The sequence below is a fragment of the Prunus dulcis genome, chromosome 3 (genome assembly GCF_902201215.1).
Source record: "Prunus dulcis chromosome 3, ALMONDv2, whole genome shotgun sequence".
Classification (NCBI taxonomy): Eukaryota; Viridiplantae; Streptophyta; class Magnoliopsida; order Rosales; family Rosaceae; genus Prunus; species Prunus dulcis.
In genome coordinates this window covers 8,882,401-8,954,489 of record NC_047652.1, presented here as the reverse complement: position 1 = coordinate 8,954,489, position 72,089 = coordinate 8,882,401, and the positions used below count along the sequence as shown (strand labels likewise).

At 37.4% G+C, this 72,089-nt stretch overlaps 3 protein-coding genes, 2 long non-coding RNA genes and 1 pseudogene across 5 annotated transcripts in view; 2 read left to right on the top strand and 4 right to left on the bottom strand.

The window, feature by feature from the left end:
• LOC117622440 overlaps positions 1 to 1,127 on the top strand; it is a 20,202-nt gene extending 19,075 nt beyond the window's left edge. Inside the window, exon 2 of the long non-coding RNA XR_004584988.1 lies at positions 915 to 1,127. This is a non-coding gene — a long non-coding RNA (uncharacterized LOC117622440). The remainder of the gene's footprint in view (positions 1 to 914) is intronic.
• Positions 1,128 to 4,707: 3,580 nt separating this feature from the next.
• Positions 4,708 to 6,620, bottom strand: LOC117622383 (photosynthetic NDH subunit of subcomplex B 2, chloroplastic). The gene is made up of 3 exons (XM_034353039.1): positions 6,120 to 6,620; positions 5,463 to 5,903; positions 4,708 to 5,092 (listed from the first exon to the last, which is right to left on the bottom strand). The coding sequence occupies exons 1-3, from the start codon at positions 6,555 to 6,557 to the stop codon at positions 4,898 to 4,900; spliced, it is 1,074 nt and encodes a 357-aa protein (XP_034208930.1). The 5' UTR covers positions 6,558 to 6,620; the 3' UTR covers positions 4,708 to 4,897.
• Positions 6,621 to 7,266: 646 nt separating this feature from the next.
• On the bottom strand, positions 7,267 to 16,114 carry LOC117623107 (T-complex protein 1 subunit theta-like). Its single transcript, XM_034353963.1, has 13 exons — positions 15,787 to 16,114; positions 15,430 to 15,692; positions 15,192 to 15,338; positions 14,877 to 15,038; positions 13,144 to 13,221; positions 11,201 to 11,334; positions 10,916 to 10,988; positions 10,762 to 10,839; positions 10,537 to 10,659; positions 10,283 to 10,377; positions 9,355 to 9,564; positions 8,322 to 8,379; positions 7,267 to 7,696 (listed from the first exon to the last, which is right to left on the bottom strand). The coding sequence occupies exons 1-13, from the start codon at positions 15,920 to 15,922 to the stop codon at positions 7,628 to 7,630; spliced, it is 1,626 nt and encodes a 541-aa protein (XP_034209854.1). The 5' UTR covers positions 15,923 to 16,114; the 3' UTR covers positions 7,267 to 7,627.
• A 2,855-nt stretch (positions 16,115 to 18,969) lies between these two features.
• On the bottom strand, positions 18,970 to 20,317 carry LOC117621695. Its single transcript, XM_034352253.1, has 2 exons — positions 20,288 to 20,317; positions 18,970 to 19,856 (listed from the first exon to the last, which is right to left on the bottom strand). Exon 2 carries the CDS (start codon positions 19,852 to 19,854, stop codon positions 18,970 to 18,972), a length of 885 nt encoding a protein of 294 aa, XP_034208144.1. The 5' UTR covers positions 19,855 to 19,856; positions 20,288 to 20,317.
• Positions 20,318 to 34,987: 14,670 nt separating this feature from the next.
• LOC117623110 lies at positions 34,988 to 35,910 on the top strand. Its single transcript, XR_004585084.1, has 2 exons — positions 34,988 to 35,188; positions 35,298 to 35,910. It is a non-coding gene; the product is annotated as an uncharacterized LOC117623110 (long non-coding RNA).
• A 25,646-nt stretch (positions 35,911 to 61,556) lies between these two features.
• LOC117621694 lies at positions 61,557 to 67,389 on the bottom strand (annotated as a pseudogene).
• Positions 67,390 to 72,089: the final 4,700 nt, after the last annotated feature.

Here is a 72,089-nt window from a genome sequence, read left to right as displayed (position 1 = left end):
AATAGTAAAACGTAGTAGTGTAAAATTGTGAATGGGTTGAATGGAATTATGCAAAGCAGAGACCCTTTTATGAAAAGGATAGCAACTTCAATGAAAAAGAAGTACAACAAGTATTGGGGATAAATTAGTGGTATGAACAAGCTTATAATACTAGTTGTACTTGATCCAAGGTACAAAATTGACTATGTTCAGTTTAACCTTCCTTTTTTTTTGGAAATAGATGAATCCAAAGTTGATGAGATAATAGTTGAAGTAAAGAAGGTTTTAATGCATTTGTATGAGAAGTACAAGAAAGAAAACCCATCTATTTGCCACTCTTATGTGGAAGAAATCACGGAGAGTGAGCTGGATCAATGTGTTGAGAGTGATTCAATGCTTGAGCAATTTATGAGATCAAGAAAAGATAAAGATGTGGTACAAATTGGGAACGAAGTTGATAAATACTTATTGGAGCCTGTTAGGAATCTAAAAAATGTAAAGTTTAATTTGTTGGGCTGGTGGAAAGAACACTCTCCAAAGTTTCCAATCATGTCTAAGGTTGCAAAGGACATATTTGGTGGAAAGAACACTCTCCAAGGTTTCCAATCATGTCTAAGGTTGCAAAGGACATATTTGTTGTTTCCATTTCGAGTGTCCATTCAGAATCCGCCTTTAGTGCTGGAAAAAAGGTTGTGGATCCTTTTCGGGCTTGTTTGACTCCCAAAACAGTTGAAGCCCTTATATGCACAAATGATTGGTTGAGAAGTGAGGGTTTTGACTTCAACAAGGAGAGCACTGAAGATGAATTGGAGTTGTACCTAACTTTGGAGAAATTGGAAAAAGGAAAGGGTTTGGTATTGTTATTGTTTTTAGTTTTAATATGTGTGTTTTAACTTTGTAAACATTAATTTATTTTATGTTTTATGTTCTTGCAGAAGTTGAATCATTTCAATTAAATGGACAACCTCTTAGTGACACTCTCATTCCCACGGATTGATTGAAGAAACAAGATGGTAGCGGCTACTACAACAATCCTTTTTATGTAGCTTGGATGCTTTGTAATTTCTGATGTTGTTGTTTTGATTGTTGTTGAAACTTGTGATATACTAATATCTATCTTTCATATTGTGTTGAATTTGTTAAATTTATGTTTGATGTTTGCCATTTGTGTGATGATGGATCGTAATGTGTTAAATTCATGTGTGATGTTTGTCATTTATGATATTTGAGGATCAATGTGTGATGATGGATATTGAATATATAATGATGATGATGCTGCTGTCCAGTTTTTAACATATGATTTTGGGCTAAAAAATGCTTTGAATATGTACAGCTTTATATGCTTTGAATTCATGTACATGTTTATGTGCTTTGAATTGGGCTCATAAATGTATTTTGTGTGAAATTTGAGCAATTTTTAAGAAAGCCCAAAATCCAGACTGAACCAAACCAAACCAATAAGTTCGGTTAACCGAAGTCACTAGTTTACACCAGCTATGGTTTGGTTCCGATTTCCATATATAATAGCCACACCTACGGTTCAGTGTTTGGTTTGAGCCCAAAATTGAACCAACCCAAACCGAGCCCAACACTAGTTTGAACCATGCCTATTCAAACTCCTACCAATATGCGCCTCTAATCTCTACTAATATTTTCCTACCTACCTCATCTAATCCCACACACTAAATTCAACTTGTCTAGAAAACCTTAGATTCAATTTCTCAAGATCAAGAATCAACTTCAATCATCCATGTGGCCGCTAATTATCTCTGAGGCCAAAATCCTACACTTCTAGGTCAATAAATGCATCAAGAGCTCTCAAAGAACCAACTTCAATGTGATGGTCATTGTAACCTATGAGACCATGAGTGTTAACATACCCTACCTTTGCATTGAATTTATTTTTTTGGTTGGGCATTATCATTTGAAGCCCAAAAATAAAACTCAACTCTCTTACACTAATCCATCAATGAATTCAAATCAAAACAACAAAAAGATAGTGGATGATGGCATTAGAGGCATGGATATGAGACAGGGAGGGATGAGGAGGTTGACATCATGATGAAGATAAAAGAGGGGTGAGACATGTGGGAGACAAGGGAGGCTAAGAGAGATTAGGATACTCTAATTTTTGTATAAAATTCTTAAGAAAAATTATTTATATTATCAATATATGTATCTATCCGGTTTGGTTTTTAAGTGGTAAAAATTGAGAAACGAACAGCTTTAAGCCAAAACTAATTTTCCTGGGTTTTTGTCCATATCGATTTGGTTCGGTTCATCAGTTCAAATGCCTACCCTTAGTAAAGTACTAAGCCCATGTGAACCTCATTTAAAGCAGAATCGAGTTGAAAAAAACCCAAAAAAGTCAACTGAGGCTCAAAAATTGAACATGACAGTTTGGATCAGTTCCCATCCAGGCTCTTGCCTTGGAAAAATTAGTCTAAATGGAATCAGACGGGTTATGTTAAGTTTACTAATTCATTTATATCCAAATTTATTTGTAAGCCAAATTAATATTCAAATCACATTAGTAACCCCAAGTAATATGAAGATAATTCCAATTAATACACAATTGGCTTAGTCCCAATTTATACCTCACTAAATAACAACTCTAGCACTACTTCTTTTTCTTTTTAGTGAATCATTCTCATTCTTCTTGTTACGCCTCATTCTTTTTCTCCTTTCATATTTTCTCTTTTTCCTACTTTTCCCTTCTTTCTGCTTCTCTCTTCTTCCTATTTCTCTCTTCTGCACATCTTCCTCTTTTCTCTTCTCCCAAACTGCAAACCGGCTAAACCAAACTGAAACCGTATAAATTTGATTTGGTTCCATTAGTCAAGCACTAATCGGATTGTGTGTAAGTTTTAATTTCGGTTCCAATTCGAGGATAAATTGTCGGTCCAGTTCAATTCCTCTAGATACTTTTATATGAAAATTGAACGAAACCCAGACTGTATACATAAGGTTTTATTTTAGTTCCAATTCGAGGAATAAACCCGACCGTGCCCACCCCTACTTATATGCGTCACACCTCTTTCTTTTCTTTCTTACCTCTCTCTCTCTCTCTCTCCCTCTCTCTCCTACTTTTTTTTTCTTTCTTTTCTATCTCATTCTTCGGATAACTCCCCATAATTTTTTTGGCCTGATATCTCTCCATTCTTTTTCTTTTTTTTTTTCCTTTAGATATATAATGTTTCTATGCCATCCCTCTCTCTCTCTCTCTCTCTCTCTCTCTCTCTCTCTCTCTCTCTCTCTCTCTCTCTCTCTCTTTTTTCCCAATTATTATTCTTTTTTAAGATTTACGTCAAGTTCTATATCTAGTTTTCCTTTTCATCTCACTTTGTGCATCTTTTCATATCTCCCTATCTTAATTTGGTTCACGTATCATCATGCTTTTATTTAGCCTTTTTCAGATCTAATCTTACTATGGTGTGCAAGAGATCTGTTTGAACTTTCTGTGATTTTTTTGAATATGTATTTTGGTTTGAGTTGTAGAGATATATTATGTACAAACCTTATATAGTGATAAAGAAGTAGAGTACATCAGAGTAGATAAGTGTTGCTGCAAGAAATAGTGTTGTTGCATTAGGTTTAGACTATCATTCGTATTCCAACTATAAAAAAAAAAAATTACCAAGGTTTGTGTGCCATTTAGAAAGTTGGCATGGACCTCTATGTCATGAATCTTTTTTTTTTGGAGAAATTCTATGATTGCATTCATAATTCAGTAAAAAAAGTCACTAGCCACAAACCATTACAATAACGGAGCTTTCTAATATCAAAATTAAGAAAATTAGGTATCTCTCCACTAACGATCAGGCAAGATCGAAAAAACTCTGGCATAGGAATCCCAACTAAAACTGCAAATTTAGAATAATAAAAAAAAGATAAAGCTTGAAAAAACCAAGCCATAACAATACAAATAAAGCTCTCACCAAGGAGAGATGAAAAGCTCTCACAAAAGAGAGATGAAAAACTCTCACGAAAGGAGAGGTGAAAACCACACAGATAACCCAAAGAGTATCTGCAACTTATTCCAAAAATAAAGAAATTGCAAAAAAGATAGTGGTGAAGATCCGACGCCGAAATGCAGGTGAAGATCCAACGCTGAGCTACAACCGCCTATAATGGTTGGATGAAAATCATAACAAAACTAAGACAAATAGGGAAAATCATTTGTCTCTGAAAATGGGGGAAGAGGTGAAAGGAGGAAGAGAGGAAGAGAAGAGGGGAGAGGGAGGAAGAACAATGGCTCTTCCCCCCTAAAAGTGAAAAAGGCTCTAAGAGTGTTTTTTGGGAGAAAGGGGGCTAGGGTTTTGAACAAACTCTATTTAATGAGTAAAAGCGAAGTATTGATTGAGAATATAAGATACATTTATCGTACAAAATACATAGCAGAGAAAAATGTGCACAACAATTTAGATCAATTTTAAGATCAATTTTAATAAAAAGTAACGACGTCCCATGTAGCAACTTCTAATTGATAAAGTTTTAAACTAGGTTCCACTCTCTACATCTGAAAGTATCCTTTTTTTTTTTTCTTTTGAGTACAAGCGATAGTCTAAACTACGAGGAAGGGGAGTTTCTCACATACACACAACTAAGATTCCATGAGGGTTCGAACCTGAAACCTTTAGTTTGCCATGGGATTCCTTTTCTTTGTTTCTAATATTGCAGGTAAATATGGATCATTAGTTGTGTAGACTATCCATAGGATGAAGTCAATACGATCAACAATACATCAGTGTGATTTTGTGATGAACGAAATCAATGGTACGAAAAATATTTGGCGTCACATGCTTACCAGGTGATCAAACTAGTAGAAGAAGAAGAAAAAAAAAAAGAAAAAAGACTAGACCTTGCTCTACAGATATTTAGAACACAAAAAAGGAACAAAGGAAAAGAAAAATATTTACTACAAATTATCATGTTCAATAACTTGTGCCCCTCTCCAATCCTCACCAGGCTTGACAACCACAGGTACCAGCATTGAAGCAGGGCCAGTGCATATAAAATACTCCTCCCCATATTTCTCATAGAAAGAACCAGGGCTGGATAAGTAGATATCCTCAAATCCCATGCGTATCACCCTGTAGAAGAGCTCACGCCCCTGAAATTCACAAACCAATAAGTTGGAAAGAAAAAATAAACACAAATTTATTATGTTTACATAAATATGTACAAGAACCAATATCATTGGTAATGTTCCTTGTCGGACAGTAAATTTGAACCATTGATTAGGTAGTGCGGTCCTGATTCGCAGTCACGCAATTCCATAAAAAACTGGCAACCAATTACAATTTTTTTATTTTACATCTAGCGAGACTCAATTATTCATTCCTTATGTTTTTGCTGATTTTTTATTATTATTTAACGACACATCGAACTCTCGTTTATGAGATTTGAATAGACAGATGATCACCGGATATATTTTTGTTGATTAGGAGTTAGATGAAGAATATTTAGCAAAGAATGGTTACCTGATCCAGTGTTTCATATTTGGAAGGTGGCGTGTTATAAATTGGCTTCAGTCTCTCTTTAGGAGGGGCAGCATAAACCCTGCTGAACTTGTTTTTCAAAATGGTGAAAGGCACATCTTGGTGAGTCCAAGAACCTGGCTTCTCTTCAGGCTGAGAACCAAAATCGAACCACCCTGGAGTGTCAGCTTTCATTGCTTCAGCTGGAGACAAAATCTCAAAAGGAGAAGACAGTGGAGGGAGTGCAGTGTAAGCACAGCCCTTGAGACCTTGGATCCCCGCCCCGCTTCGTCTTTTGAACTTGAAATGGCTGAGTATGGCATTGGTCAGAGTCACTGGCTTCCGGCCTTTGTTTCTCACAATAACAGCCGTTGCCATGCTTACCGGATATAAACTGACGACATAGGTTATGTCAAGTGTTCCACTAGTGCTGCTTAATTCAACCTGCAACAAATCTAAGTGACAAATCAATGGAAAACCAAGATATATTCTCGGCTCTCTAGTTTTGTATCTGTGCATTGTTTTGGTAATTTCATGATCAAAATCTTATGTATTTCTAACAACTAAGGTTTTGGTCATTTAAACTTCTGACGTCTCTGTATTTTTTTTTTTGTTTCAAATGGAACCAAAAGAAAGAAAGAACGAAAAAAAAAAAAAAACCTGGAGAGCATCAATGGAATCGGAATCAACATCTTTTACTGTCCATTCAGAAGTGGAAACAAGTGAGCCTTTGGAGCCTGCTTCTGATATATCATTCAAGACCAAACCAATTCCTCCCTTGGCTTTGGTAGAATTAGGATCTGTTCCATTGCCTGGAATTGTGTAAAGAACTTCTTGGAAGCCGTCGTCCTTCCAGTACACCTTTGGCTTGTATGAAGTCACATGAGCATTGGGTATTTGAAGCCTCAATGAACTGCCATTTCTGACTCTGAGTTCAACAATGGGGATGTTATCAGACTCCAAGAACTTGATGCCCTTTCTCCCAAATTTTTCAGTAAGGTTCTCCGGCACGGAAACTGTCGGTGCAGAAACAGACTGTGATGAAGAAGCTCTTATCATCTTTGAATTGGGAACATAGAAGGAAAGAAGAGAAGCCATGAGATAGAGAGAATGAAGAAGCTTTAACAGCTTCCACACACATTAGTCGCTAGTTTGCTAGGCTCATCCTTATTTGCCCGCTGTTTTGTCTGGATATTTACTTTGGACTTATGCCACCACTTTTTCTCCTGAGCCCATCTGTCAAAGTTCACAAAAATTTCTTTGCCAACTTTAAGCCCGCCAAATATCTGGATTAACTTGGTAAGTTTGTAACTTTCGCAGTAGAGCACTTATCCTTTGTACCCTTTCATACCAATGACAAGAATTACCACTTATATCCTTCATATCCATGACAAGAATTGGACTCTTACCCTCCCTGGCATAAGACCTCCCTACAAACCCCAAAAATTATTAGGATTAATGAGGGTAAATATTACAGAATAAGGTAGGAATTACAAGCATACATCTTCACATAAAAACCTCCAGACCTCATATGTCAACGGGTAATTTGGTCTAATAACAGTCTCCATTCTGTTGAAAGTAATCCTGAATTCAAATCTCACAGACACGACAATTGTTATCCATCCTTACGCACGAATTGATGTTGACCTTTCAAATGATAGTTGGAGTTGCACATCGATTCATATTCAAAAGGAAAGTAATTCTCTCCCTCAATGAATCTTCGTTCAAAAGAAGGCAGCTATCAAATATTGGGTACAAAAATGCAAGTAATTAGTGAAAGCATGCCAAGCATTAACCTTAACCATAATTGAGCACAAACCACATATTACAAAACCAGGATGATTTCTGGCATACTTGAAAAGAAAAGGGCCAAATACAACAGAAAAGAAAATACATTCAAGCTTCTCACTAAACATGGCTCAAGCACCCGATCATCGTTTCAATCCAAACCAGCCCTACAGGGGCATACCATGATCATTGTTTCAATCCAAACCTACCCAACAAGGGCATACCATGTGTCCATCGTAACAGAAAAGTAGCATTTACAAAGCATGAACTGCAATAACAAGTTTCTTTTTCTCCTAAACAAAATTGTTACTAAAATGGAACAAAAGATCCCTAACATAGAGCAATACAAGCAAAGATAGTCAACTGTCATGTACACAAAATTAGTCCTCATCCATCCCTGCAGGCTGATCTCTCTTACTAGGGCCACCTGCTGGTTTTGCCATTATAATCTGCATCACAGAGAGTTTTGTCAACATAATTATTTATGATTTAAATGATAATCAACATCACATATTCTTGCAATTAGATAAATGAATTTTAACACTTAATTTATGCTAATCATCAAACCAACTTTCATGTTCTGACAAAAACAAAGCAGCTATTATGTCTTTTTTTTAAGTCTTGTTTTGTCAAGAGCGAAATCATTGAAAAGCGGCCCAACTTATATCCAATCAGTTATGCTAAAGTGGGTATTTCTAGCAGAAGATATATTAGCAATACATTTAAGTCATAAATCCTTGTCTCACAATTTCAAAATCCCTCGCTGTTCAATTCTTTGTAAAATAGAGGTACGCCCAACCCTACATCAATCTTAATAAAGAATTATACCTACTGCAGTGACACTATATTTAACAAATTCTGCATTTCCCAAAGGAACTTCAAAAAAATATCATATTTGCTTCCATTGTTTGAAGTATTGGTACGAGTTTCATAGGTTTCTTATTTTAATCCAAACAAAAGCTCAAAGACGAGTTTAAAACCAGATGCACTTAGTATTTCAGTTTTATGATTCAGTTCGAAATTAAAGTTGGGTACTCCAAAAGTTGGAAAACTCAATAGTTATTAGTTACTTACTTGATCTACTCGTAGAACAGTGCAGGCAGCATCTGCAGCATATTTGAGAGCAAAAAACCTGTAGCAAACACCCCAAGAAAGATCAGGCCAAAAAGAAAAAAAGAGCCCAACATAGAATATGATGCCTCTATCCTATATAACATAACTTTTTAACCCAAAGTTTACTTATAAATCACAATAATTTCAAAAAGTACATTGAATTCAAATAGATGAATGAAAAACATCTATTTACAATTAATAAAACATCTGATGTGTATGAGTTTGAGATATGAACGACGCTTGGCTTACATGTCGTTATTCCTCCTTAACTGAATCTTCACTTATTGAAAAATACTACAAACCCTTTCATATGGATGTAACTCATACGAAAATCCAGAATGAGAATACATCCACTAAATTGATGGAGGATTTTTAAAAGGTTAGAATCGTCGCTGCATTATCCTCAAGAAACCAACCATTTCTTGAAACCAAAACATAAATAAAGCTTTCAAAATGGATATATAGCTACATTTATATACACAAACAGAATAATGAAGGGAAAAAAACACTGAACAACTGGGTTCCATGGAGTAAAGGATTTTGGCAAAGATATGAATTACCACAAATCATGGACTTCAGGCCAAAAAACAAAAATACAAATCATGGACTAGATTAAATATTACAAATGTAGACAACTGCCTAATTATGCCTATTATCCATATTACAACTTCACCACAATACCCCCTCACAAAGCTAAATTAAATTGCACTTTGATATATAACATCAACAGAAGGATACACGCACCAAACAAATGAACCACTAATAGAAGCAGCAGGAAATCATTGGCTAGCAAAACCTCTGGAAAGGGCATGGGAATTAAAAGAGCCCTCTACCAAATAAATAAATAAAAATTTCTTGACCCAAATTTAATGTACAAAACTTAATCTCATTACACCAAAATCACATCAAGCATCACGGTTGTAACAACATACAATGTAATGAAAACTTCCACACAAAAAATAAATAAATCATTACAAGACAAAGAAAAGCTTACTTAGTTATGTGGAGGTCCCAAACATTTAGAGCTGACACGTCTCTGCAAACACCGTCTTCCAAGTCAATGCCAACTTTGGTATTTCCCGATGCATGCTCAGCATAAAGGGACGATATGATCTCCATTGCATTACGCCCAGCATTCTCAGCGAGAGTTTTAGGCACCATCTCAAAGCTTTCGGCAAATTTTGCTATAGCATACTGATCCAATCTGCAAAACCATTCTTTCTTTAGTTTGTTATTTCACTAATGCCCAATTGTGACCTATGACTGGACACACACAAAAAATTAAAAATTTAAGTTCCGATAGTTGGTGTAGGCCTCCAGATTCTACTTTATGCTTTCAGGTACAACATTACATGCATATTATGAAAACCAACAATTCAGATCAATATCAAAGAACTCTAAATGATTCAAATCAAAGTACTTCACAATTACCTATCTCAACCGCACCTTTTTTGGACAAGAACATCCATGATATATCCGTTTCTTTCTTTTGTTCTTTTTAGTGCTAGGAAATTGCTCCATTATGTGTTACCTAAGTTTGATCATTTAAAACTGTAAAACGGGTGTCCCTCTCTAGTTGGGTTGTAATACCCATGATGCTTCTTTAAGGCATTTTCTAGGAAATTTATTTGGATACCATTTTAATTTTTTATACATCTTGTATACTTCAATTTACCCCATACCACAATTTCAATAAAATTCCTTATATGATATGTATTCCTTATACTCCAAAGAATCTTGCATAGCAATTTCCACCTCCTTTGAGGATATATCTTTGTTATTGTTGATAATTTCTGTGACTGTACCTTAAAATTTTCATAGAATCAAGCAAAAATATATAATAGTGGTGAAAGTTAGGCATATTGCATACACATTGTGTAAATCACTTAAAATGAATAAATTCAAAAGCAGAGACAATTTACCCTGTTTCTTTAAAAGAGAATTCCTTCAGTCTCCTAGCTAACTCAATTTCAGTTGCCGCAGCTCCAGGAACAATACGGCTATCCTTGCACATTGCCTGAAAATGAAATGCATTAAGATAGTAAGATATCGATGACACCTGATCGAAGAATTATTTTAGAAGTTCCAAAGAACCATATGCTAACAACAATTTCAGAGGTAAAACAAACCCAGCCTAGAAAGACATACAAAATTATAAATGTGCCTTATAAATTACCTTGTAAGTGTTCACTCCATCATCAACTGCTCTTTCAAGGTCATCTAATATACTGTCAGTACTTCCTCGTAGAAGCACAGTGGATACAGAGTTGCCACCTTCTTCATTCTTCACAACAGTGACCTACATATTGGACACGTTAACAAGAAATAAGAAAAACAAATGAGGCATGAATAAGCAAATTTATAGACAAAATACAGTCTGAGGAAACATTTCTTTGCATACCCTAACACCAGCAATTTCCTCCACCGAGACAGAGTCAACATATCCCAGATCATCTGGGTTAGGCTGGCCAAGCTTCAACTGTTACACAAATACAAAGTGTATTAAGAAGCACAAGATAAGTTACACATAAAATATCAAATTCTTGTAAAATTACCATGGCCACGGCACCAGTTGTGCGGCAAAATCGTCTCAATTCAAATTTTGAACTGATTTTCAGCACCATGAGCCTAGAATCAAGAACAAAAAAGTGAAAACAATAAAGGAGTTCAAGGATCTCTAAAAGAGATCTAAATACCCTTAAATGGGTAGTACATAGTGAAAGTGTCTACCTAAACTCATAAGTCCCAGTTTATGCTACAATTACAACATTACTGCATACACACATCATGAACGCACTGGTCGAAAAAAGTTTAGCAACAAAAAACCCACTGACACTTACTTGTAACGCTCACAAAAATGCAGTGCCATCTCTCCTACTGCTGCTCCACTGACAATTACTTTGGCACCTGAATCTGCAACTGCTTTGATGAGTTCCTCAACTTTAGCTTCTTCAGTTTTTGCATAATTTTCTAGCTACGGGATGACCAAGAAACCACTTATTAGCTAATAACAGATCGACCACATTAAACCTAACGATGCAAATAAATTAAACAGGTAGGCAAAGATAATTTCCAACATCCAAGCCAAACAAGAAAGGAAGATCAACTTTAATATACCGAGACTAATAGTAACAGACATCAGATACCCAGAAAAAAGGTCAAAACATTTTAAAACAAAACCGGTTAGAATAGTTATACAAAAACCAGAGAATTCAAGCACCATTCAATTCAAACACATTTACCAAGAATCAATTTCCTGAAATGAAAATAAATAATGAGGATAATAATTTAAAAAACGTTGCAAAGGAAGTTGTAGGGGAGAATGATTTTACAATTGCCTGCATGAACAGAAGAGTTCCCAAGTTGTAATCTGCAGATCTAAGATATAAAGCTGAACAATCCCTACATACTAAGCAGACTCAATCATACATTAGGTTACACTGCTTATCAGAGTTTTAGGACCCACGTCAACCTTTTGTTTATGAGAAAGAACCAATGTCCACGTAACACTGGTTTAACAGGAAAAACCAAACTCACACATGTAGACATACAGATATATCATTATATAGGTACACGAGTCTGATTCTTAAACATGATCTCGCAGTTCAAACAATGTGGCAAAAAGTAAAATGCTTGCTTCAAGGCCCAAAACCCAAAGCTAAATTATAAATCCTAAGCCCTAAAACCCAACACTTTACCCTAGAGTACTAATTAACCATGTTGTACTTATAACAGGGAAAAGAACTATTAAAAAAACCTATAAGGTAAAGGGTATATATGATATATTTATAGGTACATGCACCTTGGACGCATGTATCTAGTACCAAATTATCAATGAAATGTTGAAGAATCAGTACTAAACACAGAATGTAGAACATTTTAGTAGGTTATCAGCTGTTAAAAATCCTCATCTCCAATGGGTCTAGAGTTTACTACAATTTCAATCACAAACCAGGAGATTTTAATTGATTTCATAAAAAATTAGTCACCCTCATTTGTAAGTACACTGATATCATGGTTAAGCTAAAAGCTTCGGTTAGGAATCCATACTAAGAAGAGTGGATTCCCTCTTGAAGAAATCATTGTGAGCAGAAAGTAAATGTTTTTCTGCGCTTGCTTTTAGAACTAAAAAAGGATCCTTGCTCCAAAACTACAAGTTATCCAACAAACGCGAAACACAGTATCAACACAGAAGTAATACTAGCTAGCAATCAATTCACAACTAGCTCAAGTGCTACGGACCTAAAGACAAGAATAGTAAAACACCAACACATTCCAGTAATATAGTAATAAAAGTTAAAATTACAGAGTTTTAAATCAAAATTTGAGTCCACAAGACATACATATCTAATATCAAAGAACCATACAAAATGGCCATACTATCACAGAAAATGGTAAATCACATTAGAAGACATCTTTAATGTTTCATGTACAGCCCTTTTACAGAAGACAAAGGGGAAATTAAAAAGCAATAACAAGAACCAATAGATTAGAAATAAATTAAACCGTTTGAAACTTATGCATATGTGGCAAAATTTAACTAGTTGCACACAGAATAAGCTTTCAAGAAACTGCCACTAAATCTGACCTTATGGTGTAACCAAAAAATATTTGACCTTATGGAATCAGTTGCATATAACCACAAACACACACACACACACACACACAGACAGAGGGAGGGAGAGGGAGGCGAGCACTTTAGTCTCCTGCTATATATACAACATAGAAGACTTCTCTCTGTAATAACTTCAACACAGAGAGAACCTTCCTCTTCAACAATTACCTGGTCAGCAGAATGAATTAGGACAGTTCCTTTGGTCTCCGTTGCAGAGGTATCAACGCCACTAACAAACACAGCAACCTGAAAAGGTATAACAGAATATTAAAGCTGAGAAACCTGAACCTTTCAAAAATATATTTAGACCACACAACATGGCTAAAGGGTTCTTATAATAAAATATTGCAACTGGATCACACAATTAAAAACAGATGTGACCAAGTACAAAGTTAAACAGAGGCACATTGCAAGTTAAACAGAATGAGAACACTATAAAGTTAGTCAATATTATTCATATCAGCAATTCGAAATATTATTAACAATTTTGGCTCACAAAACCCAATCTAGTTTAATAATTCAAAAAATAGAGAAATGAGACAATTTAAGAACACTTTTAACAGATATATGTACAATTCATGAAGCACAAATCACGAAATTTATATGCTATATATAAGTTAAATAACAAATACAAATGAAACCAAAAAATTACTCTTGGTTATATCACCTTAATTCCTCTTAGGGCCACTTTAAGTATATACAAAAAAATTTGTACCTAATCACCACATAATAAGAAACCATAAATCCGTACTAAGCTTGAAAAATTATTGAAACGCTTGTGATTATAAGTGAACGTCCACCAATCTCTTATATGTTGAGTTTTCAATGGTACATTTTACCGTTTTGCCTTATTTGACACAATTTTCCTGCTACGATAAACAAAGAATAGATACTTCAAATTTGTGGAAATCGATATCAACCAAAGAAAGGACCCAAAAAATAACCAATGTTAGCCTTTGTAATGCTCAAGTCACATGCATATAGAAAAGCAAAAATCTAAATAGTCAAAGGTATGGTGCATTCCTCTGAACTTTAATATATGAAGCGCTGCATGTAATGACAAGAAGGCTGCTGCACATTTTGAGTATCGCATATTATTGAAGACTGCCTAAAATTAGTGTTTTCAAGGTAAGATCATGAAATCGGAAGTCATAATCATCACAGTTATAAGAAACTAAAAGAATCACTGTTATGTGGTACATAACCATCCAATATTCATGCCATTATTTGTTCTGATTCCAAAGGATTGAAGTATGACAACCTTTTTTTTTTTTATGGAAATCGAAATGTGACAACTTGGGAAGAAGGCATTGTATGGTACACAGCAGACCAACACCTATCCAATCCTAACTGGTATTTGCTTTGATTAATTATCATCAGTTTTACATCATAACAAGTCAACAAACCTACCATTTCCATAGATTTTTCTTACATCATACTATCTAACACAAGCAAACAGCAAGTCAATATAGGCAGCTGGCACTGGCAATCACAAACCACCTTGATGACATTTAAAGGTAACAAAAAGGCATGATAATCATGCTCATTTTACTGTTATAATCATTGCATATCTTCTTCCTCACACCCTATATTCCATGCTGCAAGTTTCAATAAAGTACACTCCCATCCATCATTTACAAGAAATTTGATATTAGATTCAAAATAATACCCACAGGAACCAGTAAATTGTGTCTTTATAACAAAAGCCAAAGGTAAAGAATACTGAACCACTCACAAAATTGTGCTAAAAGACTCAAAGTAATTAGAGAAAGTTGACCAAAAAGTAATTTGCGAAAGACTAAATCTGCCAAAGACCATGAACAAACAGAGCACATCATTTAATGCAATAACATACATATGTTATGAAAAAGTTAAAATACATAACATAAAAAACTGCTAACCTTGGCCTTCTCCATTCGCTTTATACTCCCCACGGCATCAGTTTTCAACACCATGCCTCGAACTACTGTACAATTATGCAAACCCCCTCCCACAATCTTTGCAACACGTACATTATCCACATTAAAGTTTGCTGGGTTCTTGGGACATACTTGTATGCATGCCTATATTGTCCAATCAAAGAGCTACTATTAGAATTTGCTTACAAAAGTGACATGATATTCTTCTTTTCTTTTCCTTTTCTTTGCTTCTAAATAGCTGGGTAGCTGACATAGAAAATAAGCAATAACAAATAAGGGCATGCAAGTTATAATTACATCTGCGACAAGTGAGGATAAGATATCTTCTTGTCCGAATTGCTTGCTGGCAACAGCAGCTTTCATTCTAGAAACCACTTCTTCTTTGTTGCGAACATCCATTTTATCAGAACCTTCCTCAACCAGTTCATCTAAGATTTCAATAGTCTGAAATATCCCAAAAATGAAAATAATAATCAGAACGGAATAATTCCAATAAACCCAAATGGGTAAACAATCAGCAAATCATTTGAATAACCTTTGTGATAGCTTTATTGTATCCACTAATGATCTCACTTGGGTGCAGGCCCATCCTTATAAGCTCCTCTGCGTTTTGCAGGAGCTCCCCAGCAAAAGAAATGGTCAGATTAGCACCGTCACCGATTTCTTCTTGTTGAGCCCTGCCTGCCAAAACCAACAGCTTGGCAGCAGGATGCTGAACCTCAAGCTCATTGACAATGGTGGCAGCATCATTTGTCACAAAGAGCTTGTCCAAATGATTGATTACCATCTTATTCATACCTGAGCAGTAATGAAGACAAACAAATTTTAAAAAATTAACTGATTTCAAATCTGATGAACTGAGACTGTGAGTTTTAGAGTAGGAAAGCGATACCATTGGGACCCAGAGAAGTTCGTGTGATGGTAGAGAGTTGCTTGCAGGCATCGATGTTCTTCACCACCGCTTCGTCCAAGCCGGAGAGGTGCTTGTGCCCCTCCTTCAGCATCGACTGTATACCGTAGGGCTGCATTGCGAACTACTTCTTTCTTTCTGTTTTCACCAAAACCCTAACCCTAAACCTCTCCTGCCTGCAACTAAAAGCTCTTTTCGTTTTCGAAACAGACAGCGCGGAGCTCCTTCCCTTTTCAAAATTAACACCTCCAACCTTTTCCAAAGAACTATACTAAGAAGCCCTTGGGCTGGTGACGGAGGTTGATAGTCAGGGTTCGAACTTGGAATGCCCACCCATAAAAGTAAAAAGGATTAATATCACAAAACGTTACTAAGGTTTACGAAACCATCATATTGCCCTTGTAATGTTTTTTTATGTTATTTTTAGTTCTCAAGGTTAGTATGTGTACTCATAAATGGTCTATGTCGCTAAGTTTCGTAAAAAACTATGTTAGTTTGCTAACGTGGCATATAATATAGGGAAATAGCTCTAAATGCCACCATTTTATAATTGTAACTGAAAATACCACCCTTTTTTAAAAAATTTGGAACTATAACCTATAAATATATATTTATTGTCCCCTTATTGCACACATATCACTTTTGCTGAAGTTCTCTATCAGTTTTGCTGAAGTTCTCTCTCAGCTCTCCCTCTTGGCTCCGTCTCTCAGTTTCTCTTCACTCTCACGTCGCTTTGCTCTCACTCTCTCGTCGCTTTGCTCTCACTCTCTCGTCTCTTGTCGATCAGCTCTCACTCTCTCGTTGCTCAGCTCTCAATCTCTAGTCGCTCAGCTCTGACTCTCTCTTCTCTCTTCCTTTCCCAGCGAAATCTGTTGAGGTCGATCAGCTCTCACTCTCTCGTTGCTCAGCTCTCAATCTCTAGTCGCTCAGCTCTGACTCTCTCTTCTCTCTTCCTCTCCCAGCGAAATCTGTTCATCGAAGCTCAACTCCATCGTGCACCTTGAACAGGTACTGTTCATCGTCATTTTCTTACAGTTTAAGGGTTTCTCTGAAGTTGGTTTAGGGTTTATGCATTTCTATGAAATTGGTTCAGGGGTTTGTTCGAAATTGGTTGAAGGTTTAGGGGTTTCTCTGAAATTGGTTTAGGGGTTTCATTGAAATTGGTTTTGGGGTTTCTCTGAAATGATCTTAGTATGATGATTCCTTGTTTGAAACAGTGAATGGGTTTGTTCTTTGTGGACTGATGCTTGCACTGCTGTTGTTTTGCTGTTGCTATTGATGTCGTATTGTTGTTTTTTTTTGCTAGTGTATTGCTAATGTAGTGATGTTGTGTTGGCATTTTAGTGCTGTTGTATTTTTAGTTTATTATGGTTTTATTATGGTTTTTGTAGCAGTTATTGATTGGTATTTGGTGGCTTACTATGGGTCTTTATGACCATTGCATTTAACCTTCTTACAAGTCTAATCGGTATGTATTTTCTTTGTTGAAGATGATATCTAAAGTCTAAGACAATTAACCTGTGTATATCATTTTGAACTTGTAAACTCCCAACCATATCATACTTTTTGTTTGAGAATAATGCTTGTTAATTTGACATATTTTTTTATAACTCTGTTTACTAACTTTAGGGCTTGCATATTGGATATGGATAAGTTTTCTTTAGAACTATATGTGGTGTAATATGAGTTCTTTAAAAGTTTGCTCTTTTGTGCTTGATCATTGTCTGCTTAAAAGAAAGCGGGAAATGAGTGAAGATGGGAACCTACCACCAGCAGGTGTGGTTTAGAGAAATGGGGACATTGATTTTGCTATAAGCTAACTCTTTAAGCTTTTGCTTTTCTTGTTTGTGTATGGATACTTAGAGAACTTTGTTTATGAGGAGAACTTATAATTTTGTAATTGTACATGTCTTACAAACATTTTATACAGTTTTGATGGTTTATTTATTAATTTATCTTTGATATCGATAAAGTAGAGAATACATACAGACCTCTTATTTTGTTAAGAAAAAACTGAAGGGATGGTGCCAATTTCATTCATTTTCTTACATTTGAAAGGAGGGCCATAGTGGAGTCATTATTGTGGTTGCCACTAATTCATAGGATGTTCCATTACATTATACCTTGAAGTCAATCAATTCTTTCCCGATGTCTTCTTGTTTTTTAAAACTCTTTCTAGTCAGATAGATTTCTATCGTTAGTCTTGAATTGTTCTCAATTAGGCTTGTGCTACCGCACATTCCCATTCTAGCTGAAGCTGTCTCATGATTATCTGGTGTGTTGAGATGTGTCTTTAGATATTATATTATGCAGGAGTGGTAGAGTACTGGGTGTCTTGAGATGTGGCTTTGAGCTATTGAATTAGTAGGTCAGTTGTAAATAGCTGGGGTTTTGTTTATGCTCTGTATTTTTTGTTTATTTTTCACTTAATATCCTATAATAGGCTGTTGATAAGTGCTGATTGTTTATTGCTTGTTATTGTCTAGATTGCAACGGACTGAATTTCTTCTTCAACATATCTGGGACATTGAAGGGTTTAGCAAATAAGTTTGGGTTGGCGGTGGTTGTCACCAACCAAGTGGTGGATTTTATTGGGCCACATGATAAAGTGAATGGGGTGAGGTTGGGAAACTTGGAGTCCCTGGACACATCAGGCAGACGGGTGAGTCCAGCTTTGGGACTGGCTTGGGCACATTGCATAAATTCAAGAGTGTTCTTGGCAAGACATGAGCAATCTATTGAGGTTAACATTCGTAATGCTCCTTCAACAAGTATATGTAGTCAAACACATAGGACATTTCACCTTGTATTTGCCCCACATCTGGCCTATGCATCGGCCGAATTTGTAATCAGAAAAGAAGGTATAGTCGGAGTATCACAGTAACTGTGTAATATAGGAATTCTAAGAACTTTAATGTTTTGGATCCATTTGGAATTACATTCCAGTCCCTTTAATTTCGCACTCAAATTATAATAGCAATCTGGAAGCAATACCAGTACAATAAAAGTTCAATATAATAGCAATATGTCAGCAATACAGTATGTTGTAGCAATGCAACCCAAATTATGCAAATTTAAAAGAATTCCCATTCAACATAACACGAAACCCACCACAAATAAAAGTAGAGTTTACATGACCTACCAAAGCAACACAAATCATATTGTCTAAGATACATTGCGCAATGGAATATTGTTTTTACAAGAGAATTGCACCTTAAATTCAAAGTGGCCTCTTAATGCCGTCAACCGTAACTCCGTCAACAATGCTTTCTTACTAGAGAAAATTTGCCCAACTGTAATTTTCGGATTCCAATCACTTCGTGAAAACCTGCTGTCCAAATATGCTTCTTCATCATTTACACCGGCTGCATTGTACCGATTTTGTTCACCCATTTGACTCCAATAATGTTGACGAGTGGGTTCAGATTCTCCTCCTAAACGCATTATTGGCAACTGGGCAGCTGTGTTCAAGCAGCCCAAATTAGGAGGGGCAGAGTACACTGACACTTCATTTCTTTCAGTACCATTATCACCACCATGCATCTCCTCCACCTTGCTAAAATCAATCATATCCATAAAATCTGTCCCTACTTCACCTCCCACATCAGTGACATTTGTATTATTCCAAGTTACTTCATTGCTTTCAACAATGGCAACTGAAGAATGACCCATCCGACTACTATCTGTCGTGATATGCATACTATGAACTACATCATTTGTCAGTCCTTTATCTTCTATACTCACGAGTAAGGGAGCTAGTTTTGAAGGTGTTACCTCGGAATTGTACTTCATAAAAAAATTGACATCATCATCGTCCTCAATCTTTATGTGCTTCCACTCATTCGAGGCCACCAAAACTGAGAATTTTAAGCAAACCTTGTCTTCCCTGCTGTTTGTATTACCAATCTGATGCACACGGTCCAACAGTTCAGCAAATTTGATGGTCCGTGGAACTATTAAGCCTTTTGAGTCACCCCCTTCGTATTTGCACATCTTCTTCGAGGTGACCCATTTTCCATTGTAGCACACGAGAATAACAATTGTCTCCATTTCTGACCATGACAAAACAACATTTCATTAACACAATATAACCACAATAACCATATAATACAATAGCAATATAACCACAATATAGCTGCAATATAGTAGCAATTTAGCAGCAATATATAAGCAATATAATGGCAATATAACAGCAATACGACTGTAAAATAAGAGGAACACAACAGCAGTACACCAGTAACACATCAGAATCACACTATACAGATCTACTACATCAAATGGAAAATCCCAAGTTTCAAGATTCACATATCCAGACCAATCTAAATGCAATTGGTACAAACCCAGATGAATGAGCATGAATATTCAACAAAACCTAACCCAAAGAAATTAAAGCCAAAACGAATTTAACACAAACCCAAACAATCAAACTATAACCCATTTCACATAATCCCACTGATATTAAGAAAATAACCATCAACACTACCTTTTCGAGGTCGGCAATCCACTAGAGCTTCAAGGTTGCAAGCAGCTATTCAGAAGACATAGCTAAAGGGAGGGGTTCGTGATTCCAAACAGAGAGCAAGAGATCGAATAGGGGAGAAAGAGACATAACGAAGCTAGAGAGAGAAACAGCTGCGCTATGAGAAAGAGAGCAAAGAGAGAGAGACAGAGAGTTGTGCTAGAGAGAGAGAGAGAGAGAGAGAGCTAAGAGAGAGAGAGCCAAGATAGAGAGAGCCAAGAGAGACACAGAGAGCTGTGATAGACAGATACCAAAGAGAAAGAGAGCTGTGCCAGAGAGAGAGAGCTGTGTGAGCTAAGAGAGAACAAAATTTCTGAACTTGTGAAAAATCAGCAATAAGTGGACAATAATTTTATATTTATAGGTGATAGTTGTACAAAAATTGGGAAGGGGTGGTATTTTTAGTTAAAATTATGAAATGGGTGTCATTTTAAGCTATTTCTCTATAATATATATCACAAAACATCCCTGAGGTTCACACACCTATCACAAATTGTTCCTGCGGATTTTTTTTTTATTTTTTCATTTAAAATTCATAAAATTTTGGTTTTTTTTTAATTTTAAATTATTTAAAAATATATATTATATTTTAAATACTGACACTATATTATTGGAGATGTGCGCTTCACATATATGCCACATCAACAAAGTAATTTTTTAAAAAATAATTTAAAAAAAAAAACTAAGGATTTAAATCCCTCAAGGTTTAATCCTTTATGGTATTTTTATTTTTAAATTTTATGAAAAATTATTTTTTTAATCCAAATGTGGGAAATATGTGGAGCGCGAGATCATTTGTGAGAGGTGCGTGAACCTCAAGGATGTTTTGTGATATATATATATATATGCCACATCAGCAAACGAACGGAATTTTTAACAAAACCTAATAGCAAAAACCATTTGTGAGAACACATACTAAGCTTGAGGACTACGAATGACACAAAAAAATATTAATGATGCAATCTGATTGTCTCGTAAATCAACAGTGAATCCTATGCCAGTGAATCGTGGAGCAGCGTCTTATTCAATACAGCGGTCGGGCCCTGGGAATAATTTTGAATCTCGAACAATTCTTCACAACCTCTCAACATTGTTGATTATTGAAAGATTTTTTGCCTTTGCCAATGACATCGAACCACATTTGTGCTTGAATAATCTATAATAATAAAAAATAAATTGGAAATCCAAGAAAATATCAAAAAATATGACATCAAATTTAATAAAACAACAATTACAAAAATTTTACCTCGTTGCCAAGATTTTCGCCACTTCGAACGTTGTTACTCGCTTTTGCCACGCAACTCTCTATTTGCCTAACTCTTTATTCAAAAAATTTCACCTACTAGCCAAGGTCATTTTCGTATGAGGCAAACCCGATCTTTCACAAAGTTCTCCATGAATTTTTCTCCACATATGAGAGAACTTCATCACATTGTCCGTGATCAGGCAATGACCAACTTGGACACAACACTCACACAACAAAACATCTACCATGGTTGTCCACGAGCCTCTGGCTTCGATTGAAGAGGCCATTTGTATTTTTACACAAATGAAATTTAGTAGTAGAAATTTTGGTGTGGAAAATGAATAATATTTGAATGAGAAGAATTCGTATGAAGAATTTGTGTGAAAAGTAAATAATATTGGTAGCTATTTATATATTAAAAAAATTCAAAATTTTTGGTACTTTTTTCAATTTTTATGCCTTTGGATAGTAGTGGAAGAATGAATTGGACACCCCAGGTAGCGCCACGTGAATTTTATCTATTTGGGGAAAGTATGCGCTAACGTCAGCGATAAAAATTCAAAATATTTTTTTTTGCCGTTGGTGTGCGTGATGTGCACAATCCCCGTGTGTACGTCACATGCCAACGGTAAAAAAATTTGATTTCTTGCGCTGAGGCCATCATCGGTGACATCATAGCCCTCAGGCAGGAGGGTGGGCTAATTTTGCCTTGGGCCTTGCCCTGGTTGGTGGAGCCCATCTCTTTCCCTGGCAAGAATGGGGCGCTGGAAACACGAATGAAGGCCTAGGGGCCTCTTGCCCGGGCTAGGGCATCCCGCTGGAAATGCTATAACATAACCCAATAAATAATTCATAACATGCACAAAATTTACTCAGATCAACCCGCACAATAAAAAAATCGAGTCAAATTCAGTCAGTCCACCAAGCCAAGATTAATAAATGGATAGGTGTGAGGCAAACTGTTTGTTAGCTTACTCAACTCATTTTGTGTCAACCCGTCACATTTAAAATGTTTAATTTTATTAGTTTAAACATAAGATGTATAACATAATACATGCAATATAATAATAATCATTTTAAACTCCAATTTAATAAGTCAATCAATGTAAACTCATAACTATTACTTATATATATATATATATAGGGCGGATCCGTTGCACCATATTTTTGACATAAGTTTTGACACAATTTTTGGGTCATTAGATTACTCCACTTTTAATGGTTGAGATTAAACATGACATGGCAAAACAATATTTTTTTTCTTTAATTAATATTTATACATTGGGATTAAAATTCTGATACTATATTAATTAAGAATTTATTCTCTCTCATCTCATTAATTATCCTTAATTAACTCATTCTCTCTTTTTCTCTACAGAGAATTGACGCCTCCTCCTTTTCTCCTCTCTCTCTCTCTCTCTCTCTCGTCCCCAAATCAGCTTCTTAATTAATATTTGCATTGTGGTTTCATTTCATATTCATTTTCCTCCTAAATTTCTTCCTTTCCCTTTTTTTTTTTAATGTCTAAGAGGTGGAAGACCTGATTGTCATCAGATAATTTATTCAGTGAAATACTTCATTGATCAAAGCTATAGACAGACCTGACTAGTTTCATATCATTTTCATTCGCCGATTCAATTAAAGAACTGAGGCACATAGAACCAGATCAATACCAGAGACACAGACACAGACACAGAGAGAGAGAGAGAGAGAGAGAGAGAGAGAGAGAGAGAGAGAGAGAGAGAGAGAGCCCAAATCAGCTTCTTAATTAATATTTGCATTGTGGTTTCATTTCATATTCATTTTCCTCCTAAATTTCTTCCTTTCACTTTTTTTTTTTTTTTTTAATGTCTAAGAGGTGAAAGACCTGATTGTCATCAGATAATTTATTCAGTGAAATACTTCATTGATCAAAGCTATAGACAGACCTGGCTGGTTTCATATCATTTTCATTCGCCGATTCAATTAAAGAACTGAGACACATAGAACCAGATCAATACCAGAGACACAGACACAGACACAGAGAGAGAGAGAGAGAGAGAGAGAGAGAGAGAGAGAGAGAGAGAGAGAGAGAGAGATTAGATTACCAAGAAAAAATGGATATTATCAAGAAGAGAGATTACGTTTCCAAGAAAAAAGGGAGGAGAGAGAAAATAATTTTATTTTATTTTTATGAGAGAGAAAATAAAATTAATGATGGTTTATTTAAAACATTAAAACTATTTGCCATGTTAGATTTAATCTCAACCATTAAAAGTGGAGTAATCTAATGGCCCAAAAATTGTGTCAAAAATATGGTGTCACGGATCCGCCCCCATATATATATATGTATATATATATATATAATAAACTTTTTTTAAAATAAACAATATTCTAAACTACTCTATTCTCTGGAGATGGGGACTTGAATTTGTGTGCAAGAGTGTGAGCACATTGCCTAACCTGACAGGACCCGACCCAATTTCCACTTTGGAATCCGAGTCGAATCCTGTACGTGTCCGACATCTGGCGAATGTCGGGCACAAAAGACCTTTTTACCCTTTTCGTCTCAAATTCTTTTCAGATTTCCCTTAGACTTCTGCCGAAATTTCGACAGAGTCTCCCCTGTATTTTGACCAACCCCAAAATTTTTCACCTGTTAAACAATCAATAAATTCACACCAACTGCCAGAATATCTCAAATAACCCATCTCAACTCTAGTTTCACAGTTTCAACTAGATATCAGAGCATTTTCTAAGTTTTAGAGTTTCAAGGATTTTCTACAAAACTCTACCTTACGTGGTGACGCGGAAGCTTTGAATGGCCCGGTGGTGGATCCCGCGTACTTCTATGGCCTGGGGGGGAAAAACAAGTTGAAAAGGTGAGTGGACAAAAATAATGTTCTTGAAAACAATTTTATAAACATAATAACCCCCATTTAAAATAAGAAGAAGTCTAAATTGAGGGTTTGTCTAGATTTCAATATAGAGTATTCAAATAAGCATGTAAAAACCTACTGATGACTGTGCTTGTATAACTGAACCAATATGTAAAGATATAAATGCACGAATATCAAAAAAACTGATATAAAATAACTGAAAGTCATACTTGAATAAAAGAAAACTCAAATCCTCTGAAAATACCACTTATTTGTACCCCTGTCATGTCCGTCAATTCCCCTGGCAGGTCTCGGGCGCCACGCAGTCCACCCGAGCCGCAAACTGGCGAAATCAGGGGACTATGATCAGCCTGATCCGCCGGCAGGTCTCGATGACACCAAGTCGACTCGAGCCGCTCTGGCAGGATGCAGGAGACCGCAGTCAGCCTGATCCGCAATCTTGGCAGGTCTCGGGGACACAGAGTCAGCCGAGCAGCAAATCCTGACAGGTCTCCGGGACACCAAGTCTGCCGAGCCGCAAATCCTGGCACTCACGGTCCGAGCGTCCCCGTAACTCGTGAGGCAAAGTCAAGTGCACTGACATAAACTGAAATCGGACTGGATATCCGTAGACATCGGTCTAACTGTGGGTAATCACCAAAGAAAATGGGTACGAGGTGGTTTTAAAATAAATTCCTTTAGAAAAATCTGATTTATAACTGAAATCTCAAATTGTGCTGCTATTTCATCGGCCATAAGCCTCAACTCTGTTTTCTATAACTCTTTAGCATTAAGTAAGCAGCACAAAACCATGGAACTATTACTGTGCTAATCATGTTCGGAACCATAATAAAACTTACTCAAGATCAAATAAAGAAATTTATTCAAATAAACTCATTTATAAAAACTCATTTATATAAAATCAATATAAAATCACTTATGAAATCTTATTTATAGAAATCCTTTATATAACTCATTTATATAAAATAATTCATGAAAGAAGGTCTACTCACTGCTGGTCCGAACTAGCTGGACCCTTCGAAGGTCCCTCCTGTGGGTTAGCTGGACTCCTGGTGCCTGATTATCCAAGAATAATAAATTAATAAACTGCTGGACAAAAAGAATTTAAATTAAACACCCTGCCCCCGGCTCCTAGAAATACGTGCATCTCATCCCAAGTTACTCCTATGCCCACATTAGCCCTTTCAGACACTTGGACCAGTTTTGGAAGGTCCGACGCTCAGCTAAGCGATAAACTGCCAGATAGGCCGACCCGGGATCCCGTGGGTCCACGATCTCCGATGGCCAATCTGGGCTTCCCTGAAGGTTCCTTACAGAGAGGGAACCATGTTCTGCGAGTTTGGTCCAAAACGGACGGTCGGATTGGCCAAAATCGCGTTATCGTTTAAAATCCAAACCCTAGCCCCAGGGTTCGCGATTTCGGAGTATCCGGGACTCCGATTCGCAATCCGTCGAATCCTACACGATCCTGAGGTCATGTAGACCGACATATCCGAAATCCAGCGCGATCCGATTATTTGACGACACTGCACCCACGGATCGCGCGATATGGAAAATCCGTTCGGGGCTCAAACGGACTCCGAATCGAGATCCGCGAAATCCTACGCGCTTGTGACGACACGAGGGTCACAAAACTGCACAGAATTACTTCACCACCCTCGCCCACGCGCCCCAGCACGCGCGGGCAGATTTGGGTGTCTTAAGCGATTTCGGGTGGCCGAAAAATCTCGAAACCAAGACTCCAAACTCCTACCCTAGGTAAAACACCTCATTTGGAGTCACTTTTGTTCTTGGACATACCCCAAAAAGTGACCAGAAACAGTAGTTTTTGGCGGCCGAAGTTTCGGCCAGAATTCAAGTCGAAAATTGATCGCTTTAGAGCTAAAATCGATCGAAACCCATACATCCATCAGCTAGAACGTGAAAAATAGCTGAGAAACCATACCTTACTCGATCGATTTGGTGGAGAATTGAAGGAGAAATTCGAGCTGGAAGTTCGGTTGGATTCGGACGAACATCCGTCGGAACACATGGTTTTCCGATCAGCTCCGGGCGGCCCAAGGGTGGAGGTCGGTCAGGTTTTGACGGCGAGAGGGAGGCGGACCCGATGGTACCCACGACGGAGATCAGCTCGGCCTGTGGTGGCCGGGCCGTCGCCGAGAAGGTGAAGGGTCGCAATGATCGGGTGCGACGGGAGAGAAAGAGAGAAGAGAGAGAAAGTGACGGGGGAGAGGAGAGAGAGGGGATAAAAATCTGACTTTTTGGCCAAATTATCATTTTGCCCTTCGCGATATTTAGACCATATCTTCTTCGTTACAGCTCCGATTCGGGTCTACTCTGTGTCTACGAACTTGTTTCGCCACGCTCTACGCAATGGCGTAAACGAAATTCCCAAATTCTTTCTCGATTAAAAAGTCAAATTTTCTCCCATTAAAAAATGCGAGGGCAAACTTGTCTTTTTGCTAAAAGATATTTTCCTTACTTTTTAGATATTTTCTTTCTTTTTAGATATTTTGTTTTGGGTTATTACAATCCACCCCCCTTATAAAAATTTCGTCCTCGAAATTTACGTCTCTGTTATTCTAAGCGGGGGAAGGATTACTTCTGCATCTGCAACTCAGGTTAATATACTGCATAAATCACTAAAAGCTCATCACTTTCCCTTCCAAACTCTGAACTGCTTGTTTTCTACACATTCTATAATCTTATTGGGCCCGGTACAGCTAGGATTTGGCTCCCTGGCTTCTTTAAATCTCATTTCACCTTTTTCAGGCGATAAATATCGAGAATACTTATCTGAAGATCCTTCTTCTAGTATCTGCATAACTTCTTGCCAATCCTGGTTACTTGAGTCTTTTTCTGCTTAATCCAATAAGATTATTTATTTCTTTCTACACTTTCAGATTTCAATAAATCTTGCTTAACATTCCATCTTCATACTTGGATGGTCCATACTATGTCTCGTATAGAGCAGCAATTGGAAACATTTCAGTTATAGATACCAATAGAAAATCTTAGATTTGTAATCCGAGGAAATCCGACAACTGTTACTTAAGGCCTACTCTCAAACCAGCATTTTTTTTTTCACCCCAAGCATTCTGAAACTGTAGTAGACTATGTCTCAATGACCTTTCCACAATTTGAGTCAATTTCTTAAGTTGGTCATCTGTCTAGAGTGCATTACGGTATTAAACTGAAATCAAGGCCCAAAAGCTTCTTTTAGCTGAGTCCAACTGGAACATAATCTGGATTTTTAATTCTGTACCGTAGGGACTGGTATTCCATAGCGTCGTAAAACCCTATCTGTGAAAATTCTTACCAATTTGTTCAGACTATACTTGGTTCTCACCTGCGGAACATATACAGACTTACTAAATCGATTCGTGATTTTCTACACTCCACCCTGCCTCCTCTATGTTCAAGGAGGCTGAACACAAAATCCATCGTAAGTTCCTCCTGCTTCCTTTCAGAACTCGAAGGTAATTGCAAGAACCTTGCTGATTCTTGTCGCGGGGCTATTCCTTGCTGCTAAGTTCTATCATTCCTTTCATCATAAGAAGTTCCTTGAAGATCTCTATTTTGAACCTTTGCTTTTCATGTCATATAATTCAACCTTTTACTTGTAGAAATCAAATCAAGATCCTGAAATTAACTTGTAAATATTCGAGTTCATTAGTACTGATTTTCCTTGACAAGTCATTAACAGTACTTTCTGATTATTCGTATCCAACTCAACTTTTTGTCTTACTATCACTGATAATCTATCTCCTTCGGAGATAAGCCACTTCTTCCTGAGAATTCCATACTGAGTGTATCTATATCCTCTGACCATTTTCTCCGTCTCAAGTTTTCTTCCTCCTATATAAAGAAATTTGGTAACCTCTTGTGATCTGTAAGGATTTTGCATATTTCTTCATAAAGGACGGCCACCAACCTTACTAAGCCAGACTTTACTGTGACCCGTTCCAAATCATGAATAGTATGCTTCGATTTATGCTTCTTCCGTTGTTGAGGTACATAAGCACTTACTCTACCATACTGCATCTACACAAACCTCAGTTCTTATGGCAAATAATACTGTAGCATACCAAATTCTCCCTATCCTCCTGTAGTGCTGAAATCGAAGTAGTGGTTGGCCTGCTCTTAAGTTTAACATCCTCCTCTTCTCACTGATCTGACCACACCAATTTAACTTCTTTCTTTTCTAAAGGATGAACAGCGTCGCCATGGTGGATAACCTTTCTACAGGGCGACAGTAAGAATCGACTTACCTAGAAAATCCTGTATCTCAGTAGCACTGATTGGTCGTAACTAAATTTGCTACTGCTTCAATCTTTGAGGATCAACAAAATACTTTTAACCGAAATTATGTGTTCCAAGAAACTCACTCTTTCCATCCAACATACACACTTCTGAGCTTGGCATAGAGTTACTATCTTCTCAAAGTCCACCACCCAAAGTTCAAATACTCCTCATGTGCCTTCTGTTTCTTCGAATACACTCAAAGGTTATTTAGCTATGTGATCATGAGGCGATCTCTCTACTGCCCAGACATTCTATTCACAGAGGGGTCCAAACTACTACTGGCACATCCCTTAATTCTCTATAGTATGACCAGAAACGCACAATACCCATACCTTATTCTCTAATTCATTACTGGAATTATCTAAGCCTCATACTGTTTGTTAGAAAATCCCTTAGCATTCCTTACTTATTAAACAATTCCTTACTGTGAAATTGTGAACTTCAATCTCTGCATTATGATTTTGGCCGGCTGCCTTAAGTCCAAGTACAACCTCATGCTAATATCTCCTTCCTTAAATAACTTTAGAACACTTCAATGAAGAAAATCTTAAGCTAAATGATCCTCTTCACGATTAATTTCTGCAATTAAGTCTTTAACTCTTTCACTTACTGGTGTCATTTTATACTTTATCCGAGAAATAAGTTCCATTCCTGGAGCGGGCTCAAGAATAAACTTGATCTCCTGATGAAAGGTAACTCTGCGATATGGTATCTGATCAAATCAGTTCAACCCTAAGATAACATCCAGTCAACCATGCCGGAGAGGAATTCAATCCGTAACTGCAGTAAATAATGCTCATACTTCCTACTGAGTCGGGTTATACTATCTATCTGCAGGTTTAAAATTGTTACTACATCCCTTTGGCTAACTGCTTCCTCAACCAGCCATACTGATCTGGGTCCATCGCTAAACAGAGCTCCCATCAACTGTGGTATTTCCTGTAACTTACCTTGCATACTTGTTTTGCTGTAGCAATGGTCTTTTTATACTAAGGGAACAGCGGAAATCCTTTTTGAAAGGTCTAGACTGTCCATAATATTATCCTTCAGTAGTACTCCTCTAGCAGGGCCCGGATTCATGCCTACCACACCTGGCACATTAGGGTACCTTCTCCTATTAGGGTATGACAACAATTGTCTTTCGATACTCCTGGCTATACTAGTCCCGGAACGATTTCCAATACTACTACCCTGACTGGTACCTTCACTGGAACTAGATCCAGGTCGGCAGCCTCCATACCTACGGCCATTCGATGACCGGAAACTGTGATCACTACTGTAGTATCTTTCTTAAACTCTTCTTGATTAATGTTACCCTTTTCCAAATACTGTGCACAAAGTGCACCCCATGGTCTGCCCATTATTTGACTGGGGCAGAAATCACCACGGCACCAAAATTGACTAACTATTAACTGATCACAATACCTTGAATGGAGGCTTTTAGCCTTATCACAACTAGGTACTACCTCTTACTTCCCAGTCTCTATGAGTAGAAAACCATACGTAAAATCTTTTTCTCATATTCTGATCCAGTCATTATCCTCTATTCTGCTGCAAAAACTGCTGTATTCACACCTTCTGTAGACTTGTAGATAAGACTGACTATCACATCCGGCTCTGAAATGCTTGTCCAATACGAGTCAAAGAATTCTATTATCGTTCTTAACCAAATCCCATCAATACTCTACTCTTTTGTGAAATAGCCAGAACCTCCCAAATCTACTCTACTCCTTCAATTTAATCCTCTTTTTACTACTCGGTACCACCATTATCCCAATTTATAACTCTCAATCCTTTTTATTGGATCCACCTATCTCACTGATGGATCTCTGGCTGACTAAAGCCTGAGCTAACACCTCCAGGGTCTACTGAGTGTTAGGATCTCCCTGCCTCCTAAGTACAGTAGGTACGGCTCCTGACGAGCCTTTACAAAAGATTACTCTGCCGGTTCCGATACCGGTGCAGTTCCTGTCTGATTTGGGAATCTCATCCACTTACATCGAGATAACTATCTAATTTTCCTATGGATACCACCACCTTTTGGGCCCCATTTGAAAGAAAACGAGGATGCACCGAGTGCAAAGTCTACAGGAAGTAAAACCTATGCTCTGATACCAAATTGACAGGACCCGACCCAATTTCCACTTTGGAATCCGAGTCGAATCCTGTGCGTGTCCGACATCTGGCGAATGTCGGGCACAAAAGACCTTTTTACCCTTCTCGTCTCAAATTCTTTTCAGATTTCCCTTAGACTTCTGCCGAAATTTCGGCAGAGTCTCCCCTGTATTTTGACCAATCCCAAAATTTTTCACCTGTTAAACAATCAATAAATTCACACCAACTGCCAGAATATCTCAAATAACCCATCTCAACTCTAGTTTCACAGTTTCAACTAGATATCAGAGCATTTTCTAAGTTTCAGAGTTTCAAGGATTTTCTACAAAACTCTACCTTACGTGGTGACGCGGAAGCTTTGAATGGCCCGGTGGTGGATCCCGCGTACTTCTATGGCCTGGGGGGGAAAAACAAGTTGAAAAGGTGAGTGGACAAAAATAATGTTCTTGAAAACAATTTTATAAACATAATAACCCCCATTTAAAAATAAGAAGAAGTCTAAATTGAGGGTTTGTCTAGATTTCAATATAGAGTATTCAAATAAGCATGTAAAAACCTACTGATGACTGTGCTCGTATAACTGAACCAATATGTAAAGATATAAATGCACGAATATAAAAAAAAAAAACTGATATAAAAAAACTGAAAGTCATACTTGAATAAAAGAAAACTCAAATCCTCTGAAAAATACCACCTATTTGTACCCCTGTCATGTCCGTCAATTCCCCTGGCAGGTCTCGGGCGCCACGCAGTTTACCCGAGCCGCAAACTGGCGAAATCAGGGGACTATGATCAGCCTGATCCGCCGGCAGGTCCTCGCTGACACCAAGTCACTCGAGTCGCTCAGGCAGGATGCAGGGGACCGTAGTCAGCCTGATCCGCAATCCTGGCAGGTCTCGGGGACACAGAGTCAGCCGAGCCGCAATCCCGGCAGGTCTCGGGACACCAAGTCTGCCGAGCCGCAAATCCTGGCACTCACGGTCCGAGCGTCCCCGAAACTCGTGAGGCAAAGTCGAGTGCACCGACATAAACTGAAATCGGACTGGATGTCCGTAGACATCGGTCCAACTGTGGGTAATCACCAAAGAAAATGGGTACGAGGTGGTTTTAAAATAAATTCCTTTAGAAAAATATCTGAGTAATAATTGTAAAGCTCAAGTTGTGCTGCGGTCTCAACTGATTCCAACCTCAAACTCTGTTTCTATAACTGGTAAATAAGCAGCACAGACTTATAGAACTATTACTGTACTAATCATGTTCGGAACCACAATAAAGCTTACTCAAGATCAAATAAAGAAATTTATTCAAATAAACTCATTTATAAAAACTCATTTATATAAAATCAATATAAAATCACTTATGAAATCTTATTTATAGAAATCCTTTATATAACTCATTTATATAAAATAATTCATGAAAGAAAGTCCACTCACTGCTGGTCCGAGCTAGCTGGACCCTTCGAAGGTCCCTCCTGTGGGTTAGTTGGACTCCTGGTGCATGATTATCCAAGAATAATAAATTAATAAACTGCTGGACAAAAAGAATTTAAATTAAACACACTGCCCCCGGCTCCTAGAAAGACGTGCATCTCATCCCAAGTTACTCCTATGCCCACATTAGCCCTTTCAAACACTTGGACCAGTTTTGGAAGATCCGACGCTCAGCTAAGCGATAAACTGTCACCCGGGACCCCGTGGGTCCACGATCTCCGATGGCCAATCTGGGCTTCCCTGAAGGTTCCTTACAGAGAGGGAACCATGTTCTGCGAGTTTGGTCCAAAACGGACGGTCGGATTGGCAAAAATCGCGTTATCGTTTAAAATCCAAACCCTAGCCCCAGGGTTCGCGATTTCGGAGTATCCGGGACTCCGATTCGCAATCCGTCGAATCCTACACGATCCTGAAATCATGTAGACCGACATATCCAAAATTCAGTGCGATCCAACGATTTAACGACACTGCACCCAAGGATCGCGCGATATGGAAAATCCGTTCGGGGCTCAAACGGACTCCGAATCGAGATCCGCGAAATCCCACATGCTCGTGACAACACGAGGGTCACAAAACTGCACAGAATTACCTCACTACCCTCGCCCACGCGCTCCAGCACGCGCGGGCAGCTTTGGGTGTCCAAAGCAATTTCGGGTGGCCGAAAAATCTCGGAACCAAGACTCCAAACTCCTATCCTAGGTAAAACACCCCATTTGGAGTCACTTTTGTTCTTGGACATAGCCCAAAAAGTGAACAGAAACAGTAGTTTTTGGCGGCCGAAGTTTTGGCCAGAATTCAAGTCGAAAATTGATCGCTTTAGAGCTAAAATCGATCGAAACCCATACATCCATCAGCTAGAACGTGAAAAATAGCTGAGAAACCATACCTTACTCGATCGATTTGGTGGAGAATTGAAGGAGAAATTCGAGCTGGAAGTTCGGGTGGATTCGGACGAACATCCGTCGGAAAACATGGTTTTCCGATCAGCTCCGGGCGGCCCAATGGTGGAGGTCGGTCAGGTTTTGACGGTGAGAGGGAGGCGGACCCGATGGTACCCACGGTGGAGATCAGCTCGGCCTGTGGTGGCCGGGCCGTCGCCGAGAAGGTGAAGGGTCGCAATGATCGGGTGCAACGGGAGAGAAAGAGAGAAGAGAGAGAAAGTGACGGGGGAGTGGAGAGAGAGGGGGATAAAAATCTGACTTTTTGGCCAAATTACCATTTTGCCCTTCGCGGTATTTAGACCATAACTTCTTCGTTACAGCTCCGATTCGGGTCTACTCCGTGTCTACGAACTCGTTTCGCCACGCTCTACGCAATGGCGTGAGCGAAATTCCCAAATTCTTTCTCGATTAAAAAGTCAAATTTTCTCCCATTAAAATATGCGAGGGCAAACTTGTCTTTTTGCTAAAAGATATTTTCCCTACTTTTTAGATATTTTCTTTCTTTTTAAATATTTTGTTTTGGGTTATTACATAACCCACATATGCATAAACACTAAACATCTTGTTTTTTTAATAATTTAATCATATTATTATTTTAATTTCAACACTATATTCATCTATCTACTATCTTAGATTAGGACATACATAATGAATACTCAAATCATTAAACCGCATTGAATTAACATAAAGAAAATCAAACTTTGTTGATTATAAACTATTTATTACTAAAATATTAGGCCTAGAAAAATGGTCTAAGCAAGATGGGCCAGTCCAAATTCAGTCCTATTTTTTGGGCTATGAGTTGGTCCAATATGATATTGTGGACAAGCTTAGCTTAGCCCGTTGTGTAAAGGGCATGGCCTGATCCTTGATTTGTAAGCCCATAGGCAGCCCGGCCCCACTCGATATTATAATTAATCCATTACCATTAATTAAAATTATATTTAAGGATATTATAAGATAACTATTAAATTATGAAAGTGATGTCTCAGTTATTATACTGTGGTATTATTGACAAGTCCTTGGAAAAGACCATAATGTACCCTACGCCTCATGCTTGATGCCTACCATGTTGTCTCCTATATAGGTTTTTTCTTCTTCTTCTTTTTTTCATTCGCTTGGGAGGGGAGGGGGAGTAATATATTGGGTTGCCTCACGATTGTCTTCTAGGTGAATTGAACTCGAGTGCACTTTGGGGGGGAGGGGAGAGTTTGACCCACTTTTTCACTATGGTGCCACCCCATGTGTGTTTCCTATATTTGTTTATACAAGATCATCTCATAAGGCAATGGCTCCAATCATTACTTGTTTTAGAGGGGCTAGCAGCAACAAATTTTAAAAGGCTATATTAACTGAAATGACTTCAAACTTCAATTAGACCCAAAAAAACAAAAAAAGAAAGTCTTCAACCTTCAAAGGCAAGGTTTTTGTATAAAAACCTACATTAATGAGTTTCATAACACGAGAGTCTGACACTTTTTTCTTGAAATAATTTGCAATCTTAATTTTTAGGGTTAATTACAATTTTGGTCACTGGGGTTTGGCCCGATTTTAATTTTGGTCACCTCACTTTTAATTTTCTGATTTTGGTCATCACATTTTGCATCATTAACAAATCAAGTCTAATTGGGAATTCCATTAGTTAAGACGTATGTGGTGTGTGCGTGCATGGGTATTATTACCCTTTCGCCTCAGCCCCTTAATTATAAAACCATCCTCGCGCACGACTTTTCCCCCAAAAAATGTTAGGATTCTGAAATTTGGGGAAAAGGCTGGTCGATTTCGAGTTATAGCTTTCGATTCAGATTCAATCGATGAAGATTTGATAGGCAAAGTCACGATTTGAAAGGGAATCATCAATTTCATGTAGGAATTCATCCATTTTTAGGGTAATTTCTTGTTTGATTTGGTTCTATGTCGATTTCAGTTTCTAAATTTTCCTATTTCTTGTATTTTTTTTTTAATTTCAGTTTGTACAATTAGCTGTGTTTCTTGTAGTTTGCAGATGTCTACTTCATCTTCTCATAGATTGAGGTGCCCTTTATATGGAGCTAAAATGAAATTACTTCTATCAACTACAGAACAACATTACAACAAATATTTCTAGAAGTGTACAAGGAAATATGCAAGGCATGGTTTTGAATCAGTTTTATTTTATGATATGGATATTGTGGTTATGCAAAGTGGTTGTATGATGTAGGGAAGTGTTGGATGCCAAGATTTTGTATGGTGCGATGATGTTGACAACACAAAAGGGAGGGAAGATATCATCTTTAGAGACTTGCAATGGATGGAAAACAATGGTAGCAAGGACATGGTGTTTCAATCTGTGCAGCTACAAGTTGGAGATTTTTGAATATGTTGAAAGGAATAAAAGAGATGTTGTTGATCATTTGTATCTTGATTGCTGTCAATGTGGTTTTCAATTTAGTTAAAAAAATGAGATGCTTAGATGGTGCTTCAATTTGGGTAAAGGCATGTTTTGGTTGTAACATTCTGCTCAAACGTTTTGGTTGTAACATTGTGATCAAAATTTAGGGAAAGACATGTCTCAGAGGTTGTAAATTTCTAGTCATGAAATGAAAACATTCAGCTCTTGTTTTGGTTGTTACATTCTTTGACTCAAATGAAATGAAATGGAATGGAAACATACACATGGTGCAAGACACAAACCAACATACACATGCTGATGTACACAAACTTGGCCATGATTCAAAAAATAAGCCAAAATACAATGTCTTTAGAAACAATATACACATGATGCAATACATAGACTTTGTCATGATTCACAAACTTTACCAAGGAAATTTCGATTTTTCTCCTTCTTTTGGTTTGATTTTGTTCATTTAATCCCTTTATTTACATGAAAGGCAATGAAGATGAATTAAGAGGAATTAAGAGTACTATGTTTTGTAATTTGGTGGGTGTAATGTGAAGCCGGGGTTTTTGAGACAAGTAGCAGTAGTTCAGTAAGCAATGTAATTTGAGACTAGTAGACTAATAGCAGTAGTTCAATAAGCTTGGGCTACTTAAGACCAGTGGGTGTAATGTAATGTAATTTGGTGGGAAAACAATGTAATTTTTTTTTGAGATTTATCAGTAAGCAATAGTTCATTGTAATTTATTTTGAGTTTTGAGTTTTCTTTGTACAGTGATATGAATGGAAATCAGTAGCAGATCTTAGATCATATCTTGTTCATTGGATATCAAATGGTGACATATTGATAAGCATCACACCAAAAACAGGTTATAACCTATCTTGTTCATTGGATACGAAAAACAGGTTACAAAAATAAGTTATTCTTGTTCATGCCGTATCAAATGGTTACATCTCAATACCTTATCAATATAGACATCACACCGAAAACAGGTTCCAACCATCACATTACATATCAAATGGTTAGTTGCACCTAAGTACCTGACTCAAAAACCTTGATAGACATCAAAGCCTAATAAAACCAACCATCACAGACATAAAAGTGTTACCAAACCAACAACCCAATTGCAACCATGAAGACGTTAAAGTCTTACAAAACTAACAACCAATTGCAGAATCTATAATTCCACAACATTCAAACCATTCTTCTATGAAACCATAATTAAAAAAGAGTTTATCCTAATTCAAAAAAGGTTGTTGCAAAAGTTCAACATCATCACATCTAAGGATGAAAAAAATGATCTTTAACAAAATGGTTCCTCTGTTGTTCTTTCATCCTCCTCCTACGTTGTTGTACTAGAGATAGTTGGCAGATTGAGATGAATCACATGTTTGAGAAGCCTGAGTTGCTTGAGATGGTTGGGATTGAGAAGCCTGAGCTGCTTGACACAACATTAAGGATTCGTATTATACTAAGATGCACATACTTGTTCCATTACATTGTAAAAGCCATCCTTAATCTCTTAATACCATAATTTACAACAACAAGTAACCCTTGTATAAGAATAAGGTAAGCGTGGACCTTGATGAAATAAAATTGGTCCTTATTCTTGTAAACACGGTGTTTAAAACATATAAGACTGCCGTTATATTCTTATGGACAAAGGGGTTCCATAAATTAATAAAAATGAATCAAACAACACAAAATAAAGTTAACATATTAATTTCATCAATTGTTCATACATAAGGTAATCTCTGTTACATTTTCACACCATGTGCTAGTCTTAATCTATGCTATCGATACAAAAAAAAAAAAAAGAAAAAAAAAGACACCAAATAGGACATTCGACCTACCTTACCATTGGAACAATCCTTTAAAAACTACTTTACAAAAAAAAGAAGTTGTCTTATTCTACTATGTCAACACTCGTTTTAAAAATATAGGATATGCACCAAAACCACTAGCATTACAACATTAGATCTATGCTTACAAAAATATATACTAGTCAATCATGATAGTCCCATTATCCAACCTTGTTAACAGCGCCGAGGTCTAGGCTGACCGCAGCCTGGACGTGTTTCTAGTATAGTAACTTCCGATTTGTTTTTTTTTTTTTTTTTTGTTTCCGAATATAAACCATATTTTTTCTAATTGTGACATCCGCCACATCCTTTTTTTAACTTCAACATTACCAATCTTCTTCTCCATCGCAGTAAAAAAGATGCATTTTCAATCACTTTCAATGCTTCACTTATTACATTACATAATTAAATTTTTTCATGTCTCATTAACTCAATAGCAAGTCGCATCCGATGTACATTAGAGTCGTATTGCAATCAACAAAAAGAAATATTCAGCGTTTAATTATGTATAAAATATTTTTACCAAAAAAATGGCACATACACAATGCATAACGTTCATACCACAACTAATGATAATATTGCATGTGTCTTATGACAAAAATGTCACACCATTAGGTTGGACGGGATTGGCATCCAATGGGGACACAACATAAAATGAGGAGAACATCCACCCCGTCTCAAATATCGACAAGATGTCATCATGAAAAATAGAGTCTAGGTCCAACAACTATTGCATGAACAACAACATAGTCGACATAAGTAACATCGAGCAAAAGAAAAACGTATAAGTATATTGAACAAAAGCTTCTCCACTTACAGTAAGTTGGCAATCGTTCTCGCGTTTCTTATTATGATGCAGATCAGGTAAACTGTCTCAAATTTCCGCTTTCTTATGAAAAATGTCACAAACCAAACATACCAGTGACCAAGTACATCGTCGTGCATCAGAATATATATATATATATATATGCAAAAAAGTGGTCTATACATTATTACCGATAATTCACATAATTGGAGCTTGCATACGAAACCCACATGCATGCAGTCCTTCAGTCACCCATCAAATCTTGCCAAACGACAAAGCTTCTGTGTCCTAGCACATGATGTTATATGATCATTGGTACATACCAACTTGGCGCCTTCCTGCATTTTATGAGATATAACACATCACCTTTAAACAAAAATATCTTTATTTAATCTTATCCATTTACTTACCGACCAAAAATAGTAGGTAGAAACCATTTTGTGGAGGTGGTATCGTATAAATATTCTGCCATTACATTGATTACCTATTAAAAGATAAGACACGAGTGTGAGCCTCATAATACCAACATTCTAAACATATATTGATAAGTAGTCAAATACGTATTGAATTAATAGCCCTTACATCATCAAAGAGAGACGACCCAGGGGCAAGGCTTCCAAAATGGTGACCATTTATAGCTATAGCACCTATGTCGACGAGTAGTTCACTGCCAAAAAAAAAAAAAAAGAGTCTTGTAATCAATTTTTCTTATGTCATTATGACAACATGACACATATTGTGGTAGAAGTCTCTATGTATGTATGGAGATGGATGATATAATAATTATTTTCACAAATTTGGTTCAGGGTATACATCCAAGGTTTTCGATCCAATGGATTGCAACAAAATGCAAAACTTAATAGATCTCTATCATCTTCAGAAATATTGTTGGTTATTTGGAATGGACCGACATTCAATCTCTTTAGAATTCGCTCATGCACAATTCCTTGTCAGATTTTTGCATTTACTTTAACTTTCAACGCATTGAAGTCTTCATAAGGAGTTCTCTTATGGGAACCTGCCTTTTTATTCGTTGTTGCACGAGTCACTACCTGATCCCTTGTTGAAGTAGAACCACAATTCTCTATAAACAAACTTCTTACATCATTGTGACCCATTTTCTCCTAGTCCTCATTTACAACTCAATATAAGTGAAACAAAAAAAAAAAACATTAGATGATACAATAAGTCTGCATAAAATAAGGACATCTAACTTTGTTATTACATCGGGAGAAAACCAAATAAAAATACAACATAATTTATAATACAATGATTTCTGCAAATCAAATACTCAATGATTGTCATCATCATCATCTAAACATGTAAACCGACAAGTGAAATTATAATCAAACATGTAAACCGACAAGTGAAATTATTAAAACACATACAAACAAGCTACCACTTCTTCATTTTTTCGGTCTCTACTTTCCCCCACACAGTGAGTGGTAGCACAAATCTAGTAGGCTACCATGAGCTATAGCATCAAAGTAAAACAATTGAGAGAATAAAGTAAAACAATTGAGGGAATAATAAGCAAACACCGATATAAACTTGATTGTTACCCTTAAATGACCTGACACTATCCAATAAAAATTTGAATGAATAACTTGCGCAGTTTTTCCTTGTTATCTCTTAACGAAAGCAGATATTTAGATTCACATACATGGATGTGGTTGGACATAGCAACGTGCATAGAGTAAACATGGCAAAACCAACTTTGAAAAAGTCACATGCTTATTCTATCCCTACCATTATCTGCTTCAACTCATTATTCTTTAAAAGCTTCTTCCCAACCAAAAAAGAATTTCACATCTTTACAATGTGTTGCTCTCCATGGATCTGGTGAAATCAACTTCCTCTCCTCCATCCTTAACACCCATTATGTACACAAGATCATCCACAAATATCTGAAGTGTTTTTCTATGTAGCACGATTGATGATTCAGAAGGATTGAGTTTATTAATCAAAAAACGACACATTGAATAAGATCGTTTTCTACACTTCATCTCCAACAATGAAACAAATCTCATTTCTTGAATAACTGTTTTTTTCGCATCACTTAAAACATTCACTTAAAACATTTATAGTGTCATTTAGATCCTTTCGACTGCATCATGTGACTATCTTCAAACAACTCTTGTTCGAGGTGTTCGTTGAAGGTTTTTTAGGTTCATACTTTGCTTTCTAAGTAAAATCCAATTGTTGCCACATATAATCGATTTCCTTCTTAGTCTGAGGAAGAAATAAAATAAAATTCAATCAATTCATTATAAGTTGTAAGCTGTAACGTCTCTATTTAAATGTATTCTTGCCAATTTATCATATTAGTATCCACCTTCTCCACTATTTTTTGTTGCTTCATTTCATCGCCCTTTATTTTCCTATTTAAAACATTCACATTTAGTTATTCCTATAAAAAGTACTTAATATAAAGTTGTTTAACACTTACAAATAGTTAAAATAATTGGTCTTGCGACCAATCATCGTCTTTGACGGGTCTTTTGTTGTTTTTGGCTCTTTACCCTTATTATGCACATCACTGTTCTTTCCTACCATTTTATAATTCTAATTAATGATGACCTGTATTAAACAAGAAAAGCATTGTATCATATCAAATAAACTCAATCGAAAATAATAACATGTCAACTCATATGCAAATTGTCAAATTATATCAAACAAACTCAATGGGAAAATAACATTTTAACTCATATGCAATTGCCAAGAGGGATATGAAATTGCAGGACCCTTAGGCCATCCCCAATGGGGGCTCTATTTGGGGCTCAACCACCACAAGGCTCCCATAAATACAAACTCTCCTTAAAAAGGCATCCCCAATGGTGCAAATTTGGGGCTCTAAAACTTGAGTAGTAGCTAAATGTATGAGCTTGGTTGTAGCCCTTGAAACCGAGTGGGACCCATGAATTAAAAAAGCTGCAGCCCACTTTTTTGGTCTTTCTCACTTGCCTGCGATTGTACAAGGCCTACTTGCCATTTATTTGGTTTGTCAACAGCATGTTGACCCACATCCATTAACCAAATTTTCAAAGTTTTGTCAACAGCTATATTACAAAGGATATAAACGGGCAAAATTATGTCCAACGGCTATAAATGGTCATATTGTGTCTTTTTTTCATATTTAAAATAAAGAGATTTGCAACTCAATTCTCCCTATAAATATCCATCATATCTCTCGTAATTTTTACACACCACGACATCTTTATCACTCTTGCTCAATTTGTCAAATTTTTTCACTCACTAGATTATTTAATTTTTTGTAATTTTTTTGTTAATCTCAAATCCATCAATGGCTGAAAGTTCGAAACAAAAAGGTAGAAATTACTCCATCGATGAAGATGTTGCTCTATGCCGAGCTTGGATAATCATTAGTGAAGATCCAATTATCGGGAATTGTCAATCAAGTGGCCCGATGTGGAATCGAATAAGAGATCAATTCATACAATTTCATCTCGATGCCCAAGAAGTTAGATCATCAAAAAGCTTGAAATCGCGTTGGACGAACATCTCCCAAATGTGCAACAAATTCTCCGAGTGTCTTACTCAAGTGGCAAGGTTGAACAAGAGTGGCCAAAATGAAAATGACAATGTGGGTTTTTTTAATTTTTAATTTTATTTTGCCAACTTAATATTTTGTCAACTAATTTAAATTCTTGCATATAATATGTGTAGATTATTGATGCAAAACGACTTTTTTTCGAGAGGACCAAGAAAGCAATTCCTCCTTGACCACTGTTGGAATGTTGTTCAACATGCTCATAAGTGGCAACCCTTTGAAGGGTTCCAATCCTCCCCCTCTGTGAACACTTCTCCAATGAGTGAATCTATTTATGTAGATGATGATTCATAGTATGAATCCATTCTAGAAACTCAAGCGCCCCCACAAACCTCAAACCCAAGGCGAAGGCCTGTGGGACACAAAAAAGCTAAGGAGCTAAAAAGAAAGGCTGTTGTGAAAGAGTCATCTCAAGATGATAAAGAGCTCAAAGAAATTATGAGGTCTTACAAAGATTGTATGATTGAGAACAAAGATTGGAAGGTTATGTTTAAGGAAACCGCCACAATCCAAACTCCGGCGAAAAGGCAATGGGTCCAACAGAAACAAGCTGATATTATCGAAAAGAGTTCTTCCCGTTCGCTAAACTTTGAGGATGAAGTCTATCGTCCCCAACCCCCAGAAGATGATGATTTCTAGAATAGTTTACACTATAAGAAAAATACCTTATGACAACATGTAATCAACAACGTGCATTCATATGCGTTGTGGAACAATATTTTTAACAACCCGTAGAAGCAGCACGTTGCATTATACAATTTATAACAACGTGCATGTATAGCGTGTTGTCAAAATATAGAGTAAAGCTATTTTCACAACGCATCCTTGCATGTTGTAGTAGTTTTAAGTTCTACAACGCACGACGCATGTTGTCAAAATTATATTAATTTATTAAATAAAAAAATTGGTTGAAAAGGGAGCGAAAATTTTTGCCCGAAAAAGTTCCCCTTTCTCAAAACCTAAAACATGTTCTTTTATATGGGTTTGGCCTAAAAAGTGTTCACAAGTTCCAACAAGTCTCTCTCATCCATTCACCTTCCTCTTCCTCTTCTATTCGCTTTTTTTTTTTTAACGAACCCCTTCCTCTATTGTCTACAGCGCACTAGTTATCTCTCTAAAGCTTAAAGAAATCCAAAGCTTGCCTCTAATTGAATGGCCATGTCTTTCTCTACAGCACACTTTTCACTCTAAAGCTTAAAGAAATCAGCCTGACTCTAATAGAATGGCCAGACAAGGCTAGGTGCGTACCTACTTCCCTGCCTCTTGTTCTCCATTATGTCTTTGTTTGGTTTCTTATCAAAGAAATTTTGGGTAAGTTTAATTTTGTTTAATTTAGATTTTCTATTTTAGACTTTGGTAAGTTTGATTTGAATATATTAATTTTACAGCTAACCATTTTAATGTTAGGAGTTGGGTAATCATTTCAAACATGATTCCTTCCCTGTTTTTCATTCTTGTTACAGACTTTTTTTTTTTTTTCTCTCCCTCTCCTAATCTTAGAAAAAAATTTAAGGGGAAAAAAAAATTAAAGGAGTAGTCCATAATATGCTTTTGTTCTTACTTTATTGTTTCCAATTTCTTTCAATCCTCCAATATGTTAAATGTATACTCAATTATTTTTTTATTTTTTTGCATGTCTACATTGTACAGGGCCACTAAGAGATTGTTTGAAATTGAATGGACTAAGAAGTGGGCACCAACTATAAACTCCAATACTACTACTCATGCAAAGGTCTCTATTTCAATTCCTCACTACTATTTTTCTCTCTTAATTTGATTTTAGCTTTTTTTTACTTCATATATAGAATATAGTAACAGATATATGAGAAGCGCCTGAATCATTTCTCTATTGCTTCTATTTCTTGTTTGTAGTGGTGTGACTGGTCTACTTGATTGTTTTCGAGCTTTTGGTTTTGTTCTGGTAATTTGGATATATCTATTTGTACTCATTGATTTAATTTACCCAGAAAAAAGTCCCAACTTTTGGAACTTTTTATTTTGTCTTTCACTTAACCAAATCACTTTCTTTTAGATATTGGGTGAGAAGAGGATTGGTGTAATTTGTTTCTCAGATGAATAAAGAATGGCTACAATTTAACAGGTTGAGCATATATAACTTGAGAGAGTATTAGGTTTTGAGTACTATTAAATTTATTGTTTCTATTAAATAAAAATTTATTATAGATTTTCAGATGAATCCAGAAAGGGTGTCAATTTGTCAATGTAGCACAAAGACATACGGGAAACTTAGATATTATAGTATGCCCTTGTTTGGAATGCAGAAACCTACAACATCACCACTTTAATTTAGTATATGAACACTTGGTCATAAAAGGCATGGATCCTGCCTATACCACTTGGGTTTTTCATGGTGAAAGTCTAAGTGATGATGTTCAATATGAAGATGTGGAAATGCCCGAGGCAAATAGGTTCTACCATGACTTTTATTTCCAAGATGATGAAGTTGAGGGGTACCCTTGTGACAGTAAAGAGGCAGAAATTGAAAATTTTGTTAGAGAAGTTGAAACTCCTTTGTTTCTTGGTTGTACTAAGTATACAAAGATGTCAGCAATTGTAACTTTATTGAAGTATAAAGCAACAAATAGTCTAACAGATAGTGCTTTTGATGAAATGCTTCAAATTTTTGGTGATATACTACCAGAAAATAACACACTTCCTGGTTCATTATATTCAACCAAAAAGATATTTAAGGCATTTGAACTTGGATATGAGAAGATACATGCATGCATGAATGATTGTTGTCTATTTAGACATGATCTTGAGATGGTGGAGGAATGTCCTAAATGTGGTTCTTCAAGATGGAAAGTAAATCAACGCAATTCTAAAATTGAAAAGGGGTCCCTGCAAAAGTATTGGGTTACTTTCCAATAATATCGCGATTGAGGAGGATGTATGCAATAACTGAGACAGCTGAACAATTAAGGTGGCACTCAACACATAAAAGTCAAGATGGTAAGATGAGACATCTCGTTGATTCTTTGGCATGGGATAGGATAAACAAGAAGTGGCCTTCTTTTGAATTAGACCCTCGGAGTATTAGATTTGGCCTTTCTACGGATGGTTTTAACCCTTTTCAAGATCTTAGCTCTAGATATAATTACTGGTCAGTTGTTTTGGTTACATATAATTTGTCTCCTTGGTTATGCATGTCTAAGGAGAGTTTGATGTTGACTTTACTAGTCCCAGGTCCAAAACAGCCAGGTAATGACATTGACATTTATTTGGCACCACTTATAGATGATTTAAAAGATCTATGGAATAATGGGGTGAAGGTGTATGATGCATTTAGTAAAGAGAAGTTCAACCTAAAAGCGGTGTTGATGTGAACAGTAAATGACTTTCCAGCTTATGAAAACCTATCCGGATGGTCTACCAAACGAAGATTTGCATGTCCAATTTGTCGTAAAGACACATGTGCTGATTGGTTGACACATAGTCATAAATTCTCATACATGGGTCATAGAAGATTTCTTGCTCCGAATCATCCATATCGCAAGAAAATATGATAGGACCCGATCCAAATTCCGCTTTGGAATTCGAGTTGAACCCTGTGCGTGTCCGACACTTGGCGAATGTCGGGCACAATTGACCTATTTGCCCTTCTAATTAAAACTTATTTTAAATTTAGCCTTGACTCCTACCGAAAATTCGGCAGAGTCTCCCCTGTAATTTGTTCAATCCCAAATTTACACCTGTCCAAAACAAGCATATATATCTATGTAACCAACCGCCAGTACTTAAATATACATGCCAACAGTTCCGTCCTCAATCTAGGACAACATATCAGAGCAATTACTAAGAGTTTACAGATGAATTAATTCCTTTACAAAACAAAACTTCTATAACAAAAGAAAGGTGCGGACGACGGAAAAATGGCCCGGTGGTGGATTCCTGTGCACGTCTACAGCCTGGGGCGCAAAAAATTCAAAAAAAATGTGAGTGGACAAAATAAAGGTTCAGAAAATAGCATAAGAATATACTAATCCCCACTGTAAAAACAAATATGTAAAACCGATTATTTAATCTGTACTTGAATCATACTAAAATCAAGGCATTCACATATTTATATACGTATATGCAAATCATATTCAAGATCAATAAAACTCACATAAAAGCACTGTAATCAATTTAAAACTACCACCTAGGTGTACCTATTTAATTCCGTCAATTCCCCTGGCAGGTCTTGGTGACACAAAGTCAACCCGAGCTGCAAACTGGCAGGATTCAGGGGACCGTAGTTAGCCTGATCCGCAATCCTGGCTCTCACGGTCCGGGTGTCCCCGAAACTCGTGAGGCAAATGTCAAGTGCACTGACAAACTGAAAGCAAACTGGATGTCTGTAGATATCGTCATATCCGAAGGCAACATATACTGAAAGCAAACTATTTTTGTAACTGGGTACCCACGGTGGCTTAAGAAAATATAAGGTTTCTGAAAATTCTGATAAATAACTGAATTTTTTTGTTAAATCTGGCACTATGCTGCCATTTTATCTGATATAAATCTCAATCTCTACTTTCCATCTTTCTTTAGCATATTCAACTAAGCAGCATATAAATAAAGATATTTAAATTCAATAAATCATGCTAGGAAAATCACAATCAATAAAACTTATTCAAGATCAAATAATGGAATTTATTTGCATAAAATCATTTATAAAATAAAAGTCCACTCACTCCTGGTCCGAGCTAGCTAGACCTTCTGAAGGTACCTCTTGCGGGTCTGCTTAGCCCCGGGTGCCTGATTAAACCACCATAAATATTTAATTAAGAGAACTGCTCAGTATAAGTATTTAATTAAAACCCTGACCCCGGCTCCTAGAAGTGCGTGCACTAACTTTAACGTCATTCTTATGCCCACTTAAGCATTTCAGATATTTAGAATTGTCTGAAAAGATCCGAGACTACACTAAGCGATAAACTTCCATATTAGTCAACACGGAACCTCGTGGGGTCCACTACCTCCAATTACCAATCCGAGAGTTCCTATACGGTCGGATTGACCACGATCGTGTAATCGCATAATTTTTAAACCCTAGCCCTAGGGTTCGCGATATCGGAGTATCCGGGACTCCTATTCTCAATCCGTCGAATCCTACACGATTCTGGAATTATGCAGAATAACATATCTGAAATTGAGTACTATCCAACGGCTCAACAGTATTGAACCCGAAAATCACATAATATAGAAAATTCTTTCGAGGCTCAAACGGTATCCAAATTGAGATCCGCAAACTCCTACGCGCTCGTGACAACCTAAGGATTGCATCAAGATACAGTGCCACTGCACTACCCTCGTCCAAGCGCCGCCGCACGCCCTGGCAGCGATGAGTGTCCAAAGCGATTACGCATCGCCGAAAAAACTCAAAATCACGGCTCCAAACTCCTACCCTAGGTATGACACCACATTTGGAACCACTTTTGTTCTTGGACCTACCCCAAAAACTGACCGAAAGTGGCCGATCACGGAGTCCGAAAATCGGCTGAATTTTCAAGTTCGAAAATCCAATAGCTACATTGAGAACTGATTAATTCCTACCCAACAGACAGCTAGAACAGCTCGAGAGGTTCAAAATCCATACTTGGCTTGAGGAAACGGTGGCCGGAGGAGGGAGATCGGCGGCTGTGAAGATCAGACAACGCCGGCCGTTTCTTCTCCAAATTCCGGCAAAACCGCGGCGGCTAGAGGCGGGAGCTGGCTGAGGCTGGAAGAGGACGTCGTCCCAGTCATTTTGGTACTGGCCCCGTCCACAGCCGTGGCCGATGGCCGGAGTTTCAAAGGAGAGAAGGGGACGACGCAGGAGAGGGTCGCGGGAGGGAGAGAGAGAGAGAGAGAGAGAGAGAGAGAGAGAGAGAATCTGATTTTTATAAAATCCCTTTTCGAAATATTTACGATTGTGCCACTGAGTTTCTTTTGACCATATCTCTCTCGTTACAACTCCGATTCGGGCCCACTACGTGTCTATGAACTCATTTCACCGTGCTCTACGCAACGGTGTCTGTAGAATTGTCAAATTCCTTTCGGGTCAAAAAGTCCACTTTTCCTTAATAAAATATTCCAAGGGCAAACTTGTCTTTCCTCATAATAAATTACTCATTAATTATGAATTTCGGGTTTGGGTCATTACAACCTACTCCCTTTATAAAAGTTTCGTTCTCGAAATTTACACACCTGTCACTCGAAGAAGGGAAGGGACTGCTCCCGCATCTACTACTCGGGTTCCATGTAGCCTTTTTCGCTGAAAGCTAAACACTTCCAATCCAAAATCTGAACTGGTTGCTCCCCATAAGTGAAATCACCCTCCAATTCTACTAGTTATTCTTCTAACACATGAGAGGGATCGAAAATATACCTTCGGAGCATTGGGATATGGAAAACATCAAGCCATTGTGATAGATCTGCAGGCAAAGTAAGCCTGTAAGCTACTGGGCCCACACGCTTTATAATCTCATTGGGTTCGATATAGCGAGGACTTAGTTTCCCCCGCTTTCCCAAATCTCACTACACCTTTCTAAGGTGATAATTTTAAGAATACCCAATTACTACACTCAAACTGAAGGTCTTTCTTCTATTATCTGCATAACTCTTTGTCAATCCTGGGCCACTTTGAGCCTTTCACTGATTAATCCAATATGTTTCTTTATTCTCTACTAAACGTTCAGACACCACTAACCCATGCTCACCCACTTCATCCTCATATAAGGGTGTTCTATACTGTTTCCCATAGAAGGCATCAATTGGAGACAAATCAATTATAGACACTAATATAATTAGATCTGCTCTTCATAGACAAACCTGGGATCGGTTCGTTTGACAACTGTCATTATAGGCAAACTCCATAAGTGGTAGCTTCTTATCCCAATCACCCCGAAACTACAGTGCACAAACTCTCAACAAACCTTTCAAAGTCCGAATCGTTCTCTCAGACTGACCATCTGTCTGGGGGTGAAATGTAGGACTAAATTGCAATTGGGTTCCAAAAGCTTCATTTAACTTAGTTCAAAACGGGATGTAAATCGTGGGCCTTGATCTAAAACAATGGATACTAGTACTCCATAAAGTCTCATGATCTCATCTATGAAAATCTTAGCCAATTGATTTAAACTATACTTGGCTCTCACTGGCAGAAAATAAGTAAACTTGTTGAGTCGATCCATAATTACCCACACTTCATCCTGCTTACTCTATGTTCAGGGAAGTTTGAACACAACATCCAGTCGCTCCCACTTCTATTCAGGAATTGGAAGTGGTTGCAATAGCCCTGATGGCTTCTGTCGCTCAGCTTTCACTTGCTGACAAATTAAGCACCTTCTGACATACTCTGCTATTTCTTTCTTCCTAAAAGGCCACTAGTAGTGCTTTCTCAGAGTATGATACATTTTTGTGCTTCCAGGGTGCATCGCCAACACTGACTCATGGGCCTCCTCAAAAATCTCCATTTTTAAAACTTCATCATTAGGGACATATAAACTGTTACCTACCCTCAACGCTCCATCCTTTCTTACAGAACAATACGTTCTGTCGTCATTTGCAACCTCTACTCGCAGCGTGCAAATTAAAGGATCTTGGGATTGAGCTGCGAGTATTCGTTCTACTAGCACTGATCTTACCTGGAGAGTGGCTAACAGTGCTTCCTGATTATCCGTATCTAGCCCAACTCTGAGCTTCCTCAGTTCTATCATCAATGGTAAATATCACCCTCGAGGATAAACTACAGATCCTGAAGATTTCCTACTGAGTGCATCTGCAACAACATTAGCTCTTCCTGGGTGATGCTCAGTGGTGCAGTCATAATCTTTTATCAACTCTAACCATCTTCCTTGCCTCACATTTAATTCTTTCTGGGTGAATAAATATTGTAAACCTTTGTGATCTGTAAAGATCTAGCATGTTTCCTCATAAAGATGATACCACCAAATCTTTAAAGTAAAAACTACTGCGGCTAGTTCCACATCATGAACAGGACAATTCAGTTCATGCTTCTTCACCATGCTGCATTAGCACACACCCAAGTCCTTGTTGCAATGTGTCACTGTAGATCACGAAGTTCCCACTAACATCCAGAAGTGCTAAAATCGAAGCAGTGGTCAGCCTGGTCTTGAGTTCGATGAAACTCTCTTCACACTTATCTGACCACAAATAGGTGAGAGGTGCTGCTATGGTGGAAAACCCTTCTACAAAGCGACGGTAATACTAGGCTAACTCCAGAAAACTCCGTATCTCAGTAACACTGGTTGGCCGTAGCTAATTTACTACTGCTTCAATCTTTTGAAGATCAACAAAAATGACCTCTGCAGAGCTCATGTGTCCCAAGAAACTCACTCTGTCTACCCAAAATCGACACTTGCTGAATTTGGCACAAAGTTCCTCATTCTCAACGTCCTCAACACAACGTTTAAATTCTTCATATGTGCCTTCTGGCTTTTAAAATACACCAGCATGCATCTATGCACACAATCATGAAGCGATCTCAGTAACGCCAAAACACTCTGTTCTGGGGGGTTCATAACTGCAGCTGGCACATTCGTTAACCCAAATGGCATCACCAGGAACTCAAGTGCCCATACCTTATTTGAACCACTGTTTTAGGCATATCCTCTTTTCTAACCCGTTACTGATGATATCTAGGCCTCAGGTCAATTTTAGAAAATACCTTGGCACCCTTCAGCTGATTAAACAAGTCATCAATGCGAGGCAATGGATATCTATTCCATACTGTGATCTTGTTCAGCTGTTTGAATTTAATGCATAACCTCATGGTGACATTCTTCTTCCTCACAATTAACACTGGGGCACCCCAATGAGAAAAACTAGGTCGAACCCTTATCTACCAGCTCCTGCAACTGAGTCTTTAACTCCCTCAACTTTGCTGGTGCTATTCTGTATGGTGCCCGAGAAATAGGCTTCGTTCCTGGAGCGAGCTTAATAATGAACTTGATCTCCCGATGAGGAGGTAATCCAAGAAGATCCTCGGGGAAAACATCTGAAAATTCCTATACTACTGGAATATCTTCCAATCTCAACTCATTATCTCTGGTATCAATTACCTGTGCTATGTATCCTGAGCACCCTTTCCTGGGCAATCTACTGAGGCATGATGTCTGGCCAACCAATCCAACCCTAAAATGACATCCAAGTCAACCATGCCGAAGGGGATTAAATCTATAATTACATCAGGCGATGCATATGCTTCCTGTTGGGACATGTTATACATTCTGCCTGTGGCCTTGGAACGTCCACCACTTCCCCTTGGCTGACTGCTGCCTCGACTGGCTACACTGGTCTGGGCTCCCCCATTGGACAAAGGCTCCACCGACTCTGGTATCTCCTGTGATCTACCCTGCATACCTGTCCCTGGAGTCGATGCAACTGTAATCTCTCTATTCTGAAGGAACAGCGAGCAATCCTTTCGAAGATGTCCAGACTGTCCACAGTAATAGCATCCAGTAGTGCCCTACTGGCAAGGCCCATAATGGAACCTACTACACCTGGCACATTGGGGGCGACTCCCCTTGCTAGATCCTGACAACAACTGTCTTCCAGTACCTCTAGCTACACTAACCCAAGAGCAGTTTCCAGAACTGCTACTTTGGTTGAAACCTCCGCTGGAACTGAATCCAGATTGGTAGCCTCCATAATTGCGGCCACTCGATGATCCAAAAATGTAACTGCCTTTCTTAGATGATCCGATGATCCCTCACTAGGACCATCTATATCAAATTGCTGCCTACGGAGTTCACCCCGTGGTCTGACCATCATCTAGCTGCTTTCAATCAATGAGGCAGACATCACCACATCACCGAAGTTAGTCAACCTCAGACTGATCACAATATCTGGATGGAGGCCTTTAACCCCATCCTGAAAAGTTGGAACTTCTTGCTTTCATTCTCCACCAGTGGAAGACAATACTTAGATAGATGAAACTTTTCCTCGTACTCTGATACAGTCATTATCCTCTGTCCAACTGTAAAAACTCTTGCATCTTCACATTCTGGTAGACTTGTGGATAGTACTAACTGTCTAATGCGGCTCTAAATACTTGCCACATAGTGGTTAAAGGATCCTGGTATCTCCTCTTAATCGAGTCCCACCAATGTCTAGCATTTCTGATCAAGAAGAAGGTGGCCAGAGTAACCCTACTGTTCTGTGGAACAGCCATGACCTCCATGATCTGCTCCATCCTGCTGGGGTACCGTCACCATCAAAATCAGTGGCCCCCCAATCCTCTTTACTTGATCCGCATATCTCACGGAGGGATCTCTGGGCTGCACAGTCCTGGCTAAAGCCTGAGCCAACAACTCCAAGGTCTACTGGAAGTTAGGAATTCCCTGCATAGTTGGCACAGCCGGAACGGCTCCTGACGAGCCTCTAACAATAGACTACTCTACCGGTTCAGGTACCGGTGCCGGAATAGGAACTTCCTCCTGCCCGAGCTGGGGATCCTATCCCCTTTGTCGGGACAACTGTCTAGTCCCTCTACGGACACCACCACGCTTAGGGCCCTTCTGTACTGTCATGAGACATGGATTTTCAGAAAAATGAGAATGCACAAGGGGCAAAGTTTACAGGAAGTGAAACCTAATGCTTTGATACCAAGTTGACAGGACCCGATCTAAATTTTGCTTTGGAATTCGAGTCGAACCTTGTGCGTGTCCGACACTTGGCGAATGTCGGGCACAATTGACCTATTTGCCCTTCTAATTAAAACTAGCCTTGACTCCTACCGAAAATTCGGCAGAGTCTCCCCTGTAATTTGTTCAATCCCAAATTTACACCTGTCCAAAACAAGCATGTATATCTATATAACCAACCGCCAGCACTTAAATATACATGCCAACAGTTCCATTCTCAATCTAGGACAACATATCAGAGCAATTACTAAGAGTTTACAGATGAATTAATTCCTTTACAAAACAAAACTTCTATAACAAAAGAAAGGTGTGGAAGACGGAAAAATGGCCCGGTGGTGGATTCTTGTGCACGTCTACAGCCTCGGGGTGCAAAACATTCAAAAAAAAATGTGAGTGGCCAAAAATAAAGGCTCAGAAAATAGCATAATAATATACTAACCCCCACTATAAAAACAGTTATGTAAAACCGATTATTTAATCTGTACTTGAATCATACTAAAATCAAGGCATTCACATATTTATATACGTATATGCAAATCATATTCAAAGATCAATAAAACTTACATAAAAACACTGTAATCAATTTAAAACTACCACCGAGGTGTACCCCTTTAATTCCGTCAATTCCCTTGGCAGGTCTCGGTGACACAAAGTCAACCCGAGTCGCAAACTGGCAGGATTCAGGGGACCATAGTCAGCCTGATCCGCAATCCTAGCTCTCATGGTCCGGGCGTCCCCGAAACTCGTGAGGCAAATGTCAAGTGCACTGACAAACTAAAATCAAACTGGATGTCTGTAGACATCGTCATATCCGAAGGCAACATATACTGAAAGCAAACTGTTTTTGTAACTGGGTACCCACGGTGGCTTAAGAAAATATAAGGTTTCTGAAAATTCTGATAAATAACTGAATTTTTTTGTTAAATCTGGCACTATGCTGCCATTTTATCTGATATAAATCTCAATCTCTACTTTCCATCTTTCTTTAGCATATTCAACTAAGCAGCATATAAATAAAGATATTTAAATTCAATAAATCATGCTAGGAAAATCACAATCAATAAAACTTATTCAAGATCAAATAATGGAATTTATTTGCATAAAATCATTTATAAAATAAAAGTCCACTCACTCCTGATCCGAGCTAACTAGACCTTCTGAAGGTCCCTTCTGCGGGTCTGCCTGGCCCGGGGTGCTTGATTAAACCACCATAAATATTTAATTAAGAAAATTGCTCGGTATAAGTATTTAATTAAAACCCTGACCCCCGGCTCCTAGAAGTCCGTGCACTAACTTTAACGTCATTTTTATGCCCACTTAAGTATTTCAGATATTTAGAACTGTCTGAAAAGACCCGAGACTTCACTAAGCTATAAACTTCCATATTAGTCAATACGGAACCTCGTGGGGTCCACGACCTCCAATTACCAATCCGAGAGTTCCTTTAAGTTCCTCACATTTAAGTAACCATGTCCTACTAGTTTGGTCTGAATTGGACGGTCGGATTGACCACGATCGTGTAATTGCATAATTTTTAAACCCTAGCCCTAGGGTTCGCGATATTGGAGTATCCGGGACTCCGATTCTCAATCCGTCGAATCCTACACGATTCTAGAATTATGTAGAATAACATATCTGAAATTGAGTACGATCCAACGGCTCAACAGTATTAAACTCGGAAATCACATAATATAGAAAATTCGTTCGAGGCTCAAACGGTATCCAAATTGAGATCCGCAAACTCCTACGCGCTCGTGACAACCTAAGGATTGCAAGATACAGTGCCACTGCAGTACCCTTGCCCACCCACCGCCGCATGCCTCGGCAGCGATGGGTGTCCAAAGCGATTACGCATCGCCGGAAAAACTCAAAATCACGGCTCCAAACTCCTATCCTAGGTATAACACCACATTTGGAACCACTTTTGTTTTTGGACCTACCCCAAAAACTGACCGGAAGTGGCCTATCACGGAGGCCGAAAATCGGCAGAATTTTCAAGTTCGAAAATCCAATAGCTACACTGAGAACTGATTAATTCCTACCCAACAGGCAGCTAGAACAGCTCGAGAGGTTCAAAATCCATGCCTGGCTCGACGGAAACGGTGGCCGGAGGAGGGAGATCGGCGGTTGTGAAGATCGGACGACGCCGGCCGCTTCTTCTCCAAATTCCGGCGAAACCGCGGCGGATGGAGGCGGGAGCTGGCTGGGGCTGGAAGAGGACGTCTTCCTGGTCATTTTGGTACTGGCCCCGTCCACAGCCATGGCCAGTGGCCGGAGTTTCGGAGGAGAGAAGGGGACAACGCGGGAGAGGGTCGCGAGAGAGAGAGAGAGAGAGAGAGAGAGAGAGAGAGAGAGAGTCTTATTTTTATAAAATCCCTTTTCGAAATATTTACAATTGTGCCACTGAGTTTCTTTTGACCATATCTCTCTCGTTACAACTCCGATTCGGGCCCACTATGTGTCTATGAACTCATTTCACCGTGCTCTACGTAACGGTGTCTGTAGAATTGTCAAATTTCTTATGGTCAAAAAGTCCACTTTTCCTTAATAAAATATTCGAAGGGCAAACTTGTCTTTCCTCATAAAAAATTACTCATTAATTATGAATTTCGGGTTTGGATCATTACAAAATGAGTTGGTTTAATGGACATCATGAAGATAGGAGTAGACCAAAGATTTCTACAGGTGAAGAAATTTCTCTTGAAGTTGATGGCATTATGACTGACTGGCGGAAAAAGAACAAGAATGGAAGAAATAACAAACAAAGAAAAGACAAGAAGGGAAAAAAGGAAACCAAGGAAAAGAATGAAAAAAATACGAAGAGGAAGAGGAATCAAATGAAAGATACCAATTTTTTTGACCATGTATGGAAGAAAAGATCAATATTTTTTGAGCTGCCATAAATTATAATATAGTAGTTAGTGTCTAATGTTTCTTTTTAATTTCATATTTTTGGCATAGGTTAGCAATTGCAATGACTACTATAACACCATATTTCTTATTGATTTACAGAATCTACTTCTACGTCATAATTTGGATGTCATGCACGTAGAGAAGAATATTTGTGAGAGTATTATTGGAACACTTTTACTTATGAAGGGAAAAGCTAAGGATGGCATCAAATCTCGTAAAGACTTGGAAAATGATTGGAAAATATTTGCACCCAAAGAAAAGAGGAAAGCGTTTCTATCTATCTGCAGCACCTCACACTCTATCAAAGAAAGAGAAGGAAACTTTTTGTTGGAGGCTTGCCAATTTAAAATTACCCGATGGTTATGGTTCAAATATTGGAAATTGTATCTCCTTGGAAGATAGTAAGATATTTGGCCTGAAGTCCCATGATTATCACATGCTAATGCAACAATTGCTATTAGTGGCATTGAGGGGCCTTTTACCTAAAGGTCCAAGGACTGCAATTTTCCAGTTGTGTGCATTCTTTAATGAGTTATGCCAAAGAGTTGTAGATAGAAACAAACTAGAAAAATTGGAGGAAGACATTGTACATACATTGTGCATGTTAGAAAGGTTCTTTCCTCCTTCTTTCTTCGACGTAATGTTGCATTTGACAATCCACCTAGGACAAGAAGCTTGTCTATGCGGACCGGTTCAATATCATTGGATGTATCCATTTGAAAGGTAGTTTTCAATTTATTAAAAATAATATACATTTTAAACTTGAAATGAAATTTGTTTCAATCGTAACTCATTGGTGTTTTAGGTATATGAAAGTGTTGAAAGGATATGTTATGAATCGTGCACGACTGGAAGGGTATGGCTGAACGCTACCTCGCTGAAGAGTGTACTTTGTGCTTTGCTATGTAGCAAGTATATAAAGCAAGCTGCTGATATAGGCTCTAGAAATGCACGCAATGAAGAGTTTGAAAATGGTTTACTGCTGGAAGGGCGTCCAATATCTCAAGGAAAAAGAATAATTCTTACAAATGAGATGTTACAAGTTGCTCATCGCCAAGTGCTATTCAGTATGGCAGAAATGAGCCATATATAGAGTAAGTTTTTATAACCTTTTTACTAATTTGCAACTTGCATGCAAGTGACATTTCAAGAAATTCCTAACAAATTACTTACTATGTTAGGATGCATTTGGATGAACTTAGGCATTCAAATAGATGTCTATTAAAGAATGAAACTTTATTACAGAAAAAGCACGTGGAGTCATTTGGCACGTGGTTGGATGCTAAGGTTGTAAGAGATCTTATCATACTTAGTGGATTTTTAATTTTGTGTAATTGACACTTATCTCTAAAAACATACTTACATTTTGGACATATTAGGGCAGAGGAGAGGATCCACAATGTGTCAAATACTTTAAAATGGATCGCTATGCAGTTTCATATTCTGGTTTTGTTATCAATGGTCTTCGGTTTCACACTAAAGAATTTGAGAAATCTCGACAAGACAGCGGTGTTTCACTTGAAGCAACAACTATTTGTATATCTAGTGCAAAAGACAATACACCAGTCACAGGGAAAGTAGCTTATTATGGGGTTTTGAAAGAAGTCATAGTCTTGTCATATCATGAATTTTATATTGCCTTAGTCAAGTGTGATTGGGCAAGCATTGTGAATGGTATCAAACTAGATAATGGATTTACCTTAGTTAACCTCCACGAAGGACAAAGTCAATTTGAAAGGGATCCTTTCATTTTAGCATCACAAGCTAAACAAGTTTTTTATTCTAGGGAGGATGAGACATCTAGTTGGTATGTTGTCATGAAAGCACTACCCAAAGGATTTCAAGACTTGGAGATATCCGATGAGATGGAAAGTGGCACATCTACCCCATTTGATGTATCAAGACTTGATTATGATGATAACGAGGATGAACAATATGTGCGGATGGACGTTCATGGAATGTTTTTTGATGAGTAGTGCAATGAATCGTCTAAGATTGGATGTGAAAGGATAATATTAAATATATGTCTTCACTTGGTGTATTGTGTTCAATGAAACAAATGAGTTCTAACTTTTTGTGTTGTATTGTGTTCAATGAAATAAATGAATTCTAACTTTTTGTGTTGTATTCTACTATACTTCAATGAGTGGTGATTTATTAAATTTCACTGTCAATTGATAGTATATAGGGATAATATGTCACTTCATAGCTAAATCATGTACTTCTTATTATTTTCCAGGTTGGTTGTGTGGGAGCATATATTTCGTCTCCAATCAGGGCACGCTACGTGGAAAAGAAGATTATCTCTTAAATTAATTAATTAAACCAGTTTATCTGGCTAATTAATTAATTGGGATAAATATCTTAATTAATATGATATTATCTTTATTTAAAGAGATAATATCATTAGTTCAGATATTATCCTAATAAAGAGAAGATAATATCATTTAATTCAGATATTATCTTCTTAAGAGATAATATCATCAATTCGGATATTATCAAGTCCAACTCGATCCCTACGAAACCCTAGCCCCGAGGCTCCTATAAATAGACGACCTCATTCATCATTCAAGGTACTTCAGAAAACCTACTCCTAATACCCGAGAAAGATACCCGAAGCTCTCTCTCCCTCTCCACTCTCCATATTTTCTCCACACGGCTCCGGCCACCACACTGGCTCCGGCCACCCGGTTTACACCCTACATACAACTCCGTACCCTTTGCTTAGCTATTGTTTTCCTACAAACACTCGAACTAACTTAGGCATCGGAGGGCCTTTGGCCAACACCCCCGGGTGTGGTCTATTTACTCCAATCTTTTTTACAGGAATCGAGGAAGAGAGAGAAGAAAGATCGAAGGTTGAAGGATCTAGAAGCGAATATTCTCCCGCGAGATTATTTGCACAAACAAGTTGCTGTCAAAGTCTTTTGAAAAGTATATCACAAGATGTCTGGTTGTAAGGTAGGACTAATTTTTTTTTACTTTTCTTCAAAATGAATAATACTTGGTAATAATTTTATTTATGTATTTTTGCTGTGAAGTCTTCTAAGATTATTGCAAAGAGAACAGCAAAGCAACTCAAGGAAGCATTGGCTATTGCAACTCAACGTCGAAATTTAGGAATTCGTATATGTGATGAAAAGATGAATAACAAAGAGAAACAACCAAGAGGTACACAACAAGACAATTCGCAGCAGAAACTACAATTAGAAGACATCGTGAAAATGAGGTTAGAACATCTAATGTGAGGTCCAATTCTTCATCTACTCATCCAGCTACTGATGTAGAAGAGCAGCCAGCACAAGCTCAAAATGTTACACAAACCAAGGAACAAAAAAAGAAGCGAGGTCCTACTAGAATGACAGTTATTCCCCAAGGCAAAAAATCACGGTTAGAAGTTAGTTTCAATCTCGGGGGACAACTATGTGGTCCAAAATCAAAGTCTTTTGCCTCATTTCTTGGGGTCTTAACGCGAGCGCATGTGCCTATTGTTTTGTCAAATTGGAAGGACCTTAAAGAAAAAAACAAGGATGAGCTTTGGTCATTACTTCATATTTGCTTTTCCTTTTTTCTTTTTTCTTTTTTTATATACCAAACTGTTATTTGATTTGTTCTATATTTAGAAACTAAACTACTATTGTATTTGAAAATATAGCAAAACTACATAGTGGGAGATGAGCATAAAAATTTTATTTTTAGGATGATGGGGAAATATTGGAGACAATTTAAATCAAAAATAACAACAACAATTCGTGAAGCAAGTAAAAGAAAGCATAAGGCACGTGCCATTTCCCTTGTGTAGCAAGACAATGTAAAGTCAAAGGAAGATTGGGACAAATTTGTCAAAGAAAGACTTGGAGCGGAATTTCAAGTGGGTATTTCTTTCTTAGCAATAATTATACTTTCAGGTATTCTTATCAATTTCTAACTTTTTTTTTTTTTTTTACTCATGTAACTATTTGTTGTCTCTTGTAGAAACTAAGTGAAAAGTTTAAAGCAATGAGAGAAAGAAGCAAAAGTACACACATACAATAAGTCGAAAGGCTATGCCCGTATGGAGTATGACATGGTATGATTACCAAGCACACGACCAAATATTCAATTTAATTTTTTTCGAGTAGATACCTAATTTGTTCTCATGTAGAAATTAAATCATCCAAATCCTGAAGAAAAAAATAGAGTGACATTGTGGACAAAAGCGTATGAGAGAAAGGATGGTACACCAATTAACGAAGTTGTTAGCAACATACTGGTAAGACACCAAATGGAAGTTTCAAATTAATATTATTTGTCTATGTGACTTAGTCAGTTCAAGCTGCTGGGATTTATTTTGTTGAAGTATTGGGGTTTGGTTATGATGCATTAATTTTTATAAGAAAATAAGCTCTTGTTTCTGCATAAGTGATGTTAGTTTATTAAGCTTGTGTTTTATATGTTATAGAAAGATATAAAGACGTGCAATGAGTCGAAAGAGAATCCACCCGCGAGAAATTCTATACGAGATGATGCTTTCGCAAGAGTTTTGGGACCTGAAACTCGTGGCCGAGTTCGAGGGCTTGGGTTTGGTGCAAACCCTCTAGAGTAGATGTAGTAATTCAAGGCAGTGGACGAGTTAAAGAACTTGAATCCGTAGTGAAATCTCAATCTCAAAGGATGGAGCTAATTGAAGCCAAACTTGAAGCATTTATTAAAATGTCTCAAGAGGTATAAAATTCTTAAAATAATCTATGAAGCATTTGTTCATATAGTTATTTATTAAATCAAAAATTTTGTCTCAAGCTTATCTTTAACTTTTTACAGCCTCAAAATAAGAATGTAGAGGATACGATAAGTGCACATGCATGTACTCCTCAAGTACGTATTTTTCATGATAATTATAGCATGATATAATAATCTGTGAGATAGCTTATAATTTCTAAATTATTGTTATCTTCCATTGTATTTCATATGGTCACAACAAGGAAGCCGTCATGTACAAGATAAAAGTTACAATGTGAATGCAAGATGTGGTCAAAGTAGCAATGTTGAATATGGAAGATGTCAACTTTTACACTGGTACAATTGTGAGTTGGAGCAAGTTGTAGCTGAGGGACATATTGCCTCAACAGACCCAACTGTTAAAGTTCATTATATGCCTATTGGACGTGTTTGTTGGAAGGTTTGGGTTGATGAAGTGCTTGATGAAGAACTTAACTTGTATAGACCCACAGATGAAGCGCGAAGACTTGGTGAAGCTTTAGGCAGTACTATTGCATGGCCAAAAAGCTGTATAAAATTGCTTAACTAAGGTATTTTTCTATTTACTTTGACATTGCTGAACATTCAAAGTTTCTATATAACGTACTAATCTCTTTTTTGCTACGTATGTTACATTTTTCAGGTGCTTAGACCATGTTTGACAAGGCTTTCAGATTCCGATACTCAACAGTTTGACAAGGATTTTGAGGTGCAACTAACCAAGTTTCTAAAGCATGTTTCAGCATGATCTTTAAGTGCAATCAATCATGTTTTTAGATTATTTTGACAAGGATTTTGAATTGTAATTATAGGCATAGAACAATCATTTTGCACAATTAGAATTGGGATGAATATATCTTTCTAATATGTATGGAACTCCTTATTTATCTTTTGAATGAAAGCTTTGTATTTTGGGCTGTCTTATGAATGTGAAGTAAGGAAATATTTATGTTTATCATAGAGCTTCAATTTATAGATAAATTATATCAGGTAATTTTGATAATTATTAAAAATATATATATTTGATATAACAACGAGCATTGGCTGTTGTCAAAACATAAACAACAACGAGCTCAGACACGCTGTCGTAATATTATAAGACAACATGCTAGGCACGTTGTTGTTAATCGCTCCCACAATGCGCGAGTGTTGTGGTTAATGTTGTTCACAACGAGCGCCAAAATAAACGACGACGTGTAATGCGTGTTGTCGAAAGCCCTAAACCTTTTAACGACATCGGCTTCAACAACGTGCGCCGCATGTTGTCAATATGTTTTCACAACACACATTGCGCGTTGTTAAAGGACCTTTTTCTTGTAGTGTTAATAGTTTGTTTTATTTAAAGAATATAGTAGTTTGTTATGTGGAGGTCCCAAATATTAAGAGTTGACACATCTTTGCAACGGCCTTCCTCCAAGTCGAGGCCAACTTTGGTATTTCCTGATGCATGTTCAGCATATATAGAGGATATGATCTCCATTTCATTAAGCCCAGCATTTTCAGCTAGCATTTTAGGCACCATCTCAAAGCTTTCGGCAAATTTTGCTATAGCATACTAATCTAATCTGCAAAACCATTATTTCTATAGTGGGTTATTGCACTACTGCCCAATCAGAAATCTATGACTGGGAAAATGATTACAAAATCAAGTTCCAATAGTTGGTCTAGACACCAATATTCTATTTTATGTTTCAGGGACAACGTCTTGAGAAAATCATAATTCACGCCATTTACCCTGTTTCTGTAAAAGAGAATTCCTTTACTCTCTTAGCTAACTCAATTTTAGTAGCTGCCGCTCCAGGAACAATGCGGCTATCCTTGCACATTGCCTGAAAATGAAATGCATTACGACAATAAGATATTAATTCCAACGGTTTGGACATCTGATTAAACAATTTATTCAAAAGTTCCAGAGAACCATATGCTAACAATGATTGAAGAGGTAAAACAAAACCAGCCTAACAAGAACATACAAAATTCTGAATGTTCCTTGTAATTTACCCTGTAAGTGTTCACTCCATCATCAACTGCTCCTTCCAGGTCATCTAATATACTATCAGTACTCCCTCGTAGAAGTACAGTAGATATAGAGTTACCACCTTCTTCATTCTTCACAACAGTGACCGACATGACAAATCATTGGACATGTTAAAACGAAATAGGAGAAAACAAATGGGGCAAGAATAAGCAGATTTATCGACAAAATACTATGTAAATCAATGTTTTATACTTGCTTATTATCCTTGAATGAAAGTTAATACTTGATTTTAATTCTTTTATATAGTTTATAGATTTTTCAATAAAACTAATGTGTCTCAAAAGGCTTATGCCACGTTCTGCAAGACATGTAATGCCTTTCGCCAACACCTTGTCTCTGAAAACACTGATGTCCATGAAAAGATTTTTAACATACCCTAACACCAGCAATTTCGTCGACCGACACTGAGTCAACATATCCCAGATCATCTGGGTTAGGCTGGCAAAGCTTCAACTGTTGCAAACATTAAAAGTATATTAGGAAGCACTCAATACAGTTCTCATAAAATTTCAAATTCTATTAAAATTGAAATAGCAACAGCACCTGTTGTACAACAAAATCAATTCAAATTTAGAACTAATTTTCAGCACCATAAGCCTGGAATCAATAACCCAAAAAGTAAAACACTACCATATCTAATGGATCTCTAAGAGACCCAAATAACTTCAAGGGGGTATTGCATATGTAAGTGTGTATCTAAAGTCAAGTACAACATTAGTGGATATGCATGCATGTATGACAAGACAGTAGAAAATTGATACTTACTTGTAACGCTCACAGAAATGCAGTGCCATCTCTCCAACTGCTGTTTCACTCACAATTACTTTCGCACCTGAATCAGCAACTGCTTTGATGAGCTCCTCAACTTTAGCTTCTTCAGTCTTTGCATAATTTTCTTGCTAGAAGATGCCAATACAAGGCTTATTAGAAGCCATGTGAGACATAAAACCTATCTTTGCAAACAAATTATGGAAACAGAAAGGCAAATGCATTTTCTGTATCCAAGACAAGCAAGTTAGGAAGATCAAAATTAATATGCACAAAACTTTAATATGCAAAGACTACAGTAACAGGAATCAGATATGATACTACCAACCCAAGAGAAAGAAAAGGTCAAAACAGTTAACAATAAAGCATACTAGGATCATTACAAAAGAACTTGAGAGTTTAAAAACTCATCCAATATGAACAGTTAACAGTTCTCAAAGATAACTACAATCCAGAATGGATCTTCTTTTTCAAAAAGTACCTGATCAGCAGTATGAATTAGGACAGTTCCTTTGGTCTCAATTGCAGAGGTATCAACACCACCAGCAAACACAGCAACCTGAAAAGGTGTAAACAAATATACAAAGCTTAGAAACCCAAACCCATGAACCATACATTTACACCACATAAAAGGCTTGAAAGCTTTTATCATAAAGAAAACAGCAACTGGATCACATAACGAAAACAAGTATGACCAAGTATAAAGAATTATAAACTTCAATAAAAACATACTATTAAGCAGAAACCCAAGGATACAAAGTTCGTCAATATTTTCTGAATCAGTAGCTCAAAATACAAACACAACATTAACAATAATTTTAGCTAACCAAACCCAACCTATTTTTATAATTCAACAATATACAAAAGAAACATTTAACATACTTTAAAAGAATCAAAATACAACTCAATGCTAAACAAAAATTACTAAAAGGACAACTCAAAGCAATCACTGAATGAGTAAATCTGTCAGAATTAATAATAGACCATGATCAAACACAACACTTCATTACATATATATATATGTTAAGCAAAAATCAATATACCTATAAACAAATTTTTCAAAACAGAAGTGTGCTAACCTTGGCCTTCTCCATTCACTTTATATTCCCCACAGCATCGGTTTTCAATACCATACCTCGAACTACTGTACAGTCATGCAAACCCCCACCCACAATCTTTGCAACACGTACATTATCCACATTAAAGTTTGTTGGGTTCTTGGGGCATACTTGTATGCATGCCTATATTGCCAATAAAAAATCTACCATCAGAACTTGCTTAGTAACACATTATTGTTCTTTATTTTCCTTTTCTCCTAAATAGTGGAGCAGCTGACATAGAAATTAAGCACTAACAAATAAGGGTATGCAAGTTATACTTATATCGACAACAAGTGAGGATAAGATATCTTCTTGTCCAAACTGCTTGCTGGCAACAGCTGCCTTCATTCTAGAAATCACTTCTTCTTTGTTACGGACATCCATATTCTCAGAACCTGGCTCACCAGTTCATCTAGGATTTCGATTGTCTGAAATATTCCAACAAGCGAGTAAATAATCAGAACGGAAGAATTCTAATAACCCAAATGAGTAACCAATCAGCAAATCATTGGCAAACCTTTTTTTATGGCTTTATTGTACCTACTGATGATCTCACTTGGGTGCATGCCTATCCTTATAAGCTCCTCTGCGTTTTGTAGGAGCTCCCCAGCAAAAGCAATGGTCAGATTAGCACCATCACCAATCTCCTCTTGCTGAGCCCTGCCTGCCAAAACCAAAAGCTTGGCAGTAGGATGTTGAACCTCAAGCTCATTGACAATGGTGGCAACATCATTTGTCACAAAGGGCTTGTCTAAATGATTGATAACCATCTTATTCATACCTGAGCAGTAGTGACTACAAAAATAAATTTTAAGAAACGAACTGAGTTCAAATCTGGTAAACAGAGACTATAAGTTTTAGAGTAAGAAAGCGATACCATTGGGACCTAGAGAAGTTCAAGTGATGGCATAGAGTTGCTTGCAGGCATCGATGTTCTTCACCACCGCTTAGTCCAAACCGAAGAGGTATGTGTGCCCCTCCTTCAGCATTGATCGTATTCCGTAAGGCTGCATTTCAAACCCCTTCTTCTTCTTCTTCTTCTTCTTCTTCTTCTCTCATTTTCACTGAAACTTAAACCTAGACCTTGCTCCCTCCAACGGAAGCCTTTTTCCTTTCAGCCGGTCTTTTCTGGTGCTTCTTCGCTTTTTTCCTTTCAGCACTTTTTTTCTTTTCTTAGGTTTTTTTTTTCTTTTTTCAAGTTTACATTACATTCTTTTTTTATTTTTTTGTTATTGGGAGGAAAGAAACCCTAGGGTTTACAACCACGATGGTAAGAGCACTTCCACCCCTATAGGCAAAGGTAAGGCAAATGCTGCCACTATTCAATTTTGTTTCCACCTCTATGGGCTAGGGCAAGTTCAATTACTATTCACATGAGATATGAGGAGATGAATTTGTATAGATTTTTTGGTGCGGGAAGTAAAGAATATAGCTAGGTATTTATATATATATAATTCTGAAATTTTTGGCATTTTTTTCAATTTTGGGAAGTAAAGCATTGTGTCAGCAGCCTTCGGGCAACAACTCAGGCGATTCTTGCCCTTGGGCTTGCCTAGGCTCGTGGGACCCACCTCTTGCCCGGGCTGGACTTAGTGCGCTGGAGTTGCAATTTGACCCTTGGGCCCCTTCCTGCCCGAGTATGCTTTGTGCGGTGGACTTGCCCTAACCCCACTCAATTTTAACATGAGCTAACCCGCTTGCAAATTGGCTTTTATTAATGATTATGATAATAGGATCAACTACGTAAAATCCCCTGAATTATGAAGTTGTTACAAATTTATACATGAATTTTAAAAATAACATTTTTTGAGTTTCCTACTTGGATAGGTACCAAACAGGCCCTTGTTTCAATTTTGACACTAGCTCCCGTATTTCTAACCCAACTCTCTCTTTGATAGCTCTCATGCCTCTATTCCATCTATTCAACACAAAGATGCCAAGTCTATCTTAAATATATATGAATTTGATTGTCTCTAATTCGTGAATAAATCAATTTAGGGTTTGAAGAGACGCTTGATAGCTTGTACATATATTAATCAAAGTTGTGGTTATGAATCAGTGACCTCCCAACACGTATATGAATCATATGTTTTACATATATTTAATATTTATTTGTCATAATTGAATGTTTAAAAGGCTTACGTCTCACCTTGAGAGACATAAAACGCCTCTTTTCAATGCCTCGCCTTTCAAAAAATTGGTATCTATGCAAGCCAAAAATACTTCATCTCTAAATCAGAACATGCAATTCCTCTGCCAAAATATCTTTCCTTAAGTATGATTTTATCACTATCTTCTTCACATTCTATTTTAGGCTCCTCCCCAAAGCAAAGCCTTGTAATCAAACAGAAGTCATGACAAGTGAACTGAGCAATGTCATACCCTATCAAGAAAATCAATTCATCCAAGTCTTTCACACTAAGCCTGGCGACTCGATGCAAAGCCATCTCATGTACAATTTGCTTGCTAAACTGAATTTTAACAATATTTGCAAGATGACGAAAGCATAAGTTTTTGAATTGCTCTAACTATTCTTTGGTCAATTTCGATGAAATTGCAGTTAGGCATGAACTTGCATGTGAGCAGTTATTTACCCGTGCAACATATGCCTTATGATTCTGGTCATACTACCTCCACATTAGATCTCATTTCTTGAAAATTCTTACACAAATACAACTTCATTATTTATTTAACACATCATTCATTCAGCTAACTACACTTAATTTGAACATAATACTTTTGTACAAGTATTAATAATTTCAAATGCACAACACATAAGTTATTATACACACATAGAAATTTAAATTCAATTTAAGCTTAGTCCCACTTGATAGTAATATCACAAAATTTTCACAATCCATTTTCAAGATTTTTATGTACTTTCAAATTTTATTTTCTACCAATTCATTCATAGTTTATTCCTTGTCAATACAAAGTGCTCAATTACTAACTCATTATTGACATGATGTTCATTTCAATCATATGGGTTATATTTCAATTTCTTTACTTTCGTTATCATCATCATATTACAAAACGCCAAATCATGCACCACTAATAGCAAATATATTACAAAAATCCTAACTTTATCAAAACTGAAATTACACTCAATTACTTACATATTACCAAATGCTGATCCCAAATGCAACTTAGGGTTTTCTCAAATGTAACAATTGAATATTGGCACTTATCACTTTCTATCACTTTCAAAATAGACGATTTGCTTTCGCCACTTCGTTGTAACATTTGCTCTTACAATACACCTTCATCTTTTCCACTCAAATTATGTAACTGATTTTATTGGTAACATATGGAGTTGCCTTTTGACTTTCGTGGATTCGCACAACTAGCCGGATTCCAAAACATAGCTTTCAAATTGATGGTTTCTTGGCACTTTTCAGCGATTCTGCATTCAAATCTTTGTGTTAATTTTTGGTTTGTGGGTTTCAAATTTGGGTTTCTTTTCACCCATTCTTGTGCAAGGGGTTTTTTTATACCCATTCTTATATGTAACCTTTTTAAACCTACATTTTAATCTCAGTCATTAAAGTTCATCGAACGGCCATAATTGCCGTCGACAACTAAGCTATCTTTTTCTTTTTTTTTTGGATCAAAAGGCAACTAAGCTATTTGCATAAGAGAAATTAGCATACATAAGAGCACCTCCACCCCCAAAGGGCAAGGGCAAGGTAAAGGCAAGGCAAGGCAAGGTTTGTCACTATTCACTTGAATAGTGGCAGCCTTGCTTTTTTTGCTTCCACCCCAAAAGGCAAAGGTAAGGGAAATTACTATTCACTTTAATTTATTTTCTATTTTTTATTCTTAAACCATTAATTTTGATAAGCTTTTCGGATAAGATTTTCGGTTGCCACGTGTCACTATTTATTATAAAATTCTCACCTAAAATTTCAGATAACATTTTTAGATAAATTTTTTGAATTAAATTTTCGGATAAGATTTTCGGTTGCCACGTGTCCATATGTTGTTATAACAATCAGATCTCAAGTTTCGGATAAGATTGTCCGTTGCCATATGTCTCATTTCAGATAAGATTTTCGAATATTTATTAAAAAAAACTGTAATCTCATATTTCAGATAAGATTTTCACCCTCTAAATTGAGCCACGTGTCTCATTTCAGATAAGATTTTTGGATATTTATTTAAAAAATTCTAATCTCAGATTTCATATTAGATTTTCACCCTTTAAAATTGTGCCACGTGTCATATCTATCTTCTAAATCCCTCTATAAAACTACATTCTCAACTCAGACCTCTCACACCATATCTTCTTTATCCTTTCATTTCTCATATTTTACAAAACACATTCTACTCTCAATGTCTAACCTTAGGAGGGTGTTTTTGAGAGGCAATAACAAGAAGATGAAGAAATCAGATGCAGACGTGCTAAAGAAGATCGTGAGCTAGATGAAGAGAAGGAAGAAGTTGTTTTAGCAATGGAAGAATTGCCCAACTGTTTGGCAAGGAGATTATGGGAATAGAAAGGGCCAAAAAAGTATAATTCTAGAGGCCGTAACATCATTCGACACTTGGGGTTGGCATGCCTTTTTCGGAGTTGCCGGATCTCAGAATGACCTCAATGTGCTTAGTCAATCCCCGGTATTCAACAATGTCTTGAGAGGTCATTCCCCCCACATTACGTATCGAATCAACAATACTGTATACTCAAGTGCGTACTACCTCACGGACTGAATTTATCCGAGGAGGACGACATTCATGAAAACAATTCCAAATCCCCCATCGGAGAAGGAAAAAAGCTTTGTTGCCTTTCAAGAAGGTTATAGGAAAGATGTGGAAAGGTTTTTCAGTATCTTGCAAGCTCGTTGGCCAATTATTAAGGGTGCTACTCAGATGCTTGATAAGGAGGTGCTTCGGAGCATTATAATGACTTGCATCATCCTCCATAACATGATTGTGGATGATGAGTATGATTATTGTTGAGGCCCAAAAATCCAGGGATTAGGCCCAAGTTTAGTCTTAGCCCAGCACGAATAAATTGATCACAAAAGAAATATAAGAAAAATTGTGGGACGCACCCACGTAAGCCATAGGCCATGCGTCATGCCAAACAAACATGCGCAAAAGAATCAAGATGCATCGGCTTTATAAATTCACGCGCACCAACTTAATCCGACGTTATTTAGCCCAATCATGGCTTATTGTGGCATGATAAACTCAAGCACAAACATAAATGCCATGTAAAGAACCACTATACCAGGTCATGCTACAAGCTTAAGTGGCCCCAAGCCACGAAAAAATAATCGGGGCTTGCTGAGAAGGTTGTGGTATGGAAGGAAACAAGCTATCACGGGGCCCATTGAGGGTTTGAGGAGCGGAAGTTTTAGGCCACTTGGGAAGCATTAAAACTCAAGCCCGTTCCTCGAGCCCAAATACATGGGTTAGCATGAGAGAAAAGGGGAAAAAATGGTCTTATGCCTTTGGAGGACATCTAGAAGCCTGTAATAACACTTGGACCAGCCCACATCAATAGAATACCTAAAGCTAATAAAGCCATTTCCAGCAGCTTGACGAAAACCTATCAAACGCTGGAAATAATAGCCCAATAATCCAATACTATGCTTACAAGCCCACCCAGCGACTTGTGAAAAGGCTGGCATCGTGCTTCCTACTTGTTAGAGTTCCAAGGTGGTCGTCAAAAAGCCATTGCAGGAACCAAAGGAAATCCATGAACAGAAGAGGAATACCCAGCGGACAAAAGACTTCACCTATCTCCCGTTTCTACTGTAAGCACCATTTTGAAAAACCACGAAGGAAAGCAAGTGGCCCCTCACCCTCATAGGGAGGTCCAGCCGTATAAAATCCTTGGGACCCCAAAGGGTTCCTTACCCAGGCACCTTGGATAGGCGAATTTCATCAAATTAGATCAAGCAGGAAGAAGCAATGGAAAAAGGAAGAGAAAAGTTGGATAAAATTAGGATTCTTTTAGCCTTTAAAAGGGAGCCTCTCCTACCAAGCAAAATCATCATCCAGAGCCTGACCAAGCTTTGTCAAGCAACTGGGAATCTACTCAAGCCACCCAATTTTCTTCTTCGTTGGTTTCCCTTCTTCCCTTGAGATAGAAATTGTTCTAATTTTCCCCTGTCCTACTCTAAACCTTCGGTCTCTGTAAGAATTCATACTTCTCTCTCTCTCAAGTTGCTAAACTCGTGAACACTTAGCTCCCACGCCACAAGCTCCTCAAGCTAAGCCATAAATCAATTTATTATGTTTATTCGGGTATTGGTGAAAAGAACCTGAGGGTGTTTTTTTTTAAGGTTTCATCAAACCTTTGAAAAACTCTTTTGGGAGCTTGGTTTCTGAACTTAGGCACTCAGGGAATTTTTGTTCATTTTCCTCTTACGGCAGCCCAGGCCTATTCGTTAGGCTGCTGGAACAAAAGACCCCCTATAATTATGATGCTCTAGAGGTTTTTGAACCCGATCCCATGAACACGGCATTGACAAGAATTTATGAAAGGCCGATGGGAATGGAGCACGAACCGTTGATTCGGGATGGTCGATACAACAACCCTATGATTGACCGTTATCAGGAAATGCAATCTTCATATGTTCACGAGAGACGTCAAATTGACTTGAACGAGCACTTCTGGGAGATGAAAGGCAATCACAAGGATGAAGTCAAGTTTAAAGCTTTGTTTGGAATTATGCTTTGTTCTTAATTAAGCTTTGTTTTGTGTGTGGTTTGTAATGAATTAAGGTTTGATTTTAATTATGCTTTGTTTTTTGTGTGGTTTGTAATGAATTAAGGTTGGTTTTGATGTATGAAATGTTTTTAATAAATAGCTATATTATTTAATGGTTTCTTTATTGAATAAAAGGGAACAATACAATGAATTAATACATATGGCAACTCTTTCAATACAACTTAATGGTTTTGATCATTTAACCAATCAGTGTTGCTAGCCCCATCGTCATGGAAAAGCTTTCCTCTCATAACATCCCTTCGTTTTAGCTTCCAATAGGTCTTTGTTTCAGAGGACATATGTCTCATATCCATGGTCATGATTTTTTTCTCTCTGTCCTCCATGTCTTGTTCTTGTGCTTGCTGCCTTTCAATTGCATATGCATCACGTGGTGCCTTGTTCGCTTCTTCTCTTTTCAAGTCTCTCTCAATTCTCAGTGCGCCGTTCCTAGCAGTTTGCTCCAAAATTTGTGCACAGTCAGTGTTCGAAGTGCTCCCCGTCTTGGCATTTGCCACCTTTCTCCCAATAGGTCTTAGCTCATGTTGGATTGGTGAGTCTTAATCCATTGGAGAGTCCAATGGCGAATCGGTTGCCGGTGAATCATGGAGAGGCGTCTCATTCAACACAACCATCGGACCAGTGAAAATAATTTTGAATCTTGAACAATTCTTCATAACGTCCCAACATTGGTGATTCATGAAACTTTTTTTGCCTTGGCCCATGGCACCAAACCACATTTGTGCTTGCATAAACTATTCAAAAAATAAAATAAATTGGAAATGCAAGAAAATATTTTTAAAAATAAATATGCCAAAAAAAAAAAGTGACATTAAATTGAATAAAACGGCATTTATAAATATTTTACCTCGTCGGCAAGATTTTTACCGCTTCGAATGTTGTTCCTTGCTTTTGCCAACGCATCTCTCCATTTCCCTAATTCTTTATTCAAAATTTTCCACCTACTAGTCAAGGCCATTTCCGTCCGAGACGAATTCGATCTTTCATAATATTCTCCATGAACTTTTCTCCACATATGAGAGAACTTCACGGGGAATGACAAACTTTCACCCAACACTCACAAAAACACAATATCTTCCTGAGTTGTCCACACACATTCGGCTTCGATGGAAGAGGCCATTTGTTTTTTGATACAAATGAAAAATAGTAGAAAAATGTGAGTGGAAAGTAAAAAATATTGGAAGGAGAAGAGTTTGTATGAAGATTTGGTGTGGAAAGTAAATAAAATTG

Excerpts from the sequence above, each read along its gene's own strand:
- LOC117622383 (XM_034353039.1), bottom strand. The coding sequence starts at position 6,557 with ATGGCTTCTCTTCTTTCCTTCTATGTTCCCAATTCAAAGATGATAAGA. Across the intron at positions 5,904-6,119 it reads ATTCCATTGATGCTCTCCAG|GTTGAATTAAGCAGCACTAG; the intron begins GTTTTTTTTTTT and ends GATTTGTTGCAG. Across the intron at positions 5,093-5,462 it reads AATATGAAACACTGGATCAG|GGGCGTGAGCTCTTCTACAG; the intron begins GTAACCATTCTT and ends TGTGAATTTCAG.
- LOC117623107 (XM_034353963.1), bottom strand. The coding sequence starts at position 15,922 with ATGCAGCCCTACGGTATACAGTCGATGCTGAAGGAGGGGCACAAGCAC. Across the intron at positions 13,222-14,876 it reads AGCGAATGGAGAAGGCCAAG|GTTGCTGTGTTTGTTAGTGG; the intron begins GTTAGCAGTTTT and ends ATACCTTTTCAG. Across the intron at positions 10,989-11,200 it reads CATTTTTGTGAGCGTTACAA|GCTCATGGTGCTGAAAATCA; the intron begins GTAAGTGTCAGT and ends TCTTGATTCTAG.
- LOC117621695 (XM_034352253.1), bottom strand. The coding sequence starts at position 19,854 with ATGGAGACAATTGTTATTCTCGTGTGCTACAATGGAAAATGGGTCACC.